This window comes from Zeus faber (genome assembly GCF_960531495.2).
Source record: "Zeus faber genome assembly, chromosome: 13".
Classification (NCBI taxonomy): Eukaryota; Metazoa; Chordata; class Actinopteri; order Zeiformes; family Zeidae; genus Zeus; species Zeus faber.
In genome coordinates, this window is record NC_137198.1 from 3,067,517 (window position 1) to 3,137,516 (window position 70,000).

General features: G+C 46.4%; 4 protein-coding genes across 7 annotated transcripts in view; 2 read left to right on the plus strand and 2 right to left on the minus strand.

Moving 5' to 3' along the window:
* Positions 1–12,040: 12,040 nt before the first annotated feature.
* Positions 12,041–42,927, minus strand: arhgap5 (Rho GTPase activating protein 5). 2 transcript variants are annotated; one of them, XM_080012114.1, is made up of 7 exons: positions 42,746–42,927; positions 32,642–36,551; positions 29,957–30,107; positions 17,186–17,263; positions 16,605–16,736; positions 15,765–15,870; positions 12,041–14,687 (listed from the first exon to the last, which is right to left on the minus strand). In XM_080012114.1, the coding sequence occupies exons 2-7, from the start codon at positions 36,359–36,361 to the stop codon at positions 14,369–14,371; spliced, it is 4,506 nt and encodes a 1,501-aa protein (XP_079868240.1). In that variant the 5' UTR covers positions 36,362–36,551; positions 42,746–42,927; the 3' UTR covers positions 12,041–14,368. The 2 variants fall into 2 exon arrangements, with proteins under 2 accessions (XP_079868240.1, XP_079868241.1); XM_080012115.1 differs by having other exon boundaries at positions 42,616–42,749.
* Positions 42,928–61,603: 18,676 nt separating this feature from the next.
* On the minus strand, positions 61,604–67,894 carry nubpl (nucleotide binding protein-like). 2 transcript variants are annotated; one of them, XM_080012433.1, is made up of 11 exons: positions 67,630–67,894; positions 66,394–66,544; positions 65,671–65,705; positions 65,385–65,475; positions 64,976–65,015; positions 64,276–64,366; positions 63,921–64,014; positions 63,458–63,543; positions 63,177–63,297; positions 62,756–62,838; positions 61,604–62,036 (listed from the first exon to the last, which is right to left on the minus strand). In XM_080012433.1, the coding sequence occupies exons 1-11, from the start codon at positions 67,714–67,716 to the stop codon at positions 61,953–61,955; spliced, it is 963 nt and encodes a 320-aa protein (XP_079868559.1). In that variant the 5' UTR covers positions 67,717–67,894; the 3' UTR covers positions 61,604–61,952. The 2 variants fall into 2 exon arrangements, with proteins under 2 accessions (XP_079868559.1, XP_079868560.1); XM_080012434.1 differs by having other exon boundaries at positions 67,544–67,637.
* A 115-nt stretch (positions 67,895–68,009) lies between these two features.
* dtd2 (D-aminoacyl-tRNA deacylase 2) lies at positions 68,010–69,389 on the plus strand. 2 transcript variants are annotated; one of them, XM_080011838.1, is made up of 3 exons: positions 68,010–68,212; positions 68,629–68,698; positions 68,792–69,389. In XM_080011838.1, exons 1-3 carry the CDS (start codon positions 68,099–68,101, stop codon positions 69,139–69,141), a joined length of 534 nt encoding a protein of 177 aa, XP_079867964.1. In that variant the 5' UTR covers positions 68,010–68,098; the 3' UTR covers positions 69,142–69,389. The 2 variants fall into 2 exon arrangements, with proteins under 2 accessions (XP_079867964.1, XP_079867965.1); XM_080011839.1 differs by having other exon boundaries at positions 68,010–68,170.
* A 223-nt stretch (positions 69,390–69,612) lies between these two features.
* Positions 69,613–70,000, plus strand: part of LOC307239331 (uncharacterized protein) — a gene marked incomplete at its 5' end in the record, with an annotated part of 10,363 nt that continues 9,975 nt past the window's right edge. Inside the window, one exon of the mRNA XM_080012690.1 lies at positions 69,613–69,672. Coding sequence (XP_079868816.1) covers positions 69,613–69,672 — 60 coding nt within the window. The remainder of the gene's footprint in view (positions 69,673–70,000) is intronic.

Here is a 70,000-nt window from a genome sequence, read left to right on the forward strand (position 1 = left end):
TGATTGGTCCAAACGTACATGCGCGGTGATTGGTCCAGATGTACGTGCACGGTGACTGGTCTAGACCTACCTGCACGGTGATTGGTCCAGACGTACCTGCACGGTGACTGGTTTCATATCTGGGCGAGGTCGGCGTGTGCACCTGACACTCCTCACATGTTCACATGGAAAACAACACAAACGGAAACATGTCTGTGATGATTCACTAGAACTAACTTTTAAATGTGTTCCCTCTCCTCACATTCTGAGTTTGGACCAGAGCTGAATGAATGAATTATTTCTGGTATCAGTATTGGGAACTCTATCTGTATCTTATCAGTTTAGAATAATACATTGAAGTGATCCTGGGCTTGAGCTGCTTGTTGCATTAGGAAACAGTAAACATGTTGTGAATGTTCTGGGATGTTTTGGGGGACGCTTGTTTTGTTGCTCAGGGACAGGGGAGAATGTTACTGAATTTGTCCCAGGGGATGCATGGATTCCTTTTAGTATGATAAGCAGAGAGCATAACGGGCTCGCCAGACACTATTGTGTGAATTTAGTGGAATGTGTAAATGGGATTAGGACGAATTTGCATCATATGTTTTAGCCTGGAAAAGACTTAGCTCTCCACCCTGAACACTTGGTCCGCCACACTATCTATTCCTTCAGGTTATCTACTACAATATAATACTCATATGTATTATTTATACGTATTTATAGTTATATTCGTTTTTTACTTTTTCCATTTCAGAAGGTCTTCTATACAGTGTGCAGGATGTGACTCGGACGACACGGACACCAGTGACTAGGAGGCAGATGAGGTGAAGCTGACAAAGGCAGAAAACCCGACAACAACCCACCGACCGCCCCGACCACCGAACAAACACACCACGCCCCGTGACAGCCATCATCCAGTGCTGATGTCACAGATGATGCCGTTCCCCTCCGCCCGCCACCGGAGTGCTTCCAGGAGGTTGTGACAGAAGACATGATTCAGGCTCTGACGGAAAAACACAGACGAGCACAGCTTTTGAAAGGATTGGAACATCTAGAAGCACCGACGCAAAGGAGATTGAAAAGGTGATTGGCATGTACCTGAAGACGGGCCTGAAGCCACTGTGCTGGGAGACGGACACGCGCCAACACCCCTGTTTCTGATGCGATGCCACGGAACACCTTTCAATCTCTGTTGACACCATTACATTTTGTAAACCACTCAACAGTGTAGAGACGGGAAGAGAAAGACAAACTCTGGAAACTCAGAGCGTGGCTTGAGTCATTCAGAGAGAAAGGCCTGCGGGTGGAGCCAAAAGAGCACAACTCCGTGGATGAGACGATTCCTTTCAAGGGGAAATTCAGCGGCATGAAGCAGCGCATGGCAAGCAAGCCACGCCCATGGGAGTTCAGAGTGTGGGTGAGAATCGGAATGTCTGGCTTGCTCTGTGACCTCCATGTGCACCAGGGCAGCGCCAACGGAATACGAGCTAAATCTGAACTTGGATTGTCAGGTGATGTTGTGATGAAGCTGCCTCCACGCTTCACCAAACGGGATCCTGGCCAAGAGGTCACCTGTACACCCCCCGCTGGACGTAGGGAAGGACCTGATTGCACATCTTGTTTCCTTTATTGTTGTATAGTGTTGGTGTTTCTGTTATTGTTGCATAGTGTTGGTGTTTGTCTTTATTGTTGTATTGTGTTGGTGTTTGTCTTTATTCTTACATAGTGTTGGTGTTTCCTTTATTGTTGCACAGTGTTGGTGTTTCCTTTATTGTTGCATAGTGTTGGTGTTTCTCTTTATTGTTGCATAGTGTTGGTGTTTCTCTTTATTGTTGTATAGTGTTGGTTTTTCTCTTTATTGTTGCATAGTGTTGGTGTTTCTCTTTATTGTTGCATAGTATTGGTGTTTCTCTTTATTGTTGCATAGTGTTGGTGTTTCTCTTTATTGTTGTATAGTGTTGGTTTTTCTCTTTATTGTTGCATAGTGTTGGTGTTTCTCTTTATTGTTGCATAGTGTTGGTGTTTCTCTTTATTGTTGCATAGTGTTGGTGTTTCTCTTTATTGTTGTATAGTGTTGTTGTTTGTCTTTATTGTTGCATAGTGTTGGTGTTTCTCTTTATTGTTGTATAGTGTTGGTGTTTGTCTTTATTGTTGCATAGTGTTGGTGTTTGTCTTTATTGTTGCATAGTGTTGGTGTTTGTCTTTATTGTTGCATAGTGTTGGTGTTTGTCTTTATTGTTGTATAGTGTTGGTGTTTGTCTTTATTGTTGCATAGTGTTGGTGTTTGTCTTTATTGTTGCATGGTGTTGGTGTTTGTCTTTATTGTTGTATAGGGTTGGTGTTTGTCTTTATTGTTGTATAGTGTTGGTGTTTGTCTTTATTGTTGTATAGGGTTGGTGTTTGTCTTTATTGTTGCATAGTGTTGGTGTTTGTCTTTATTGTTGTATAGGGTTGGTGTTTGTCTTTATTGTGGCATAGTGTTGGTGTATCCTTTATTCTTACATAGCGTTGGTGTTTCCTTTATTGTGGCATAGTGTTGGTGTGTGTGTTGTAGGGTTCAGGGGGGGCTCAGCTTGGGGAGGGGGGGGGGGGGTTTCAGCGTGTAGCCAGGTTGTATAGTGTTGGTGTTTCCGTTATTGTTGCATAGTGTTGGTGTTTGTCTTTATTGTTGTATTGTGTTGGTGTTTGTCTTTATTGTTGCATAGTGTTGGTGTTTGTCTTTATTGTTGCATTGTGTTGGTGTTTGTCTTTATTGTTGTATTGTGTTGGTGTTTGTCTTTATTGTTGCATAGTGTTGGTGTTTCCTTTATTGTTGCATAGTGTTGGTGTTTCTCTTTATTGTTGCATAGTATTGGTGTTTCTCTTTATTGTTGCATTGTGTTGGTGTTTCTCTTTATTGTTGTATAGTGTTGGTTTTTCTCTTTATTGTTGCATAGTGTTGGTGTTTCCTTTATTGTTGCATAGTGTTGGTGTTTGTCTTTATTGTTGTATAGTGTTGGTGTTTGTCTTTATTGTTGCATAGTGTTGGTGTTTCTCTTTATTGTTGTAGTGTTGTTGTTTGTCTTTATTGTTGCATAGTGTTGGTGTTTCTCTTTATTGTTGTATAGTGTTGGTGTTTGTCTTTATTGTTGCATAGTGTTGGTGTTTGTCTTTATTGTTGCATAGTGTTGGTGTTTGTCTTTATTGTTGCATAGTGTTGGTGTTTGTCTTTATTGTTGTATAGTGTTGGTGTTTGTCTTTATTGTTGCATAGTGTTGGTGTTTGTCTTTATTGTTGCATGGTGTTGGTGTTTGTCTTTATTGTTGTATAGGGTTGGTGTTTGTCTTTATTGTTGCATAGTGTTGGTGTTTGTCTTTATTGTTGTATAGGGTTGGTGTTTGTCTTTATTGTTGCATAGTGTTGGTGTTTGTCTTTATTGTTGTATAGGGTTGGTGTTTGTCTTTATTGTTGCATAGTGTTGGTGTATCCTTTATTCTTACATAGCGTTGGTGTTTCCTTTATTGTGGCATAGTGTTGGTGTGTGTGTTGTAGGGTTCAGGGGGGGCTCAGCTTGGGGAGGGGGGGGGGGGTTTCAGCGTGTAGCCAGGTTGTATAGTGTTGGTGTTTCCGTTATTGTTGCATAGTGTTGGTGTTTGTCTTTATTGTTGTATTGTGTTGGTGTTTGTCTTTATTGTTGCATAGTGTTGGTGTTTGTCTTTATTGTTGCATTGTGTTGGTGTTTGTCTTTATTGTTGTATTGTGTTGGTGTTTGTCTTTATTGTTGCATAGTGTTGGTGTTTCCTTTATTGTTGCATAGTGTTGGTGTTTCTCTTTATTGTTGCATAGTATTGGTGTTTCTCTTTATTGTTGCATTGTGTTGGTGTTTCTCTTTATTGTTGTATAGTGTTGGTTTTTCTCTTTATTGTTGCATAGTGTTGGTGTTTCCTTTATTGTTGCATAGTGTTGGTGTTTGTCTTTATTGTTGTATAGTGTTGGTGTTTGTCTTTATTGTTGCATAGTGTTGGTGTTTCTCTTTATTGTTGTAGTGTTGTTGTTTGTCTTTATTGTTGCATAGTGTTGGTGTTTCTCTTTATTGTTGTATAGTGTTGGTGTTTGTCTTTATTGTTGCATAGTGTTGGTGTTTGTCTTTATTGTTGCATAGTGTTGGTGTTTGTCTTTATTGTTGCATAGTGTTGGTGTTTGTCTTTATTGTTGTATAGTGTTGGTGTTTGTCTTTATTGTTGCATAGTGTTGGTGTTTGTCTTTATTGTAGCATAGTGTTGGTGTTTGTCTTTATTGTTGTATAGGGTTGGTGTTTGTCTTTATTGTTGCATAGTGTTGGTGTTTGTCTTTATTGTTGTATAGGGTTGGTGTTTGTCTTTATTGTTGCATAGTGTTGGTGTATCCTTTATTCTTACATAGCGTTGGTGTTTCCTTTATTGTGGCATAGTGTTGGTGTGTGTGTTGTAGGGTTCAGGGGGGGCTCAGCTTGGGGAGGGGGGGGGGGGGTTTCAGCGTGTAGCCAGGTTGTATAGTGTTGGTGTTTCCGTTATTGTTGCATAGTGTTGGTGTTTGTCTTTATTGTTGTATTGTGTTGGTGTTTGTCTTTATTGTTGCATAGTGTTGGTGTTTCCGTTATTGTTGCATTGTGTTGGTGTTTGTCTTTATTGTTGTATTGTGTTGGTGTTTGTCTTTATTGTTGCATAGTGTTGGTGTTTGTCTTTATTGTTGCATAGTGTTGGTGTTTGTCTTTATTGTTGTATAGTGTTGGTGTTTGTCTTTATTGTTGCATAGTGTTGGTGTTTGTCTTTATTGTTGCATAGTGTTGGTGTTTGTCTTTATTGTTGTATAGTGTTGGTGTTTGTCTTTATTGTTGCATAGTGTTGGTGTTTGTCTTTATTGTTGTATAGTGTTGGTGTTTGTCTTTATTGTTGTATAGTGTTGGTGTTTGTCTTTATTGTTGTATAGTGTTGGTGTTTGTCTTTATTGTTGCATAGTGTTGGTGTTTGTCTTTATTGTTGTATAGTGTTGGTGTTTGTCTTTAATGTTGTATAGGGTTGGTGTTTGTCTTTATTGTTGTATAGGGTTGGTGTTTGTCTTTATTGTTGCATAGTGTTGGTGTTTGTCTTTATTGTTGCATAGTGTTGGTTTTTCCTTTATTCTTACATAGTATTGGTGTTTCTCTTTATTGTTGCACAGTGTTGGTCTTTATTGTTGCATAGTGTTGGTGGGTCCTTTATTCTTACATAGTGTTGGTGTTTCCTTTATTGTTGCATAGTGTTGGTTTTTCTCTTTATTGTTGCATAGTGTTGGTCTTTCCTTTATTGTTGTATAGTGCTGGTGTATCCTTTATTGTTGTATAGTGTTGGTGTTTGTCTTTATTGTTGCATAGTGTTGGTTTTTCCTTTATTCTTACATAGTATTGGTGTTTCTCTTTATTGTTGCACAGTGTTGGTCTTTATTGTTGCATAGTGTTGGTGTGTCCTTTATTCTTACATAGTGTTGGTGTTTCTCTTTATTGTTGCACAGTGTTGGTCTTTATTGTTGCATAGTGTTGGTGTGTCCTTTATTCTTACATAGTGTTGGTGTTTCTCTTTATTGTTGCACAGTGTTGGTGTATCCTTTATTCTTACATAGTGTTGGTGTTTCCTTTATTGTTGCATAGTGTTGGTTTTTCTCTTTATTGTTGCATAGTGTTGGTCTTCCTTTATTGTTGCATAGTGTTGGTGTTTGTCTTTATTGTTGCATAGTGTTGGTGTTTGTCTTTATTGTTGTATAGTGTTGGTGTTTCTCTTTATTGTTGCACAGTGTTGGTCTTTATTGTTGCATAGTGTTGGTGCATCCTTTATTCTTACATAGTGTTGGTTTTTCTCTTTATTGTTGCATAGTGTTGGTCTTTCCTTCATTGTTGCATAGTGTTGGTGTTTGTCTTTATTGTTGCATAGTGTTGGTGTTTGTCTTTATTGTTGCATAGTGTTGGTGTATCCTTTATTGTTGTATAGTGTTGGTGTTTGTCTTTATTGTTGTATAGTGTTGGTGTTTGTCTTTATTGTTGCATAGTGTTGGTGTTTGTCTTTATTGTTGTATAGTGTTGGTGTTTGTCTTTATTGTTGCATAGTGTTGGTGTATCCTTTATTCTTACATAGTATTGGTGTTTCTCTTTATTGTTGTATAGTGTTGGTGTTTCTCTTTATTGTTGTATAGTGTTGGTGTTTGTCTTTATTGTTGCATAGTGTTGGTTTTTCCTTTATTCTTACATAGTGTTGGTGTTTCTCTTTATTGTTGCACAGTGTTGGTGTTTCCTTTATTGTTGCATAGTGTTGGTGTTTCCTTTATTGTTGCATAGTGTTGGTGTTTGTCTTTATTGTTGCATAGTGTTGGTGTTTGTCGTTATTGTTGTATAGTGTTGGTGTTTGTCTTTATTGTTGCATAGGGTTGGTGTTTGTCTTTATTGTTGCATAGTGTTGGTGTTTGTCTTTATTGTTGTATAGTGTTGGTGTTTGTCGTTATTGTTGCATAGTGTTGGTGTTCTCTTTATTGTTGCATAGTGTTGGTGTTTGTCTTTATTGTTGTATAGGGTTGGTGTTTGTCTTTATTGTTGCATAGTGTTGGTGTTTCTCTTTATTGTTGTATAGTGTTGGTGTTTGTCTTTATTGTTGCATAGTGTTGGTGTATCCTTTATTCTTACATAGTATTGGTGTTTCTCTTTATTGTTGTATAGTGTTGGTGTTTCTCTTTATTGTTGCACAGTGTTGGTGTTTCTCTTTATTGTTGCATAGTGTTGGTGTTTGTCTTTATTGTTGCATAGTGTTGGTGTTTCCTTTATTGTTGCATAGTGTTGGTGTTTCCTTTATTGTTGCACAGTGTTGGTGTTTCCTTTATTGTTGCATAGTGTTGGTGTTTCCTTTATTGTTGCATAGTGTTGGTGTTTGTCTTTATTGTTGTATAGTGTTGGTGTTTGTCTTTATTGTTGTATAGTGTTGGTGTTTCTCTTTATTGTTGCATAGTGTTGGTGTTTCCTTTATTGTTGCATAGTGTTGGTGTTTCCTTTATTTGCATAGTGTTGGTGTTTGTCTTTATTGTTGCTTAGTGTTGGTGTTTGTCGTTATTGTTGTATAGTGTTGGTGTTTGTCTTTATTGTTGTATAGGGTTGGTGTTTGTCTTTATTGTTGCATAGTGTTGGTGTTTGTCTTTATTGTTGTATAGTGTTGGTGTTTGTCTTTATTGTTGCATAGTGTTGGTGTATGCCTTATTCTTACATAGCGTTGGTGTTTCCTTTATTGTGGTAGTGTTGGTGTGTGTGTTGTAGGGTTCAGGGGGGGCTCAGCTTGGGGAGGGGGGGGGGGTTTCAGCGTGTAGCCAGGTTCAGATTAGTAACAGCTTTGGGGAAGAAGCTGTTCCTGAGCCTGGTAGCGTGAGCTCTGAGGCTGTTGCAGCACCTCCCAGAGGACAGGGGGGAGAACAGGCCTTGGTTGGGGTGGGCTGGATCACACATAGTCCCCTCAATATTCTCCCATACGTACCTGATCTCTCACCTCGGTGCCCTCCTCCCTAACACTTTAATGACTCTTTTGCACTGCCATGTTCACAATGCCATTTACACAACTGACATACGTATATACACGTTCAGCCTCAACATTAAAACCATTTTCTAATATTAGTGAGGAGAGAGGGGAGGGGGTGCCTTAATACTCAGTCTTCACTTGTTGCCTTTTATATAATATATAGCAGTGAATATATAATAATAATAATAATAATAATAATAATAATAATAATATATAACAGTATATACTGTATATATAATAATGGTTTATAATCAGAATCAGAATAAGAGTATATATCATAATAATAATATATAATAGTATATATATATATATAATAATAATATACCCCACCCCTTGACAGGTGCCATTGGAACCAGATGATCCATCTTATTCACTTCACCTCCACTGGTTTTGATGTTGTGGTTGAACTGTGTATAATACCACATTCAATGCAAATTTGTAAATATGTTGATATTATTGTTTTTATCTGCACTATTTTATGCTATGTATGACCCCATGTGCCCCCATTTGCGCCATCTGGTGAAGCCAGGCCTTCTTTTGGTTGACCTCTGTATCTGCACATTGTGTCAGTGGCGATTACCTTGAATTGAATTGAATTGACTCTTCATAAAAAAGACTGTGGGATTATTGTTCATGATATATGCTGATATGGGGTTAAAATGAACCCTCAATTGTTTTGTACATTTGTTCAGACAATGTTAGTCCTACAGACGTTCTCCTCCCAACTAGGGCCAGCGATGCAACATTACATCATTTCCCGAAAAACTTACTAAAAGATTTGAAAGCCCCATAGTTTGTGCATCAGGGGCAACACAATAACAAAAACAACAATAACAACAACACAAAACCAATAACAACAAAACAATAACGCAACAACAGAAACAGCAACACACAACACCACCTGGAAGGTGAAAACATGTTTGCTCATTTATTTCTATATTTGGGCTTTACAGGGGTTAAGACATGGACTTAATACACGAAAGATGTACTCACCACGCGGGTCCAGGTCTCCCTCTACGAAATGAAACTGTATTATGACGTAAACCAAACATTTCACATAATAAACATTGTATAATAACATAATAAACATCGTATAATAACATAATAAACATCGTATAATAACATTATAAACACTCAGTTCTTTCGTTCCGCTTGGATTTGCTCCGCTTCGCTCGCCTGGTTCTGCTGCAGTTCAAGGCGCCGCCACAAGACGGCGGACGAGAACTTCACCCCGCCGAGTTATCGCGAGATTGGAGGATTGCCACGGAGGAACCGCACAATATAAAGTTTACAGAATTGAAAAAAAAAAAACCAATAAAACTAAACCTTAATAAATAGTTAAATGGATTCAACTACAACAATCCTAAATAGTATTAAATAGTATTTATTTTTGTAATAGTATTAAATATCATCTTAGCAGTAGCACTACTTCTCAAATGTACCTAATAACAGGGAAGGGTCATGTGAAATGATTGGCTCTGGCTTCCAGTAATAGTGTTATTTTTTAAAAATCACATAACTTCAAGATAAAGATTAATCAGTGAAAACAGCAAATGGTGTCATGGAAATGAAAGCACAAACAGAGTGTTTCACAAGCCTTCCTTAGCGTCTGCTTCGGGCCCCGGGGCCACCAGGGGTTGGGCTATCCAGGTAGCTGTGCGGAAGGGATCCCCCGGTCTCCTCGGCAACGGTGACGGGCATGTATATGAATATATACGTAGAATTTAAAAAAAAAAAAAAAAAAAAAAAAAAAAAAGCAACTTTATTTGGAGAGAGAAACCGATGCTCTTTTGGGATCAATCTTTTAAAACGAGACGTAGCATCGGTGGTATCCACTTTCGGTATCAAACCGCCCGCCCCTAATGGCCGCCAGAGGGCGCCAAGCAGTCGGGGCGTCCGGGTAGACGTCCTCTCCGCTGCGCGTCCCCGTTCCTCCAAACAAAACAAAGGGTTTTTATTGAATTTATCTTCCTCCGGCTCCAAATCGAACGCCCAAACCAGACAACATTGGGGTCCTGGACCCCACGGGGGGTCATTTGATGCACAGAGGTTCACAAGAAAATAATATCTACTATAACTACTTTTATAATAATAATTATAATATCTATCTTCTAATATCTACTGCATATTTGATCGATTTGAATAAACCAATGAAGCAGGTTCCTGTCTCCGTAGCAACACATCCTCATGTTTCACTTTTTACCTCCTCAGCTTTTCCCTCCGGGGATGAATGAAGCTCAATCTTACTTTGTCTCATCTCGACCATCCCATAACGAATGTAGATCCACATCATTCTGAGCCTCGAGTCCCACTGGAGGGAATGAAATGTCTCGATGGGTTTCTAAACGTCCGTGCGGGACATTCCTCTGCAGATGGACGCTCCGGCGCAGAAGACACAAAACCTACACCTGTGTACAAAAGAAAAGCCCCAAAACAAACCCTGAGGCACGGAATCACTCCCACCGCCGCACATGTTAGATGTTTGAAGGGACGAGGGAAACCGCTGCACAACTCGAGGGCGAAAGTCACATAAAAAGCGCACGCCTCACACCAGCACTGGAAAAAAAAAAAAAAAAAAAGACGACTTTATTTGGAAACATTATGGAGGAAAAACAACTTGCTTTAGTTTTCCATGTGACAAAATCATTTTTTATTTTATTTACTATAATACACAGCGGATGAGGTGAAAATGGGAAGTTGATTTGTACACCGGTGCGACTGGAAGCCAGCTGATCTTATGAACAAAAATGATAACAACAGTCACGTGTTCCATGGAAAACTACAGAAGAAGAACGGCTTCATCGGGCGTGGTCCAGCAGCTGCTGACCCCACCCTCCCAGAATCCTTTGGGGTTTCCTGGATTAGGACGCTATTGGCTCCCTGCCGTGCGCACCAGCCCCCCCCGCGCACACTCTGGAGCCACCCAGTAAAAAGCCAGCAGCCCGGTGGGAGCTGGAGACCCCACCTGTCTTCCGCGAGCCGGTTCTGCTGCCCCAGGGACGCCCGCTCGGCCCAACGTCCCCTCGACAGGAAGACGGCGCCGTTTCAAACGCCTCCGACAGCTCAAATCTCTTTCTTCGTCTACGTACTTTGTCTCTTCTACGTTTGGAGTTCTACTCCCTTAAAGGGATACTCTAGTTTTTGGGGAAATCTCAGTGGAGCTAGGCTAGTTGAACCCCTCCGCAGCCATACATTGTGCTAGCAGTTAGCATGCAGCCCATCAATATGTCAGTAGTGGACACACACACGGAGATGGACCTTCATGTCCGAATACGGGTAAGACAGACGGAAAGACAATTTCCCCAAAAATCGTCACATCCCTTTAAAAATCGAGATCCATCTTGTCATGGGCCTCGGTTCGATTCCCTCACGGAAGCCGTCCTCAGGAGGTTGAAGGACCCCGTCCCGACGGGCTCGACGCAAAGCGGCCGGAGGCTCTGACCCAAAGCGCCGTTCTGCCGAGAGGGGGAGGGGGCGGAGAGGGAATGCGCCCCTGAAATGGGATGGACCGCGCGGTTCCAAAATGTTCTAAAACAAGATGGCTGACATCTCTCCCGCAGCACAAACAGACACGCCCCGACGCCTTCCGTCTTTCTGGGACGAACCTACCTGGTTAGTCTCACACCTGCCCTGCTCCAACTAGTTTAGCGCCTAGTTGGAATTTGGGGGCGGAGTAAGTTTAAATTAGTCGTTTTAAAGACTCATTCCAGTATTAACCTCAAACTTTTCAAATTGGGGGGAACAACTTGAGACAGTAGAACTCAATCAAGACGGTTGTTAATAGTTCATAACGAACTTACAGGTGTGGAAATACTATCAAAGTACAATAAAATTCCACACATTCCATACACGCACTGATCTGCTTTGGTCGAACCTTTCACGGAAAAAAAAAAAGTGCAATTTAGAAATGCATCCAAAGTCACAATAAAATCAAATGTATTATTAAACGCTACCAACGAGGCCCCCTTTTCCTGCAGGTCGACAGCAGAGGTCAACGTCACCACCGGGTGAAAGATTGGGTTGGGGGGGGGGGGGGGGGGGGGGCACCTTCGGTCGGCCGGGAAAGGTCGCAAAGCGAGTTTTCCCCTCCGCCCCCAGGCGGACCGCGGGGGGGGGGGGGGGGCGGAGGCGGAGACGAGCAGCCTGTTCCTCCGCCCCGCCACCCGCCGTGAACGACACACGTCCCAGTCACGTCATCGCAGTCACAAAGGAAGCGTTCGCCTTGTGACAGGGCGACCACAGTCCAGTACCCAAACAGCAACGGCAGCTACTGATAGGTTTTATATTTATATTTATATATATATATTCATATATATATATACACATATATATATATATATATATATATATATCTCTCCTCTATTTGGGGAAACTATTCCACATATAACCAAAATATGATATTCAGAGTTGTCATCTTGCATGAGATGATAAAAAAAAAAAGTTTGAAGTTTTAAATGGAGAAGTGGGACCCTCGTCCCCCCCCCCCCGCTGACTCAAAGTCTTTGTTTGAAGCCTCTTAACAGTTCATGGTTTCCTCACTAAGTGGTACAAAAGGAGACATGCAGATTTACTTCCCACAAACAAACAGAAACAAACAAACGGTGCCCCCCCCCCCCCCCCTTGAGCCGAGGCCCCGAGGCCCCGACCCACGGGGGCCGGAAACCCACCTGAGCCGGACGCACCCGGAAAACAGATGTGCCGTCGTTACGGGGTTTGGGGGGGGTTCAGAAAGGTCTCCGGGTCCAGAAAGTCGTAGCCCTGGCGCGTTTGGGCTCCGGCCGTGTGCCCGATCACCGGCTGGACCCGCGCTCCGTGCTGAGCGGCAGATCCGCACGGAGAGGGGACTCAAAAGCGCGGAGTGGACTTTCACTTTACCGGACCCGGATCCTCCGCCTGCGTTCGGGAGCAGCGCCCCGCTTCTGAAAAGTCTGAAGCGTCGGGAACCGCCGACAGTAGAGATGCACAGATACCAACCCCCCCCGGAGTCGTGGGATTACCGAGTACCCCCTCTCGGGTACTCGCTGAAACAGAGTACTTATTCGAATACTGAAATGTTGTGCTTCAGTTCAGTACTACGTATTCACCGTTTCGTTTAAAGAAAGTCGGGTAAAACAGGAAACAGTCGATAAAACACCAAACAAGAAATCAATGCAGCTTGACCCAGTCGGCGTTGGTTATTTTCAGTTTCCGAGCTTATTATGGGAGTACCGGAGCAGGTACTGGTATCGGTGCATCCCCAAACAAACACTCTCAAGATACCTTTCGTTTGGAACTTCCTCGCATCACACTCCTCCTCGCCAGCGGGGGGGCGACTATGCCGGGAGCGGAGGGGAAGACAGGTGGTATCGACCACACACACACACACACAAATACACACACACACACACACACACGCCCCAAAAAAAAAATATTTTTTAAAAATTCCATCGCCATGAAAAACTAGAAAAAATAACCTAAATTAACAGAAAAGGACATTTAAAAAAAACAAAAAAAACCTTGGCGTTTGGGAACGACTCGTGCATGTGCTGTCCTTTAGGGTCAGAGTTCAAAGTTCATTTTGACGTGACAGGGGATTTTTTTTATCTTTGTTTATTTTTTCTCTATTTAACAGTCATTACTTATTCCAAAACAAAACCAAATCACCCCCAAAAATATCTCACTAGTATAAATATATCTTCCTTATATTTGTAATTTTTAATTTTTTTAAATTTTTTTTGCAAGGTGTCGACTTTGCAAATCCACCGCCGGCGTCTCTGATCGACGACCCGACGGAAGGTTCTAGTGTCCGAAGGAAACCCCCGCCCGCCGCTCCCAGAGGTCACGGAGGACGGTGAAGGAGCGTCGGGTGAGCGGAAGGATGGAGACCCGTCAGCCGAGCGGCCGGTGAACCGCTCGGTCGGCTGCTTGTGAGCTCCCCCGTTAGTGTTCCAGTCGGTCAGGAAACCGTGACGATAAAGCTTCCGGACCCACACCCTCCCATCGACAAGCCCGACCGGCCAGACTCTCTCATCGCTGATTGAAACAGTCAGTAAATGGATCAACCAGATATCCGGTCGGACTTCCACTCGAACGCCAAACAGTGGATCAGTCAGTCAGCTGAATCGGGCAGCCGGCCGGGCGCGGCTGCTCGCAGGAGCAGTAGTTTTCCTCGACATTGAGGCGCTGCAGCCATGTGGGGCAGCTGGGATTTGAGGCCCCTGGGAGGCACTGGGACTGGACCCCCCCAGGGGTGAGGGCTTGGACCCCAGTGTGCTATTGCACCAGAAGAAATGGAGGGAGGGGAGTAGTGTGTGTGTGTGTGTGTGTGTGTGTGTGTGTGTGTGTGTGTGTGGGAGGGGGGCTCCATCTGTATATTCTGATGCATAAGGTCTTCTTCAGGTCATCTTGAAGGCCGTCTGCGAGCCCTTAGTGTTTCCGTTTGTGTTCCGCACCAGTCCATTGAGGATGCAGACAGGAGGCGAGGAGGAGCGTCTCCAGCTGCCCAGATGAATCCGACATTAGCTTAAGGATGACTTTGAACGGCGACGCCCGGCTGTGATTCGCTGATCCAGGATTTAGTCTGCGCTAACGAGTAAATCTCCGAGCGATTAGTCCGATCCAGAATGGATCCAAAGATCTGAAGGAGAAGCGAGGCGGCTTACGGGGCCGTAGTGGTTTAAGGGGGCCGTGGTTACAGGAGGTAACCCGGGAGTTCACATGTTTAGATTCCGCAGCCGTGCGCATGACCGCAAGAGCCCCCCCAACCCCCGGCCGCCTGCCAGAGTGCCTTTGAGCAGGAGGGGGGGGGGGGGGCGGGGGGCGGCTCTCTCCAGTCCAGAGTGGTCGGGGGGGGGGGGGCTCGAGTCTTATAAGAGGGGGTCGGGGGGCAGCGTGTGCTGGATCTGCTGCGGCTGCAGCGGGGGCGGCAGCTGCAGGGGCAGCAGGGCCTCCACCATGTTGTGGCAGCGCGGCGGCGGCGTGCCCTCGCTGCTGGAGCTCTCCGCCACCTCGCCGCCGTAAAAGAAGTAGTCGCTCTGCAGGATGAAGGACTCCACCACCGCCTGGTTGAGCTTGGTGGTGGACAGCGTCTCCTTGTTCTCGAAGTCGGGGCGCATCAGCGTGGGCCAGAAGCAGATGGACAGGTTGTCGGCGGTCATCAGGGTGGTTTTACTCTGCTGGCTCACCCTAGAGGAGGACAGGAGAGACTTCAGGACGAGTAGAATGTGGGGAGGCAACGGTTCGGTGGGCTATATCACAGTTTTGGGGCCCTGGAAACGGTACGGTTTCACAATACAAAATAAAAAAAATAAAAAATAAAAAAAAACGGCACAACAGTTGATTTTGTGAAGAACAGTTATAAAAAGTATTTTTCGCACAAAAATAATAGTAAAATAAAACCCAGCGAGACTCTGTTCCCTCCGTTCCTACAAAAGAACCGTATCGTTCGTGAACGAACCGACACTAGTGTGAGTGGAGAGAGAGAGAGAGAGAGCGAGAGACCGTAATCAAGAGGGACACGACCACCCCAGGGGATATTTTCCGCCTGGACACCTTGATTGGTTGCACTCTTCACTACATTTCCATGTAAGTTTAATCTTGTGTTTCTGTGGAAAAGGCTGCGTAGCCACGCGGGCGCAGTTAGGAGAAAAAAGAAAATCAGTCAATAAATCGACCTCTTGCACGAAAATAGAGAAATGCTGCGCGGCTCCCCGTGGTCCCCGCACGGAAACCGGCGGAGCTGCAACAGCGGGTTCGATATGAAGCGTGGACGCGTGGCGCGCCCAGACCACGCGTCCGGGGGACTTCTGCCGTGATACCCAAATACCACGGTTGACGTGTATGCGTATCGAACCGCAGGGTGCGTCCCCAACGGTTCAATAACACACCACGTACCGTCGCACGCCGGGCACAACGCGTCACTGTTAAGTTTAGGTCTAAAAACCTGAGATGAAGCTTTATGAAACATTCAACTTTTGTTTATTTTTAGAAGGACAGCGGTGGAAGGAGTACTCAAAATGTTTACTTCAGAAAAAGTTCAAAATACCTTCATGCAATATTATCCTAGTAAAAGTACCACAATTGACATTTTTACTATGTACTTTTTCAAGTAAAAGTATATAAGTACTTGCTCTTGAATGTATTATAAGTGTTAAAAGTAAAAGTACTTGTCATAATAGGTAATACTGTACTGTTACTCTCTAGTGAGCTGCTGCCTCTGGACACGCGGCAGGTGTGTGTGGTACCTGTTCAGGTGTGTGTTACCTGTTCAGGTGTGTGATGATGAATTTGAACACCGCGTAGTTGACAGGAGGGAACTTGTCCACGATCTCTCTCAACACCTGGAGACGCTCGATGTAATCCACGATTTCTGTTCACACACGCAACAGGCTCGGCATTGTACTTTGTTTCTCGATAAGGAAATTACACACACACACACACACACACACACACACACACACACACACACACACACACACACACACACACACACACACACACACACACACACACACACACACACACACACACACACACACACACACACTCCTGTTGTAGGTCATCTATCATCTTAATGAACAGGGAGAGAAAACCTTTGACCCTGTAACGACCATCAGGGGTCAAAGGTGACCTGTCCCCACACACAGACAGACCTTCTCTTCTGGCTGCCTGACGCATAAAAGATGTTCAGCTTCTACAGGTTAAGGGTTCTGGTAACTATGACATTACACCAAAAGAATATCAACAACTCATTGTCACTGATTCACCAGATCATTATGATGTTGACAGAGAGCTGCTTATAGTTCTGCTCAGTGCGCAATGTGAGAAAACTCACTGTAATATGTGACATCACCAATACACAGCACACGTACGCACACACACGAACACACACACACACACACGAACACACACACGAACACACACACACAGCTAACAGCAGGCGTACTGTGATATGCAAAGTCACAACACTCAAATGTGTGACAGCAAGCTTTCCAAAGCCTCTTAACTGTGTGTGATGTGACATAGAGCTGTGTGTGGGTGGGTGTGTGTGTGTGTGTGTGTGTGTGTGTGTGTGTGTGTGTGTGTGTGTGTGTGTGTACTCACTGGCTGCCTCCACCAGCTCGGGGTGCAGGCTGTAAGGTATCAGAGGATCCGGCAGGTCAGCGAAGAAGGCTTTCAGGGCTCCAGCCACAGCGTTCACAGCTACATCCATCACCACAAAGTCTATACTGTGATCTGCAGACAGCAAGAGGAGACTTTTACTTTGACATCAAGTCTTGTATTGTGATCTGGAGACAGGAATATATATATATATATATATATATATATATATATATATATATATATATATATATATATATATATATATAAAAAGACATAAAAATAAAGTGAGAGTGAAGTGACAGCTATCTAACTGGATATGAAGAGACAGCCAGCTGAGCTGACACACACACACACACACACACACACACACACACACACACACACACACACACACACACACACACACACACACACACACACACACACACACACACACACACACACACACACACACACACACAGGAGTGGAGTGAGGAAGAGAGGGATGGGGAGGAGAGAGAGGAGGAGGAACGACCACCTCCTTTGATTATGACTCAGTCAGTCAAACAGCTCAGCGTGTTGTGACCTTGCGTGTGCGCTACCTTGATCAAACTGTTTCTGGATGTTGTCCTGGTCCGTCTTGTTCCCACTGACACGATAGAGACCCTCCGTGGTCAGACCTGCACACACGCACACACGCACAAACAGGGCTAATAAAGAACAAATCCATGTGAATGGTTTTGTTTAATGATGATTTCATCAGTAAAATTTATTGTGAAATATGAAGCTTTGAGCCTTGACAGAGTTATGTGGTGATAATTAACCAAAATGATCAGTGTACCCAGAGACATGCCATTTGAGTTTCAATGATCATGGAGCTGATATTCACCACTGATTCACACTCTGTTTAGGAATATTTTGGCACACCAGGGTTTCTACACTAACACCGTGACATTTGACCGAGCTCAGCAGGGCCGACTATAACTACAACCCAACGAGAACGCTGACCCGTGACCTCGGGCAAGGTGTGGCCCAAATGTCCTCTGTACTGTCCTGCTGAGGACAGTTGTGCCAACAGGATACACCCACCCCATCACACACACACACACACACACACACACACACACACACACACACACACACACACACACACACACACACACAGGAAGGAAGTTAGAGTGGAGCTAATCCCTGCATGTTTGGATTTGATCAGACCTCACCCTACTGTGATATGATCTAGAAGGCGCGCGCACGCACACACACGCACGCACACAGCTAGGTTAAAGGAAGCCAGGTGCCTGGCTATAGCAAAAGGATGGCGTGAGCAGCTTTAACCTTAAGAAAAGCAAAGTGGTAATAAGTTCTTCACCAATGCAGTCAAGAGCCCTGTAGACACACATACACAGCAACTGCTCCTCTGATGGTGTGCTGATTTAATGACCACCACAGCCCTGAGTCAACGGCAGAAATCAATTGTGTGTTTCTTGCCATCTTCAGTGAAACGCTTGTCTCAAATGACGTGGAGATTCTTTTGTGCTCGACGGTGTGTTGAATCATTAAGTGTCAAAACGATCTTTTTCTGTCCGTTAGAGCAGCATTCAACCTACCTGTATCCGTGTCTGCGTCTATTTAAAAAGGTGCATATTAAAGGTGTTAAATATGACATATAAATGGTTGAATGTAGGATTTGATGTTAAATAAAGATGACTCCCCGTTCAAAGATGAGGTCCTCGTCACCAAGATGGAGCCCCAGCGAAACGTGTTTCACTCCGTCTCCGTCATAATGACGCTACCGCCGTCACCGCAACTGACAAAATGTATTTGGCTTAAGTCTCTTTTGGTTAAAGCCAAACGTGGAGGGAGATTTACACACTAACATTTCAGGAGCCGAGTTAATTTTTTTTCCACCTCCTGAGGAAGAGAAGCTGAACGCGGAGGCACCAGACGCGCTCCCTGTGGGACGCCTTTTACCCACACACTTCGTTCCTGCGGCTCATTAAAACGAGACTCGTCCCGCGACTTAATTTGACATATTTTTCTTTCATCAGGAGGATTTGTGGCGCGGGAAGGCAACCGGCACACGGACGGAGAGAAGGGGAGGGGGGAAAAAAAAAAAAAAAAAAAAAAAAAAAAAGAGTAAAAAAAGATGAAGAGGAGGACGTGAAAAAAAGAGCAGCCGGGAGAAAAGCGATTTGAGGTTTGCGTTTGAGAGTTTATATTTTTATAAAACACTTTGAGGTTTTTTTACGATGGAGAAATGGACGAGACGGAACGGCGGAGGGATGAGATAGGGGGATGAACCCGGTACAAACATGGAGGACTGAGCGACAGGATGAAGGAGGGGCGACCAGTCGGGGAAGCGGAGGAGGGTTTGGCTCGGGTGGAGAGTGGCAGAGGGTGCGGAGAGGTGGACGGGTGGAGGGGAGAGGAGGTGGTTTTATCGGACGAGTGCAGCGGGCAGCGGAACGGCAGCTCAACCGGCCATTTACATAAACGCCTCCTCTCCTCCTTCACTTCCCCCGTTATCCCCCCTCTTCCCTCACTCCGTCCATCTTTGTCCGATTCCCTCCATCTTTCTGTCCTGATAACTGCGGGTCGTCTAGTGGGCAGAAGGTTGCTGGTTCGATCCTCCTGGTAGCGTGCAGATGTGTCCTTGAGCAAGACACTTAACCCCCTAACTGCTCCCCGGGCGTCGCTATACAGCAGCCACTGCTCCAAGATACCTCAGTTACTAGGACGGTGAATGCAGAGAAATTGCAAATTTCCCCGTTGGTCTGATCAAGGTTTATAAAAAAATACTAATGGTGACAAAATACACCTGCAGTTTTATCACAACTGAGTTTGACATTCATTTGAGTAAAGCTGGAATAAAATATATAGGTATTACTCACTGTATATTTCAGACATTTTTCTCAAGCCGAATGTATCCATGGTGATCAGGTACCCATCAATAATACGATGTTATCGTGATTCTATTACAGTGAATATTCCATTATGTTGAGATGATTATTATTAAAAGCCATTTAGTGTGCTGGCAGCACGCACTGTACTCAGGTTTGCGTGGAAAGCGCTCACGTGTGTGAGGCAGTTGACCATGACGCCGCCTGAATGCCGGACATCTGCTGCACACACACACACCCACACACACACACACCCACCCACCTCCCGGTCGTGTCCGACACACGAGAGACAGATGGGCTGGTTTTATAAATATAGTCATCGGGCTGAAACTACTGTACTGCTCCATTTACTGACCTACACACACACACGCACGATTAGTCACTCACTCTGCTGTGCTCCCATTTAAAGGCGTGGTAGATTGGATCTGTGGTAGATGGATCATTTCAAATCAGGATATTTCTTTAACCTTTGTTTAGTCTCACTGACACAAATACTCGCAACTCTCACACACACACACACACACACACACACACACACACACACACACACACACACACACACACACACACACACACACACACACACACACACACACACACACACACACACACACACACACACACACACAAAAGGAAAAACATCTGCTGATTCACATTCAGCATGCTGACACATGCGTCAAGGTTAAAAACAATTATTTTCTCATGTACAAGGTGATATTAAAGTTAATGAACAAATGGGAGAGAAAAAGAGAGGAAGGGAAAGGTGTGGTTTAAATTCCTGCTCAAGCGTCCGTCCACGTTCGGCATTTCCCCTGATACAGCAGCTAATCCCTCATCAAAGAAATGTTCAAATTAATGTTCACTCCTACCGTCGCTTCAGCAATCAGTAAATTTTAGAGTACAGGAAATGACAATGGCAATGATTACTGCCAATTCTCTCAAAACCTGGCTGTGCAATTATATAACTGCAATACCACTGTACATACTACATAACATAACATATTTATTTAATATATTTGTCTATTTCTGTTTTTTTTTTTTTTTTCTTTTCAATTTACTTATTCTCCATAATAATTGTATTATTCTTCTTCTTTTCCAGGTTATTAAGCTTTTTAAAATGCCATAACGCAACAATAAGCACCACGGCAAATTCCTTGTATATGTAAATGCACCTGGTGGATAAACTCATTCTGATTCTGAATGCAACCCATCTCCCTCTCTGTGGGAAAGTTGGCCATTTGGCTTAATTGCAGCAACTTTCTCGCATTAAGCGTCCAATTGAACAAACTTAAAACACGCTGCCCTGGGGAGACAGAGCCTACGTCGGTGGCAACAATCACAAAGAAACTCAGCATTTTCTGGCTTCCCTCTAGTATCCCTGTCTGCGGACGAGCAGAATGTGAGTAAAGAACAGAAAGACGGGGGGGAGTGTGCTCGGGGGAAGGAAGGAAAACTGTGTGTCTGGTGGGGGTAAGAGCTCCTGCTCCACCTCTTCAGTAGAGGCAGAGAAAGAGCAGAAGAGAGAATTTACCTAATGCTAAGATGTAGCTGTATGACGCACGCACGCACGCCTTGAGCTTGTGACATTTAAAAGATACTTTGCAAGCGGTGACAAATGACTCACAAGTCAAATTTCGCAAGTATCCAATTCCGATAAAGGATAATAAAAGTACTTATTATTAGGGGTTCAGCCGCAGGGCTGGATCCCTATTGTTATTGCTCACTGTTTTTATTTTTATTCTCTGCATTTTTTGGGCTTAAGGTATCTGAGACACGATAACGGCAGGACGTACAGACATGGCTGAGGTCTCGTTAGAAGCGGGACGTTGCAGACATCTTGTCTGTAGGGGCTGCAAAACAGTCCAAAACATATTTCGCGTTTGTGACCTCACACACGGAGTTCGAGCAACGGGTCCGAGTCGCGTCGTGTTTTACTTTAGTCCCAAAAGTTAAAAAAGTGGATGAAATGTCTGCGAGGGTCATGCAGCGTTGAATCCGTTTGAATGGAAGCGTGTTGTTGGGAACTTCCACACGGAGCGATTTCCTTCCACAGAGACACCATGAGGCAAGACTCAGACTCACAGACTCCTTCTCATTTTTAGGATAAAGTCACAACACACAACAAGTGTCCTTGTAGTAGTAATTCTGCGTGTCACCAGGACTCTAAAAACAGCGGGTCAGTACGTCAGCCGACGCTGCATTTAATGGCAACTCCCAACATTGTAACTCCTTTTAGCAGTAATGCTGATGTGAAGAGGAGCGACAGCACGAACTGATGCTACGCTCCAAGGGAACTCCAACATTGCTCAGTGGTGTTGATATGAAGTGGTGGTGTGTTTTACGGGAAATTGGAAAACTGTAATTCTTATCTGACACGACTAAGCTGGACCCCGTGTGTTGCTGCCTGCAGCTAGATGTATTTTTATTGTTATTAATTATTATGATAATACAAATTATTGTATTATTTATTATCCCGCGCTGATAACACTGCTCTGCTGAGGCGATTCCACAGCGTTCCATCTGTCACTGACAACCATCCCACCAGCTGATCGCTTATTGATCGGGGCCCTCAGGGAGCTTTCCATCGGGCGTGACGTCAGCCCACCCGCCGCAGGACGAGTGGGCTGAACCACTGTGTAAAAACGTCCCACTTCAAAAGACTCACAGTATATTTGTCAATGCTTTTGCGAAATAGATGGACAGCAGATCGTGTTCCTGTAAAGTTCTCTTCAGAAATGCATTTTGGATCCCGTCATAGGAATGAATGAAGCTCTTTTCTGTGTGAATGAGTGAAACAGGGACTTGAGCAGGAGGACGGACGGAGCAGAGAGAGGAGAGTGTCGTCAGGTGTTTTTCTGGTCCTCACTTGGTCCTGCGTTGACTCTCTCCTCACCTGATCAAAAACCATGGACATTTTTATTTTTAATATATCCTCTCTGTCTATTCTTGATATAATTAAAATCCCAAATTTTGCATTTATATAAGGGCTGGACGTTGACCAGGATCTCACAATTGGATTTGATTTTGATCAAAAGGGTCACGACTCAATTCAATCTCATATTGATTAAATGGCTCATTATATGATTCTATAGTCATACACTGACATTTTATATATAATGACAATTGTTGACTTTTCAGTGCATCATCTGATGTGCATTACAAAAACATTACACAGAACAAATTGAGTCCGATACTCTACTTTACATTCTCTCATATCCCATGGCACGTAGAAGACCCCTCTCTCTCTCTCAGCAGGCAGCCCAGATCAGCGCTCAAAGCTGCCTGAATCCAGCCAATAAACAGCTTTGTAGCAGCGCTTTGTAGCCCCGCTGGTGGACACGACGTGGGGATTTCAGAACCTGAAGGTGGATTAAACCCAGTTCACTGGAGGTTCGTCCTGAGCAGAAGCCCAACCAGAGAGACCACTGACCAGAAGATAAACCGCTCGGCAGCACAGAAACCAGGTATCCATAGTCTGATATCTGAAGGAACACAAACGTTCCAATGTGCAGGGGTTAAACATGGACGCGTCTCGCATTTAACAGCTTGGATTCTGAAGCAAGCGAATAGAAAGAAAACTCAACCTCTCTCTCTCTCTCTCTCTCCCTCCCTCCCTCCCTCCCGACAGGCAAGTAGACGTGTTACCTCGTCCTCCCAGACACATGACCTCCCTTCAACAGAGAGGACTGGTGTCCTCCACTCTGGCATCGACTTAAAAACATTAAGTTGTTATTGTGCAGTTCAGGGATTTGATTAAGGCTGCCCCCTGAAAGTCGACCAGTCTAATCAGCTGGAAACCCTTCAGTTGACTGAGATTCTTCGAGTCGGGCAGTCATTCATTGTCCCCCCCCCCCCCAGTCAGTGTGCGTGACAATAACAGGAAAAAACAGATAAGAGCTTACAGAATGCACAGGGATGACATTTCAATGGAGAATTATTTCAATGGAGAATTATAAATACGGGGAATCATAAACAAATTTTTATATTTGTGAATCATCTGCACCCGAACACATAAACAAACACGGCTCTCCGTGCAGCCCGATCGCAGAGATCAACACACAGAGCCGTGCCCCGTTCCTCCAAATAAAACAACTTAAAACAGTGTGGGGACGGGGTACGACTCGTAAAGATTATTTTCTGCGCGCAACGCATAGCGAGCGGGTGATCGGGGGGAGAGTCACAGAGAAAGTGTCCCCATTACGCACCGCTTCCTTCGTTCTCGTTCCATACGTCCTTGTTTCCTTCCACAAGCAGACGTCAAATAGAATAACCTACGTCACAAATGAAAACACACTGGGAGGCCGATCGCGGGCCCCCCACAGCTAGCCCGCGCATCGTTGGTACCGTGGGAGAGGGAGACGGGTGTGCAAAATGTGCCCCAATCGCTCCCTCTCCACGCCCCGCCTTGGGGGGCGTGGAGAGGAATGCCCCCGGGATGCCCCCTATTCTCACCTATAGGAAGAGCAGAGCCGACCCGGCCCGGTTTATATTTAAGGATATACAGTATATCAAAGTAAAAAATAATAATGTCCTCTATATAATGATAGAATTATTTCTTTCAGCACAAGTGTCAAGGAGAAAAGAGGACGAGGAGCTCTGACGTGGTGACCTTCGCTTCCCGTGAGAATCCTGTCCTGGAGCAAGGCAGCACTCTGGAGCATCGACCTGACCCCAGGTCATACGGAGGCTGCAGCTTGCTGCCTGGAAAGGTAAGAAGGTCAGGAGCCAGCACGCACGCACCCACAAACGGATGACAAATATAGACACAAGCCTGCTACCTCTTGAACAAGCAATAACCGTACGCTCAAGCAGCAGAGAGCAGTACTTCTCGCTCACAGCAGAAGCCATCATCACTGTTGCTTCTGTTGCTTGTTGTGGCCGTTCCTCCCCAACTCATCGCTTAATGCAAATACATTTATTTTCAAGTCACACGTTATTTATTTATATTTATTCCTATTTGTTTATAAAATATAAAGTGACATAATACATTAATGTATGCAACATTACCCACCGCTCCTGCTCCTCTCTTTCCCTCGCTTCCCGTATGTGTCCCTTCCATTTTCTCTTGCGCCCCTCAACTTATAATGAAAAAAATACAATAACAAAACACTGCAGCCTTCTATCTCTCACCTTGAAGATGTATGTGAGTGTGTAAATGTATAAGTAAAATATTTATGATATAGATATTATATTTATTACCGGTATATGTATTATATACAGTTTACATGTTATACCTTGCATTAACTTCTGCCAGGTATAGAATATTCCTATGCGTTCCGACCATGGGATCTGTGCTCCATGACATCATACGGAGTCCATGGAAAATACTTTTAATCAAACTGTATGGAAGTACAGTCTCCATGACAAATTAACTTCCACAGAGATCGAACTTGGACTTTCACATTTTTACTTCAGTGGATCATATAATCCACCTCGCCAGGGATCCCAACTACCTCCCAAATCTTCTTCCACACATTGTTTTGTTTTTTTTATTACGTCTTTGTAAATGTACAGTCACATCGTAAAGTACAGGGAAACCGGCTCCCGCAACAATAAGCTTCTCCATTTTGGGAACAAAGGTTTGGTAGGAACCCAAGTCAAGGGTTTGTTCAGGGCTCTATTGGCGGACGGGCCAGCAGAAATGCATCATCCCTGTTTTGTGTCCAAGCTAATTAGCATAAAGCTGAAATCCATTCAACATTCTCCCATCCCCTATTCTCAGAGAATGCATCAAAACACACACACACACACACACACACACACACACACACACACACACACACACACACACACACACACACACACACACACACACACACACACACACACACACACACACACACACACACACACACACTAAACAGTACACCGTTATGCCATCCCTAAGACACACACAGTTTTTCTTTCCGGGACGCAGATGATGAATTGGGTCGGTCATAGCAACCTCTCACGTTAAAAGGTCTGTTCGCCGCCTGGAGGGTCCAGCCGTACTGTACCACCCTGTACTCTTATATAACGGAACACACCCACAGCCATGTCGCCAAGCCGGATGAGACCAGTCTTCGGCGGGTACGACTGAAATTGTGAGCAGGTTGGAACCACAGCTCATCACTAGTGAAAACGACACATAGCAAAGAGCCTCTAAACCCACGTGGCTCAGTTTCTCGCACCGCAACGCCTTTTTCTGACAAAATGTTTGGATGTTGTCGAGGCATCGTCTGTTTAGTTGCTCCACAAACGCACTGTGGTACAACCACTCCAACCAAGCGACCAGAAGCTGCTCACATGAAAACGCAAAGCATTGTGGGACAAAGTGGTGTCCTCAAAACCCTAGCAGAATACTCCCTACAGAACCAGTAACAAGAGAAAACTGCGTGGAACTGGAATTAGTGAACTAATTAGTGATGAGGGGCTCCAACTTCGTCAGAGCTCATCTGACTGCTGTTTGAAGTATGTCCTGGAAATGGGGCTTATGATGATTTATTTCTTCTTTTTGAGGATTTCTCCAGACGGGGAGAAAAGCACCGGACGTGGTCAAAGTGGCATAAAAAGCAGAATACCAGTTCCTATTAGTGTGCGCTTTGAATTATGCTTTCTCAGCTCATTCAATTTGTTAGATAAAAGGACAAAAAATAAATAAAAATAAAAATCGTCAATTGCCAATATACAGTATATTCGTCCAATCGCCAAAGCCTAGTCTGCAGAGTGGCAGCCTCTGCAGACACATCTGAGCACCTCCCCCAAAAAAGTAACTGTCTGTAGGGCTACGCAAGGCCGCAAGACCTGTGAGTGTTGTGGTCTTCCTGTTTCCCACTATGTTGTTTCCTGCTAAAGGTTGGAGGGATACTAGCTGGAGGGTGCAAATATGGCCATTTGAACAACATCTCATCACCAAATGATAAACAAGTCTCATATATCGCATTGAAATATCACCTTGGTCTATGTACAAAATCCCATCACCGCTGTACTTTGACGCAGAAATATATTCTAGCCTTAAGAAGGCAGCTAAATCCAAGACGAAAACGGAACCAAAACATCCATAAAGACAATCCTAAGCATCCTGCAGCACAACTAAAAGAGGTAGCTTCCAGCGGAAAATGTTTAAGGCCTTATTACGTGGTTATGAAAGAGAATTACACCACCAGCAGGTGTTATAAATATCCTCTGTGCATCTGGTGAATAATAACATCCAGGAGCGGGTTGGAGTGACACTAACACCAACTTAATCTCCGGGAGAGCTTCACAGCGCCAACATTCAAACCTGTGATGCACAGCGAGCGGGAAACACAACACACACACACACACACACACACACACACACACACACACACACACACACACACACACACACACACACACACACACACACACTGTAACTATGGATGTGTTAATACCATTGTTTTCAGAGAATGAAAAATACACGGGGTTGACTGTGAGTACCAGTACTTATACTCTTCAAAATTCTGAGAATATTCACCATGCTGATTTGAAGAAAAATCCGGTATTGAAGAAACAGTGAAAGACTGTTTTCCAAAAAAAAAAAAAAAAAAAAAATGCATATGGAGGACAAGAACACATTTTTACAAATACACAAGCACTTTATCAGACCTGAAAACAGCATTGGTACATGTCCCTATGTAACACAAAAATACATGGACACACATGCAGAAATGCACAGAAACACCAAACAAAACACAGACTTGCAAGGTGCACAGTGCCGCACATCCAAACACAGAGTAGGATGCGCAGAGCTTTGGGATTAGTCCTAAATACGGCTGGCTGGCAGACAGCGCTGGGCGACTGAGGAACCAGCGCAGTATCAGAACACAATGTTTTCCCAGAGGATTTAACAAGGGAAAACAAGCTGCACTACTACTGTCTGCCGTCGCCAGGAGGAAAATATACAGCCAGCCACAGAGAGGGAGGAAAGGGGGAGAGAAAAAGTCAGAGCAGAGAGTGATAGATAACGTGTACGCACGGTTCTGCAGCTCCGATCAGAGCGATCTGTTCTCCAAAAAAAGCAAATAAAAACTCTAGATTTGATTTACTCCGTTTCCTGCTGCTGCTCTGCTGTGGAGCAGATGGCCGATCGCTCCTGAAAAAATCCTGCCCGTGTTCCAACGGCCCGGTGGCAAATGCCCCGCGGCCCGGCACGGTCCGCAAGCCGGTGGTTGGGACTGCATTAGCGGACATTCCGTTGGTGACGGTCGGGTTTATTTCCCACTTTCATCACCACATCTGTGGAATTACTGAACATTCTGGCCACAGGCTCAGCACTCTGCCTTGTACACAGTGAAAGAGCGGAGGAGAGGGAGACGCTGGACGTTCAGGGTGACTTGGAACGCTGACTTGGCACCGTTACCGGGAAAACATTTCACTGTGCAACAAAGTGGATCAACTTATGTTGAACTTTATCGTTCATCACATGTGAATTGATTGGCTAATGTCAGCCAAAACATTTATAATCAGTTATTAATTTAGAAAAGAAATACACAATCAAACGGCAATTTCAGCATTTTAATATTTTTGACTTTTGATCAGATTTTTTTTAAATATTCAAATGATATTCGAATTACGTTCCTGCAGCCCTAATAAGATAAATACATAGGATATATGTAATATCCATAGGCATTAGGATCAATGGATAACTACAAAGACTAAAATTAAAACATAGAGAAGGATAGATAGACAGATGAGAAAAACAAACAGAAGGAGAATGATGAGTGCAGGTATCGGGCAAGGGCGGCAGAATGGTCGAGGAAAAAACAGCAGGGGTGGAGAACAGTGGGAAGGAGGGATGAGCGTTAAAACTGTAAAAATGTGTTCTCTCTCCAGACAGCGACCATGACAGGAAGTTATCAATTAAACAACCAATGAGCCGCTTTGTTTCAGGGAAGCACAGAGCTGGATCTGACCCCAAGCTAAACCTGGATCTGCAGCGACAACACCAGCGTGACATCAGCAGAGCTTTTACACAAACATCTGGGCAGGACGCCAGACACTTACCCAGCATGCACCGGGGCCTGCGTAGCAGACTGCAGCAACAAGTCGGAACAGGCTGTTTCTGGTGTAACAGCGTAATGCTGCTGCACCGACAGAGCGACTGAACTTTCAAAAGAAAAACTGATGGGTCAACTAACAGTGATCTTTAACCTTTCTCACATCCACGATCCTCAGTTTGATCCGCATTAGGCCACAGAGCCCATTTTATCAGAATTTGTCTCTGAGATCCAATCTGAGCAGATTTTCTACTGTTGATTTACCCACGGATAACAATGAAACTAGGATCAGTGAGTCAGTCAGTCAGCATTCTCGAATGGTGCAAACATCTTGTAAATGAAATACGAGTGAATAGTTTCTATTAGCAATTTGTTGGGGCCACTCGGGCACCTCTGGAAGGACCCCTGAGGATACCCAGAGCCCAGGTTGATAACCATCGGGCAAACAGACCAACTTGAAATGACTGACTGGCTGGCTGGCTAGCTGGCTGGTTATAGTTCTACACAACATGCAAGGTCACCCGACAATGAAGTGATCTCAGTTTATTATACCCCACCCTCACCCAGACACAGGCACCCACCCACAACCACATACACACACAGAGTCAATCTTTCATCACATCAGGCATTCCAGACACGGCGATGTAAACACTCTTTTCTACACACTTCACAGAGCACTTCACACACTGTGGCCGAATTCCAAATGATATGGTCCATCCATTCGCTACACACTGCCAAGTGAACTGCAGCCGAAATGCCACCGCCTAAAATGCCCTTCGTCATCAAATGCAGCCATCAAACGTGTAGATTGTGTGAGACAGCAACTGGTAAACACAACAGAGTCGATTGCTCTATGGCAAGTGAAACAAATGATGAATCTATAATAAACTGTAATAATAATAATGTCTGTAATTGGAATGAAAACTTAATAAATGTCACTGGATTTAAACTTCATGAGGTCTTTTGCTCAATTTATTAATTAATTGAATGACGTTGTTGTACAAATGCAAAAGGTGGGTCCTCCAATGAACTCAAGGATAAGCTAGAAGTCTCACAATGCATAGTGGGTACAATGCACTGTGACTATGGGATGTACACTGAAAAGTGGACTTTGTCACCCACTACGGTTTAGAAGGACACGCCCCGTGAAGTGCACTTCACCATGATCTACAGGACACTTGAAATGTACACCGTGTCCCCGTAGGTGGTGTTGTATGGTTTTAACGGGCTGATGATCAGTAAGAGTGACCTGGTGCATTGAGAGACAGAAAAGGTGCAGCGTTAGGCAGTAAGGGGCGGAGTCAAGACAGGGAGGGGTGGGGCTAAATAGGAAGCGGTTTAGGTGAATAGGTTTGTTTGTCTGTGTGTATGCGCATTAATGTGGTTATGTACTGAGTGCTAACTTACATTTGTTGTGGTGCTTGTTTGTTTAGTGTGTGTGTGTCCATGCATGTCTGCGCGCGTGTGCACTGACCGGTGCGTTCGATGTAGTCCACACACTTGTCTATGAAGAGAGGGATGGGTTTCTCGGGTGTCACCAGGTTCTGCAGCGGGACCCCGAAGTAGCAGCTGTCCCACGTCCTCCTGGTGGGCGGGTACAGCGGCTTGGGGGGCTTGGAGGACTTCTGCACACACACACACACACACACACACACACACACACACACACACACACACACACACACACACACACACACACACACACACACACACACACACACACACACACACACACACACACACACGTTCCTTTGTTAACGCTTTGGGAAAATTGTATCTAAAAGCAAATAAACCTTTACAAGTTAAAAAAAATGCTTTAAAAGCTTATAAAACCTAGGAATGAATGTTGTTAAAATAAGTGGAAGGAGTGGAATGATGATGGAGGAGTGGTAGGAGAAGAAATAAGAGCAGAAAAAAAAGATCAGGAAAAATATGCAAAAATGTAAAATACATAGACAAAAAAAAAAAAAAAAAAAAAAAAAAAAAAAACCTGTTCCAATAAAAACCGAAGCGGACCGCAATGCAGAGGTGGGGCTGGGTTCAGGGTTCAGCAAGGAACAAAAGGAACAAACAGAACGCATCAGAGTGAGATGAACAGATTGAGAAAGAACACAGAACAGCATTCTGCTCGAACCCCAAGTCAAGCGGAGAGCAAGGTGCCCACTTTGATTTCCCACACTCCCCGGCCCTTCAAAGAGTTGTCATGCCTACAGCGGTTTGCGGCTGCCGTAATTGGCCGAGACGTGTGATAAAACACACCTGCCATTTTGTAGCTGCTAGTTGTCCCTTTAGAGCTGGTTCCTGCTTATCAAAGACAGTTTCACAGCTCCAACAATAGCACTATTCACCCCCACGCCCAGCGCCGCTGGCTGCTTTGCTACCGATTTGCACACTTCCATCTGATTTGGCCAGGCGGCACAGAGTGTGTGTGTGTGTGTGTGTGTGTGTGTGTGTGTGTGTGTGTGTGTGTGTGTGTGTGTGTAAGAGTAACTGAGTGAGAATATGGGAGTGAATGTGTCCTAATGCCCTATTAAAACTGGCTGATATATCAATATAATTTTGACTCAATCATGATTTTAGACTACATATCATCTGTGATTTTGGTTGTCATAATATTGTGATATCGTTAAATCATTTGTTTAAGGATCATTACAGTAAAGAAATGCAGTTTTCAAAACTTCAGAGTGTCCCATATATAAAAAAAAATACTTTCAAGAACAATAATTGATACCATGATGCAATTCGATTGTATTGTTTTCTGCCAAAAAATAAAAAAATAAAAAATTCCTGAACTGAAACATTTCATTTCTGTATTAAACTGAATTTGTTCCATTCAATCTTTCTGTTGTTAGTTGGTAGTAATTTTTATTATGAATAAAATGTCAATATATTGATATGAGATGTCAGCCATCTCATCAATATCCAATTGAATCGATAAATGAAATCAAATCAAATTGTGAGATCCTACCCATGCATTGTTGTAGCTGTTGTAATCAACCAAACATCAACCTACTTGGTCATAATATTAATGACTTAAGTTGTTTTTTTTTATATTTGTGTGTAAATATCTTGTGAAAATATCTTCAAATATCAATATTGAGGCATTGGTCAGACCGGGCCAGCTCGGCTCTGAATATAAGCAAGATAGGTGGCCGCCTAGGGCGCCATCCCGGGGGGGTGGGGGGCGACTGGGGCGCATTTTGCACACCTCTCCCTCTCCGAGGGTACCGACAATGCACGCGCTTGCGATGCACGCCCCAACGACGGGGTGCCACGATCGGCGCGCCAGAACGGTGTGTTTTCCTTTGAGACGTAGGTGATTTCATTCCACGCCTGCCTATGGAACGAAGCGGTGCGTAATGGGGACACTTTCGCTGTGACTCTCTCCCCGATCACCCCCTCTCCGCGCGTTATGTGCAGAAAATAATGTTAACGAGTCTTCGAGTCGTGACCCATCCCCACACTATTTTTAGTTGTTTTATTTGGAGTAACGGGGCACGGCTCTCTGTTGCTCTCCGCAATCATGAAGAGCCGTGTTTGCATCCGTGTGCGGATGACTCACACATGAAAATATAATTATGATACCTGAAAAAAAAAAACAAAAAAAAAAAACCGACTGCTCTACTGGTAGAATCTCAGTCGACTGAGGGGTTTCCGACAGATGACTCCTCGACATTCAGGGGGGCAGCCTAAGTGTGTTGCAGGTATGAGTTAAAGCTGGACAACGTGGAAGAATTCAATAATGAATTTAAACGGGTGTCGACATTATCACAATGTTTGCTGATGAACTGAAAATCCCATCTTAAAATGATCCCGATAATGATCTGAGGCCAACAAGCCATGTTCCCTTTCAGCAAACAGCCCCTCAGCCAATCAGAGAGCTGCGGCTCGTAGACCCCAGAGTCCTGTCGCTTCCCCTTGCTTGTTCCACCTCTTAGTGCATTCTGCTGTGGACAAGCTCAGATGAAAGCTGATTAGTTTAGGCACTGATGGACTGTTTTTCAAACCAAGTACCAGTACTTTTGGGTACTTGCTGACAGTGAGTCATCAAATTCACAAATAAATTTGTTTGTGTGGTTATCTTTGCTGAAGCAAAGATCACACTGTATCGCACAGCCTTTACCATCACTTTCTCAGAGCACCAGAAATAGAAACCCACCTTCTTCGACTCCTTTGGTGTCTTGGGCGTCTTCTTCTTCTTCATCTTCTTGTCATCCTGCTCGGGGTCGGAGGTTATGGCTGGGTTGTCTATCCCTCCCTTCCAGGGGTCTGCGGGGGACAACAGCGGGTCTTCTTCGCTGCCTCTGTGTGCCCGTCCCTTTTTCTTCTTCTGCGTGGCAGGCCCAGATTCCTCCCCATCGCTGTCCGAGTGGAAGCGCCGCTGGTAGGCCGTTGTTTTGCTAAACAAAATCTTGGAACGGTGTTTGTACTTGGAGGGCCGCCGGACAGCCTGCGACCTTCTGTCAAAGCCGTTCTCTTCCTCTGCCTGCAGGCCGCCAAAAGAGTTGCGCATTTTGATCATGCGGCTGTGTGTGTCCTCTGGCACTGCGTACGTGTCATCATTACTGAAGCCCTTGGAGCGAAGCAGCGTGTCCACCGGGTCTGCATAGTTGTCCGAGGCCTCCCCATCATCCAAGTGTCCCAGGGTGCCACGGGGCGTCCGCCTGTTGCTGCGCATGCCCGCCTCGATGGTGCGGAGGAGGTTTGGGTCCAGTTTCTTCACATTGGGCTTGGGGAGGATGGGTTTGGGTCGGACAGGTGGAGGCACTTTGTGGTTGCGCTCATGCTCACTGATAGGCGTGCTGTGGACCGGGTACTCATTCCCCTCCAGGTCGATGCGGCACTTGGTCCGGTCGCTGGCCGTCGGAAGCAGCTGGACATCATCCCCTATCGGGCTGTAAGGCGGCGGGGCCTCGGTATCGTCCTCCGAGTCGGGGTAGTAAGGGTTGTAGGCAGGGGAGTGGCTGTGTGGGGAGGTGGGGAAGACATCCTCACTGGCACCGGTAGTGCACTCCCGCGATGAGCTGTCCAACAGGAAGGAGCTCTCGATGTTCTGCTTCTTCTCCAGCACCTCATTGAAGAAAGGAGTGAACACCTCCGTCTGCCGGTGGTACTGCGACAGAGAGTACAGCGCTGTGAACTTGGCGGCAATCTCTGTGGCGATGTGCTCACCCTCTGTCATCAGCTCCTTGATGGCATCGTTCTCAAAGAAGTCGGCCTGGCTGTCTGTGATGGCCACCATCTGGACGGGGATGACGTCATTGACTTCAGCGAGGAACGCCCGCAGGGTCGCCATGGAGGCCTTGCGTTTAGCAGAGTAGACCAGGATGTAGCCGTGCACCAGCTCGTCTTTGCGCACGCCGATGGAGGAGTGGTAGGAGAGGACGGTGACCTGGATCCTCCTCCTGCTGTCACCAATGATCTTGTCTAGGATCAGCGTATTGCTCTGGCCCGGCAGGCCAGCGCTGCAGCATTGGGAGTCCAGGAAGGGCGAGAGGATGAGGTCCACACTGAAGGGGTCCCAGCACATGGCACACATGACTATCCGCAGGTCAGTCTCAGAAATGTCTTTGATGGAGGGTGGGGGGCTCAGGAAGTCAAAATTGTGCTTCAGGCCTTCCAGCACTGCCCGCAGTGCCTGTTTGATTTGGAATTCGTTGAATTTCCGTGGAAACGCCCCCGAGGGGATGTCCACGAAGGTGCACTGCAGCTTGTTTGCCAGCTGCTGACCCTGGTGCCTCAGGATGGGCATGTTTTTACAAATCGTGTCCCTCTGATTGGCCAGGATGAGGATAAACGGCAGCGGCTGTGCAAACCTTTCCCTCCTGTTCTGTGCTATCTCGGCCCGAATCCTTCCTATGCAATCTCCGACACAGTTGAGCGTTTCAATGGAGTTGAAAACACAAAAGCAGCCATGTGGTTTGAAGGTGGAGACCCACGTGTGGCTGAAAAGCAGTGTGGAGTTGACATCCACGGGGAGAAGTTCCAATTCGTAGATCTTTCCGTCCAGGGTGTACTCATCATCTGTAGACTGCGCTCGGATCTCGTTGGCCAGTTCCTGGGCAAGCCCCTCCTTCCCCAGAAGGCACAGATTTATCTTATCAATGCTAGCGATGTTGTAGTAGAGATTGGAGCGGCCGTGGTCTAGCTGCACCAGCCTGTTTGCCAGGACCTGTTCCACTTTGAGGTCGACACAGCTCTGCCCGCTAAGGCATGTCTCCTTGGTGGGGTGGTAAACAAAGCCAATGTGCTTGAGGAGCAGGGACTCCCGGTCGGGCGCAAGCTTCTGCAGCGCTCTGTATCTGGGCTCTTCATTCAACACGCTGTGTATCTCACTCATCTTGTCGCAGCTTGGTGTGGCGTTCAGATCCAAGTCGTAGAAGAGCTCAGCGTGCTCGAAAAGCATTTCCTGAAATTCCTCCTTGGCCCGCTCGACGATTTCCTGTTGGTGCCTGCTGTAAACATCCCTCCTATCAGATTCTGTGATGTACTTGAAGGCCTCATCCTCCATGACAAAACACATGACCTCCTCCCATGGCTGTCCCGGGCTGATGAAGTGAACCCTGTCCAAGGTCTTCTTGAACCTCTCCTTCATCTCCACACGCCTCTTCTCTGAGAACAGGTGCTGCACATGTTTCTGGTAGATCCTCTCACCGTCAGGCGTGTCCAGGAGGTCAAAGGGCACGCGGCGGTCGTTGTTGTCAATGTGGTCCGTTTCATCCCACGGCGGGTGCTCCAGGACCACAAACCAGTACTGGAAATCGTGTCGGCTTCGGATGAGGCTCTGCGCCTCAGCCCAGGTGAGGTGCTCCAGCTCCTCAAGGTTGTTGAGGAGGTTGTGGAGGGTTTTGGGAAGGGTAATTAAGTACTCCTCCCGCCGCCTCCTGATGTGCTCCTGCTTTAGCTGCGCAATGTGCTTGTTGAACATGTTCCGGCCCTTCCGAGAGCCCTCCAATGTGATAAAATCCTCATAGTCTGTCTGCCCCTTCAAAGTGTTTGCCACAGTTTTCCACGTCGTGTGGTAATCCCTAACCTCTTGCATCATCAGCTTCTCGAACCGGTCCGTCATTGTGGCGACCACCTGCCGCTGGAGCCTGTAGGCCTCCAGGTAGGGCACGGTTTTCGGCTTCCCACGCATCTTGTCCATTTGCTGTATCAGCGCGTTGAAGCACATCTCCACGTTGATGCCGGTGCGTCCCGACGTCTCCACGACCATCAGGCTCTTCTTGCTGCCGACGAAGGACTGCAGATCCCGCAGGTGCTGGTCTACGCACTCGTCACATTTTGTGGCGGCGACCACAATGGGCTTCTTGGACTTGACGAGCTGCGAGTGGAGGCTGCTAACGAACTTCATCTGGTCGTCGAACTTCCTGTTGCAGCCCTTACTGACGTCTATGCAGAGCAAAAAGCCGTCGATGTTGAGTTTCCCATCAGGCATCTGCTTCTGGTCAAAGTCCTGCTCCAGGCCCAGCTGGTCCGTGCAGATGTACATCAGCTTCTCAGCCGACTGGAGTTTGGCAGCTGCTGCCCGTTTGGTGTAGGGCTGCAGGTTGGTGCTCCGGTGCGGGAGGAAAGTTTGGTCGTCAATGAACTCTGTCTGCTCAATGACCTGGATCTTACAATCCAGCCCGTCGTCACCCCGGTGGATCACTTCCCCCCAGTACAGGAAGTGGTCATTGTTGACCACGCGTCCCCCGAAGTCTATAGTGCTGAGGACCGACGTGTGCTCTGAGTAGTAGCTGTCGGCATCTGGGCGAACATATCGGTTACACAGGCAGGACTTGCCAACGCCACAGTTGCCCTTCTCCTTCTCCGTGCCGGAGAGGCCAACCACACTGACAGCATATGTAGGGGGACGAGCATCCTTGTTTTTGGCCATTATGTCCCCCCGCTCATCGCTGACTTGGTCACTTCCAGGAGAAAAGATCAGGAGATCATTCCAGTTCCAGGTTAATCCTGATATATCCCTTTTTAGTGGTGAATCCCTTTCTGTGAGTCTTCTGCTTGTTCTATCCAAGATCCTTTTAAAGCTGGGACAGCGCAGCTGACTGCCTCCTTATATCACCTGCCTGCAACACAGACAGAAAGTCATGGTTAGAATTATGTGGGAAGTAAAACAAAACACATCTGTGACGGTTTTAATCACCGATCCTTATCTTGAGTCTAACACAGTGCAATTCTAAATGTGTTTCTCCGGATTTGGACAATATTGTAGCGTACGCATTTCACAACAAGATAACCCATCAAACTTGAAAAAGGTTTTTCCGTTAGCATTCCTAGTGAACCCTGTTTGTTTCGTAAACATTAAACGATTGCTCATGTGATAAGATAAATGCAAAGAGTGATGCTGTAAAACAACACCAGCACAATGAACACAGTTCATGTCCACAGGCTAGATTCTGTGAGGACTAAAAGCGAAACCAGAAGAAGTTATATAAGAGAGAGGGAGAGTCATTTAATCAAGAAACCCTTCTCTGCCGTGTCATTTTTCTTCTCGCAGAGAAAGGGAAGAGCTTTCACCCATTTGTGCCGAGGAAGGGTAAAAATGGCATGCAACTCCGGCCCTTTGACAGCCGCTGACCTAGAAATGATTTGCTTCGCTGTGGGAATCAGAGAATTCAAAGATTTGTAATTTATCGACGCCACAGCCCACAACCCAAGGATTTGAGATAAAATGATAATCTTATTATTTTTACGGATATTGTGATCAGGATTATTAATCCTGGTTGATGTGGGGAGCAGGGATATGTTTGTTTCTTAGTAATTCTGGCCCTTAACATTAATATTGGTGTTGATTAAAGCTCGGATTTGAAATGCACAGATATATTGAAATGTCTGGGGGTTTTTTTCTTAGGTTTACAAGGACTACTATTGGGAAAACTCAAACTGTGATATCGGAGCAGTAAACCATTTGAAGCAGGATCGCACAACAAACGCACCAGGCAGTCCAGCTAATATTACAGTCCATCTTTGATATCATCGGTTAACCATTGTTCGTCAACCCAAACCCTCAACAAGCGCTCAGCAGAGTGATGCTGATGACTTCCCTGCGTCTCCGCAGCCCTGTATAATGGTAATTAACCAGCAAATTTGCAGAACAACGTGACACAAGGACAACTGCACCAGGCCACGGCTTCTGGACAAAGAAACCAAAATTTCAGAATTTCCCCCTGGCATTCCTTTGGTGACTTTTGTGACGATGATGTCACCAGTAAGCTGGGCTTTGTGTTGGGGAATAGGAGGTTGGGGAGGACAGAGCCAGCTGCAATGACCTTCAGCGACACAGACACAAAGCTTGTGGAACTTAATCTGAACAGCGTAGCGACGACAGTATGTATGTTTGTTCCTAGAGAGCGAAGTTGTAGTCTAGGGATTAAAATATGCTACATAGGTAATGCCAAAGATAAGATTAAATCCCATCGGAACAGTTAACAACCCATGTATTCAAAATCCCATGCTGAAATGGGAGTTTCATATCAATGCAATATACTATACAGGTATATGATGTGATACAAATATGATGTCAATCATAAGTCATCATAACATTTGACATCCTCACTGATTCTGGCTTCAAAACGGCACCAAGACATGATATATAGAGCTGTCACATTTATTACATAATATCCCAATCACAATTATATGAGCAGGTCATGATCTTTTTTGTAACATGTATGTTTCATTCGAGTCATGTGTCTCCATTAAAGTGTAGGGGGGTTTTTGTATGCTAGAAATGTTGCAATGAACGGAATGTGAATTAGAGGAGTTTCCACCAGTCGGGTTGAGGACAATTAACTGTCTGCCTGAGTTTGTGTTATACTCTTTAATGCCACTTTCGCAATAGTAGAACATGTATACATTACACTGTATTAATGAACAAAAACAATTAAATTGTTAATCTCAATTGTTTACATGACAACTAGTTCTCAATTAAAATTCCATGATCACTGCTGCCCTGTGTCTTAATTTCATGACTATACAACACCACAAAATATGAATAATCACCCAGCTCTGCAAGAACTTAGGGCTAACATTCTAACTCTTATTTTAGAAAGGCAACACACAAACTGGGTTTCTGTTCAAACTAATCTAAAAATTCAGCACTGCTCGGGTTTTAGTTCAGGCGCCCCCTTCGGGAAACAGGTCTTGGCTGTAATTGACACCTGATGTAAGAGCCCTGCCTCCTCAAACACACCGAGGACACCCCATGACATGACTGAGCAAACACACCAGCAAGTCTGTCAAGTTTACCTGCCTGAACCACCAGCCGCTGTGTGGAGACAGCAGCCACGCCTCGCCACAACAGGCAGGAGAGATGGGCCCAAACAGTCCACTCAGCCTCCGCTTGTTTTACATGAACATTTGCTTAGCTTATGGAACCTGAGGCCTCCACTATGTACAAAAGGAGTTTAAGCCTTATTGATCATTATGTCTCTAATGTAAATACAAGGTGAAGACAACAGAAACCCTGTTCATTCCTGGGGAGATTTCAGTGCCAATAGTTGCTCAAGAAAATAATTGGGATACTGTGCACAAAAAACAACACTAATCATAATGAAAGTGATTAAGTAGTAATTGCAAATAGTATTTTAGAATTCATATAATGTAGTCTAATCTGTAGTCACTCAGCCCCAAAGTGGCACGAGTGTGATAAATGGTTTTATGCAACACTTTGTGGGCGTGACAGCCTGGACAGTCATACATCACTTTTTGCCATGCTCGGAGTCTGACTTATCTGGAAATAGTGAACCTTCGATGCAAAATGCAGTTTTTTTTCGGAAATGTAATTCAGCAACTGTAATTGTATTGCAGCAGGGAGAGCTGTCGATAAATATTGGATATCTTAAAAACGCAGACAACACTGGAGGTGACTTAAACTTTAGAGAAGTAACAGGAAGGGGGCGGACTTAAAGCCCCGATGGCCCATTCCATGTCCTGCACACTATACACCTGAACCTTCCACTGGAGCACTTCACCGCCGCCCACATCCTCCACCACAGCATCATGGACAGGCAGCTAAAAGTGGCCCTTTCCACAACGATTAGACCATTCACTCAGGGGCTGCAGGGGGATTAAGCTATCACCTGGCAGACTGCTTTCAGGGATGACTAAATCCTGACTACAACATAATTTGCATATGCGCTAAACGGTTTGAAGTTACCCTGCTTCGTTTGTAGAACTTGTTTGTTTGTTTAGCTGACAGAATACACTGCATCACCGACAGATCAAACGGAGGCAGGCTGGTTTTCAGAAACAGTTTAACAAAGTTTTTACAGTTCTTAACATTATAATGACGGTAGAGTAAGCAATTGATGTAGCCAAGCGTTCTACGTCAACATCTATGTGGCAGTTCTGTTAAAGATCCTTCAGAAACATAGTTATCTGGGCCGCCCGGCAAGAACATTTTGTGCCAATGTGTCTCAATGTATGAAAGAAAAAGGATCTATTTTGATCAGATCTGATCAGAAAACTGATCCCCATAAGAGATCATTTGAATCAAACTTGTGGAATTGAATGAGAAAGAGGGTCATGCCCAACAAATACGGGCAGGAACATGACACCTTTTGTTCAAACTAAATCTTAGATAAACAATGAGGAGCTTCGAAGCGTGATGCATATTGAATCCAAGCCGTCTGAGCGTTGGTCTGTAAACTCCCTGTGAAGCTGTTTTTCATGAACGTTTCAAGTGTTCCCCGCAGCCAGTGGAAGTGCCAAACAGGAGCAAAAACAACAACACCATCCATGCCAGAGAACGACTTTCTTTGCCTATGGTCCACAAGGGCAGGCGATTAAAAAACAGCACCAGCAACTCACCCTGGTTTTACACAAGACTGCAAGAACTAGAACAGACCCATACGTTGTCTGTTTAACCGTCAGCGTTTCTTAAGAGTCTAAAAAACAACGACGAAGACTTGTTTATTTCCTACAGACACGACCATTCACGATAAATAGCCTCCAAGTACTGCTACACAAACCATTATACTTAATTAAAACACAGACTATCCTTTGGATGATGAACTGAGAGCCCTGCTACTGTGTGTGTCTCTACAGACCTAAGGGGCAGGAAGGAGCCTGTCAGATTTGATGACAAGTTGATCATAGAAAATAATTCACACTTGTATTGTTAAAAGGACCCATTCTGCTTTTCCTTGTTTTCTGTCATATATATATATATATATATATATATATATATATATATATATATATATAACATTACAATGTGGGATGTTCATATCAGACATTGCCAAAGTGTCAAATAATGAGGTAAACTAATGTCAAAGTAATGTCTGTGAACAAAACCCTCAGGATTCCCACCACCCTGGACACTCCGTTTCCAGGGTTCCAAGGGTTTTTTTCCCCTCTCCTCTCTGCACGAGCTGATGTCAGCTGGTCACAGATTTCTTTATATGGTCATCTGGTCATATGGTTAACCAATAAAAATACTGTATTTTTATTGTAGATAGATTTATACATTTTATTTTGTTCGGAAACAGATTTTAGTGTGAATGATAAGGTGAAATCAGGGAAAGTTTACAGAGTAAATACAAAGGAGCCCGAAGTAAAGCTCAAACCCCACTGGCTCACAGAACGCGGAACTCAAGCCCCATTGGCTCAGAACTAGGGGCCTGGCGGCTCATTCCCAATTAAAGCTACACACACTGAAACAGCCCGCCGCCCATTTTGGAACGGTCCGGGTTTAGCGGCATGTCACAATGGCTCGAACGCATCATCCGAGTGGTATTTTCAGCAGAAAAACATCCAAAACATGTTTCGGGGACCTCAGACCATTATTACCATGTTTAAAAAGTAGCATATCAGGTCCCCTTAAATAGACCTCAACGCCTAGGGAGGAAATTACTATTCCTGTGGCTCTCAGTGAGGGGTCCCGGGACCCCCATGGACCTCTAAGAGATTCCAGGGGGTCCCCAGCAAAATCATGACTTGTTAAACTTCACCACGATTTCATTTCCAAGACGTAAGCCCTGTTAGAGAATGTAAAATAAGGACTGTTGGGCTCCTAGTTTCACTGTTATCTCCCTGACTAGAGTAGAGGCACCAAATCAGATCGAACAATAACAACCTTCTTGGATTTGGGTCCCAGTGACTAAATCTGATCAAAAGGCGCGTGTGGCCCAAGGCGGTTCTAGATGAGAGAATTACCAATCTATTCCATGTGACAGATGCAACATCTGGAGCTCACCAGGGGACAAGCAGCGGCTGGTTGTCCCGGAGAGGACAGCCCGTGGAAGGGTTGGGTCACCATCCACCCCGATGACCCGGAGCTCTGAACTTAACCTGATCAATTCAAGTGGCGCTTTGAGCCACATGGCGTCCGGATAAAAACAAATACAAACCCAACGAGCTCCAACTGGAAAGAGTCCAATGTGACCCAGATCCAGCTGGTAGTTATTACTACACAGAGCCGTCGCAAAAGGACTTCCGGGTGGGAAAATTATAATAATAACAACAATAATCCTAATAATAATAATAACAAAAGTAACAATAATAATTATAGTTCAAATAATATTAATAATAATGTGTGAACGCTTTGTCCGTCTCTGTAAAATGTACGTTAGGTTAATAAGTCAACGAGGAAACCCAACTCGTTGTCGACAAACCCCATTAAAAACGAGTGTGAAATTAGACTATTTTCGGCTTTAAAGCCTCACGGAGTCCCCGGTGTGTGTCACTAAACCTTTTCCAAGTTAAGTGGAGCTTTCCTCCTCCTCCTCCACCGTCCATGTTGTGTTCGGGAGGCGTTAGCTGCGCCACTGCGCCAGGCTGCAGCTGCTTAGCGCGGAGCTTAGCACGGCAGGGGCGAGGGCTCGTCCCGGGAAGGGGAGGAAGCACGACACGGCCCCGGTGCCCGTCTCCATGTTGAGCGGGGGGGGGATTACTTTCACACGACAGACGGCCGACGGTAGCGGGGACAGCGGTGCATACAGGGGCTGCGAGCTAGCAGCGGCAAGCCGAGCATACCATACCGAGGAGGGGCGAACTAGCAGCGGTTAGCCTAGCAGCGGCAAACCTAGCAGCGGTAAACCTAGCAGCGGCAAATCTAGCAGCGGCTACCCGAACAATGCGTGTGTTAACGCCGATAAAAGATCCCAAAAACCGGGCAGTGGTGCTCCTCACCCCGGTGGCCCCGGTCCTGTCCGTCCCGGTGTGTTGAGTGAACATGGGTGTGGTGGTGGGGCCCGGCGGAGCCAGTTTCTGTCTCCCAGAAAGTGGGAGAGGGTGCGGGGCTCAGGAGGGATCTACCCACCTAACATGTCTCCAGCTCCGGAGAGAGCTTCCCCCGGTCCCAGCGCTCCCCTGCGGACCACGAGAAGCCACAGCCCCGCTCCTCCGCTCCGGGTCCCTGGCGGCTGGAAGACGGGCTTTCAGAGGCTCCTTCTGCGGGTCCGAGCGGACCGTGTTCCACCGAGTGTCCGTGTTCCTGGTGGAATGGGATGTAACCCGAAACCAGAGACCTGGAGGAGGCTGCGGCTCCCTCTGCCAGGCAGCTGTAATGGCGACCGATAGGCTCTCTCTCTCTTTCCCTCTCCCCCTTCTCTCTCTCTCTCTCTACCTTTTTTCTCTCTCTCTCCCCTCTCACAAGCTCGCCTCCCTCTCTCTCTCTCTCTCTCCCAGGCACCTTAAAAGTCAGTCCCTCTCTCTCCCCTCTCGCTCTCCCTCTCTTTCCCTCTCCCCCTTCTCTCTCTTTCCCTTTTCTCTCCCTCCCTCTCTCTCCCCTCTCATACGCCCCCCTCTCTCTCTCTCTCTCCCTTTCTCTCCCCTCCCTCTCTCTCCCCCCTCTCCCCCATCGATCTCTCTCCCTCTCTCACGCTCTCTCTCTCCCTCCCCCCTCTTCCCTCCCCCATCTCTCTCCCTCTCTCCCCCCTTCTCTCTCTCCCTCTCTCTCCCTTCTCTCCCTCTCCCTCCCCCCTCTCTCCCCCTCTCTCCCTCTCTCTCCCCCTCTCCCTCCCCCCTCTCTCTCTGTGGGGGCAGTGTGTGATATAATTATGTCAGGGAATGTTATCGGTGCATTTCCTAATTTTCCGTAACATGTTCTGATTTTTCCTCCTCAACAGGGCGTTTGAATTCCCAAAGAGCAAACGATGACGTCGTTATGATTAGCATCATCACAAAGTACTTCCTGCTCAAATCTGTATTGGTCAACGTGGGATAAATAATAATAATAATTCATGTTTTTAACAATTCATAACTTGTTCCTGCCATTGTCCCAACGCTTTATTATTTAATTATATTTCCATTTAAAATGTCCATCTCCTGCAGAGGGGCGGGGCTCTTGTGTCTAATGGGAGACGAAGGGGAAAAGTTCCTCTAACGTGTCATTTATAGAACCATGCAAAACGTGGATGACATCATGAAGAGAGGGAGGTCCTAACCTCAGCGTGTACTGTGATGTTTACTGAGGAGGGCGGGGCTGAAGGGAGCTGAGGCCCCGCCCTCCTCAGTAAACGTCACGACACCTTCACTCCAGTCACCTGCACCCGCAGCATCACTGCAGGCTGAGAGGACTAGCACCACACGTCCCCAAAAATCAATATTATTAACTACGATCAGTCACATCATATCAGTCTATAAGTCTCGTCTCTTCTTCTTTCGTAAGACATCATATGTCCAGTACACTATCGCGTAGCCATTTCATCGTCGGCAGGTCCAGTTCGAAGAGGCCAGCTTCAGACGGTAGACCGTGGTGGTCGCATCCGTTGATAATGTGGTCCGCCGTTGGCTCAGGTTCCCCACATTCGCAGGCAGCACTGTCAGAGAGACCCCATTTTTTCATGGAGGACTTGAAGCGCCCCACACCTGTTCGCAGCCGGTTTAGTGTTGTCCATTGTCGGCGTGGCAGTTCTTCACCCTTGGGTCCCAGATGTGGCGGTGGAGTCGCATGGGCTCAGCAGTCTCCCACCCTACCGTCCAGGACGAGGCCAGCCACGCCCTTCTCGACTGTCCCTCTGGAGCCGCCTGCGGTCACCTCTGTGCCGCCGGGTCGTAGGGCTGACCTGAGAGCAGTCTGCTTGGGGGCGCGGCCGTGGTTGTTGTCTGGTGCAGCAGGTGCTCTTAATGCGTCTTGGCCTTTCTTGCCAGAGAGTAGGTGGCGGCTTCCCTGCTGATGGCGGGAGGGGCCATCCCTGCGAGGACAGGGAGCTGGCTGACCGGCGTGGACACGTCTCCAATACAAAACATATACGTTGTGGCTTGAGGCCTCCTCCTCCTCCTCCTCCTCCTTCTCCTCCTCCTCCTTCTCTACCATTCAGAGGGAGATGTTGGGGCTGTGTTCCCTCCTCCTCCTCCTCAACAATTCGGGTGGAGGTGTTGGGGCCGTGTTCCCTCCTTCTCCTCCCCCTCCTCTAACTCTTCTCCTCTTCCTCCTCCTCCTTCTCTCCCTTCTCCTCCTCTCTTCTCCTCCTCCTTCTCTCCCTCCTCCTCCTCTCTTCTCCTCCTCCTCCCCCTCCTTCTCCTCCTCCTCGACCATTCAGATGGAGGTGTTGGGGCTGTGTTCCCTCCTTCTCCTTCTTCTCCTCCTCCTCCCTCTTCATCCTCCTTATTTAGCTGCTACTCTTGTACAATGCAGATGGAGCTGTGTTCCCTACATCTTTTTCTTCTCCTCTTTCTCCTTCTTCTTCTCCTCTCCCTCTCCCTCCTCCTCCTCCTCCTCCTCCTCCTCCTCCTCCTCTGCCGTGCAGATGGAGGTGTCAGGGCAACGTGGGCTGCGCCTCCTGCCATGCTGGATCAGCAGCACTACCTGCAAACTGCACATTCCTCACTTTCCATCCCACTTTCATGTCTCAAGGTTTTGTTGTTGCTGTAAATCCCTGACAGGACGTTTCTTCTTATTCTCCTACCGCTCCTCGTTCTCCTCCTCTTTCTTACACGTGTGCGGCCCCGGGACCGCTCCGCGGCAGCGACAGGGGGCCCTCAGAGCGACGCCTCGCGCCGGTGTGACGGGGAGATCAGTCTTTCACTGTGAAAGTCCCAAAGTGTGTTTATTCCTTCACCGCATGTATGTGACTTTTACCAACTCACCAAGATTCAAGATTCTTTAGTCATCAAAGGCAGGGAGGGGTATAGGATACAGGGTATAGAATACAGGTTACATGTATAGGGTACGGGTACAGGGTATAGGATACAGGGTATAGATGCAGGGTATAGCGTACAGGGTACAGGTAAAGGATACAGGGTATATAGTACAGGGTACAGCATACAGGTTATAGGGTATAGGATACAGGGTATAGATGCAGGGTATAGCGTAAGGGGTACAGGTAAAGGATACAGGGTATATAGTACAGGGTATAGGGTACATGTATAGGGTACGGGTGCAGGGTATGGGATACAGGGTATAGATATAGGGTACAAGGTACAGTGCACAGGGTACGATGCGGTGAAATGATAGGAGGGTAAACCCCGGAGGCTGAGCAAAACTAAGTAGGAAGAATGAAATAATATCATCTACATCGGAAAAGGATATATCTACCACGAAGCACAAAGGAAATAAATACATGTACATAAAAACATGTACAGTATATACCTATGTAATATGACTCTGTATGTCGGTGCAGTTTGACAGTTCAACTCTGTAATTTTGCTGCTGATGCCGTGATGGACGGACGGACGGACGGGCAGACAGACAGAGACTGTGAACACTTGGTTCCTCTGGCAGGTGGACGTTCAGTCTCAGTATTTTGGGGTAAAAGCCTCCGCTCGGCGACCAACGGCGCGAACGGTCTCCGGCTGCCGCTTCTCTTCCCTCCGCCTCTGGTTCTGATTATGGGATGGCGACCCGTCCCAGGACTCGGTCGGGAGCTTATGAAACGCTTCCGCGGCCCATTACGGCGTTCAGCTGCGTGAAGGCAGTGCTTCCCCCCCCGAGGAGAGGACGGGCCGTCCTCCCGGAGACGGGATTTCTTCTTCAAAGCGCTCAGACCCCCGAGGGCCCGCGCTCTCCTCCGCCCGCTGAGTGGGTTTTAAGGAGGATTTGCAAAAGAAAAGTTTCCTGAGCCCCTGAAGTCAGCGCTGCTCCGAGACGCTGACGGAGCGAAAGGGAGAGGCTCCGTCCCACAATCCCGCCCGACAACAATGCCGTCATTATGTTTGTCCAACGCACAACGAGCGGCAAGACACAGCAAGAGGTCGCTGTGAGGGCAGGAAATTATTTTTGTCTTATTCTCAAAAAACAGTGACTCTGTTTTTCAGCTGACGGGACGGTTCCTAAAATATATATATATATTTTAATTTTTATAAAGGATCCCGTCGGTTGGATACGGCTGGCGAGCGGCCCCGTCAGCGAGGGGAAGCCGTCACGCGGTGGAGCCAGGACGTACGCACGGAACGCTGGACCGGTACACACACACACACTCATTGCACAACAAATGTTAGATATCCACAGAGGGGCAGGGAGACAGGGAGACGGACGGACAGACAGATACATAGATAGATAGACAGATAGACGGATACTTTACTCATCCAAATATCAAATCACAGCAGCTCAAATCAAAACAATAGGCAAAAATAATAATGGGATGGAACAATGGAATATAAATATCAAAAATATAATGGCAATGTATGGAAAAATGTTAACTCTACACAATAAAATATGACAATATACACCGAATCTGATGATAAACAACAAATTTCACCAAAGAAACCCCAATATAATAAAAATAAACAAACAATAGAAATATCGAAATGACCTTGGCAAATTGTGGTCAAATACAATGACTAATGCACCTGACAGTGAACCAGAGGAATGAAGGGAGAGAGGAGATGAAATCTGCATCATTGAGAGAAAAAAAATGTCTGTCTCCCCCCCCCCCCCTCTCTCTCTCCTTCTCCCCCTCTCTCTCTCCCCCTCTCCCTCTCCCTCTCCCTCTCTCTCTCTCTCTCTCTCTCTCTCTCCACAGTCAAAACAACACACCAGTCCACCTGGAAGCCAAGAAGCCTTGGGTCCAGGCACCAACTTGGATGCAGCCTGTTTATCGAGGGTTAAATCAGTTCGGACGTCTTTGACTTAATTTTATGTTTTGTGATTTGGTTTTGGTAGAAATGGGGGAAAAAAACTGGACATTGAAAATAGATAAAGGACAATTGAAGAAGTTACCAACTCTTCATTCGCCCTAAAACAGTCAAAAAACCCCCCAAAAAAACACAAACACAATAATCAAGGAAACAAACACAGACTTCACAATTCAAACAGACACCTTGTTCTGTTGACGCTCGACTGAACTGACACAGATCATATCTGAGTTTGGAGCGAGAGCAGGAAGAGAGAGAGAGAGCGAGAGAGAGAGCGAGAGGGAGAGAGAGAGAGAGAGAGCGAATGGAGAAGGAAGGAGAGAGATCTGAGACAATGTGTAAACAGTTTTCTGTTTACATTGATGCCGTGGCAACGTGTGTTGTGATCAAAACAAAATGTCAATAAAGCTCCATAGAGTTGAACTGAATCAAACTGAATTCAATTGGTAGAAGGGGGGGGTACAGTGAAGCTCTGAGCCGTGGACAAAAAGAGAAAGATATTAAGAGGAAGAAGAAGGGAGGGAGGGGAACAGGAATACAGAAAATGAGAGGAAATGGGAGAGAGAGAGAGCGAGGGAGTGAAAGAAGGAGAAATAGAATGAGTCACGGAGATGTGAGCGATAGAAAAGACGGAAAGTCTGTCCATCGCGCTCTCTCTCTCTCTCTCTCCATCTCGGTCTTTTGAACGAGGGAAAGATTGAATGTTATCAGATACTGAAAAGCAGAAATGCCAAAATGAACACTGTGTGTTATACAGCGATCAGCCACAACATTAAAACCAGTGGCAGGTGAATAACATGGATCATCTGGTTCCAATGGCACCTGTCAAGGGGTGGGATATATTATTATTATTATATGTATACTGTTATATATTATTATTATATATATACTTTTATATATTATTATTATATATATAATGTTATATATTATTATTACATATACTGCTGTGCAGTGGTTACTACCAAAAGTGTCCAAGGAAGGACGACCGGTGAACCGGCGACAGGGTCACAGGGCCCAAGGCTCATTGATGCACGTGGGGAGCCAAGTGTAGCCCGTCTGGTTCGATGCCACAGAAGAACTACTGTAGCACAAAGTGGACGGTGCTATGATAGAAAGGTGTAGAACACACAGTGCATGGCAGCTTGCTGCGTATGGGAGCGCTCACAGTGTCCATGCTGACCCCTGTCCACCCCTGAAAGCCCCTACAATGGACAGGGTCACAACTGGACCATGGAGCAATGGAAGAAGGTGGAGGTCTGATGAATCACCTTTTCTTCTACATCATGTGGATGGGTGGGGTTAGGGTCCGATCCGATGGAGCATCTGTGGGATGTGCTGGAACAACAAGCCTGATCCATGGGGGCTCCACCTCCAACTTCCAGGACTTAAAGGATCTGCTGCTAACGTCTTGGTGCCAGATACCACAGGACACCTTCAGGGTCTGGTGGAGTCCATGGCTCCACGGGTCACAGCTGTCTTGGCGGCAGGAGGGGGAGCTACACAGTATTAGTGTTAATATGATGGTTTTAATGTTGAGGCTGATCGGTGTAGTGTCTGTTGTGTGTATTAACATCGTGTATCACTCACTTTAAACACCATGAATAATGTATGTGTTGATTTACTCATCATGTAAAGATATTGTTTAGTCAGACAGCAGAGAGTGCATTAAACTGAAATAGTGCATTGGGCCAGCCAAGTTGATGAATAATTTAATTATTGCTGTCATACTAAGATATAACGTTCAATTTGGAGAATCTCCCAAATCCCAAAATATTATTATAAGTCAAGTGTTATTTCCAAATGGACCTGGAGTGGTTGGTTGTATAGACCATATCAGAATATAACAGTATACACTGATGAACTGTTACGATTCTGATTCTATTGTTAGAAATTAATTGGTAGAAAGAGAGAGAGGGGGCAGAGAGAGAGATGGAGAGAGGGATAGAGGGGTGGGGCTCTCTTTATCCTCCGGGGGCGGGGTCAGCACTGGCAGCTGTCAATCAAGCCCCAGGCGGGAAGTGATCGAGATGTTATACAGTGAATAAATGCTAAAGGTGAATACAACAACTTGGATGGAGGATGGAGGGATGAGGAGCGGAGGAGGGGAAACGCAGACTGACACAACATCAGAGTGTTCCAATATGGATTTTCAAAGTAAGAGCGTTAATGAGTTGGCTCATGTTTGAGTAAACACACAACAGGAAGTGAGACGGGCGGAGTGTTATCTGTGACCTGCAACGCACCATCCTGGGACTGGGTGGAGGCACACACGCACGCACGCACGCACGCACGCACACACACACACACGCACACACACACACACACACACACACACACACACACACACACACAGACACACACACACACAGACACACACACACACACACACACACGCACACACACACACACGCACACAGACACACACACACACACACACACACACACGCACACATAAACACACGCACACATAGACACACACACACACACACACACAGACAGAGGTTTACTGTGCTCTGCAGGGGGTCAGTGCTACAGCAGAGAGCAGCTGGCTGTTCTGATAGTATTAACAGAAAAGAGAGAGCAAGAGACGGAGAGAGAGACGGAGAGAGAGACAGAGAGAGAGATGGCGAGAGAGACGGAGAGAGAGAGGGAGAGTGAGACGGAGAGAGAGACAGAGAGAGAGATGGCGAGAGAGACGGAGAGAGATGGAGAGAGAGACGGAGAGAGAGAGGGAGAGTGAGACGGAGAGAGAGACAGAGAGAGATGGAGAGAGAGAGAGAGGGAGTGAGAGATGGAGAGAGAGGCGGAGAGGGGGAGGGAGACAGAGAGGGGGGGGCAGAGAGTGAGAGGTGTTTTATTGCACTGCTATGAAAGGAAGGCGTCAGATCATTAATAACCAACGTACTATTTAAAGATAGGAATGTACGTGTGTGCGTGCACGTGTGTGCGTGTGTGCGTGCGTGTGTGCGTGCGTGTGTGTGCATGCGTGCGTGTGTGTGTGTGTGTGTGTGTGTGTGTGCGTGTGTGTGTATGTGTGCGCGCGCTTACTTCCACGTTACCTAGAGCAAAACCACCGGCGCACAATAAAAAATGTCTGACAAAGTGGAAAATATGTAAATGTGTGAGAGAGGGAGACGGAGAATGAGGAGATGATGAAAAAAGGGAACAAAACAAGGGAGAGTCATGACACGGGGAATGGGCGTGCGACACACTGTGTTTGTAGGGAGAGAGGGAGTCGGGGGGGGGGCGGTTGGGGCTGTTTGTAGGGGAGGGTGGGGGTGACCCCGCCCGCCTGCCAGTCACAAAGTCATCCCTCACTTTCCTGAACGTTTCGCCAAAACCCAATTCCGCACTCGGCGGCAATCTGCTCGGCCGCCGGGGGGAAAACACCGTTCCGGGCAAACACCATCCCCAGAGTGGAGGAAGGGTCGGCCGGAGGTCGGAGGTCAGAGGTCAGAGGTCACCCCGGTCCTCCACCAACGGGAGTCCGGGGCTGTGATGGAGAAGGTAATCGCTCCACGGGGAGAGCCATCTCAAGAGGCTCGGAGGGGCCTCGCATGCGGACGCTCCGGCCGTCTTTCCTGCCGGGGTGGCGGCAACTTTAAGCCTTTAACCTTCACTTCACGTTGGTGCAGAGTGATTGTGGAAAAAATAAAAGATAGAAACCCCGACATGTTGGGCTTTCGTACCGGGGGGAATTCTCGGATGGAATATTTCTCGCCCGTTAGCGGCGTGATCGGAGGTCGCCGCCGCGTCTTACCCTTCAGTCATAATTGCAGTGACATTTCCAAAAGTGTTGGTTTCGTAACCGACTGTTCGTAATTGACGAGCGCGTCGCGCGCAGCCGGAATGGCACCGTCTTCGGAGGACGTGTCGGGACGAATAACCTCTCGGATATTTCACGGCGCACTTTTCCCCCTGAGACCCCCCTCCGCTTCCCTCGTCACCTCGTCAGGTTTACGCTGTTTGGCGTCTGAGGTCCCGGCTACCGTCTGGAAGCGCCTGTTTCTCCCCGCCCCACGTCTCCCGAGGGCGCCGGCTACGCCTTAGACATCATGCGAAACCTCCTCCTTTTTTAATCCCTCGTCGCCTTCGGTGCGTCTGGAAAGGCTTCTTTGCAGGGGGCCCGTTATGAAAAACTCACCCTCTCAGTGCACGTGGTTCTCTGGTGGTTCTGCGGACGCGCCGTCTGAAATAAGGCGACGGTCAGTTTGTTGTGAGCCGTCCGTTCCAGAAAATGTCTGGTTCAACGAGCCGTTCGTATTTGCCTCCCTCTCCTCCGTCAGGTGGGGACGGGGGGGCCCACCGGGATTAGAACTGCCCTCCATCCGTGTCGAAGCCAAGAGCTCACCGCGGGAACCGCTCCGTTCCAGCTGAAGAGACCAGCACAAATCTTTTGAAAGAAAGAGGAATTAATACCAACGGCCCGTGACAAAAATACAGACGAGGGAAATATAACTGTTCAAAAAATGACAGCGCTGTGTGCTTCTTTTGCCGTTTAGCACTAGCTAACGCTAACAGCTGAGGCATACCGCAAATGCCCCGTGTTTTTTTAAATTTGGTTGGCAGTATAACTGCGGCGTGCGATCAGAGCGATCTCCACTCTGCTACGCGTTTCTCCAAACAAAACCAATAAAAACAGTCTGTTTTTATTGAGCATGTTTTTTTATTTTCCTCCGTTTTTGTTTTTTTTGTAATCCATTTCCAAATTGAATTAAACAAAAAAAGCACCCCCCCCCCCCCAAAGCCACAAACGGTTTGGGTGTGGGCGTGGGGAGCAGCAACTCATTCGCATTTATTATTATATAGAGGGGAATAGAGGCATGCTAGAATGGCTGAAATGCATCATCTGAGTGGTATTTTAAGCAAAAAACTTGAAACATGTTTTGGGGACCTCAGAGACCGATATTCAAGATTCAAGATTCAAGAGGTTTAACAGTCACATACATATACATACGTTCACACATATATGCAGTGAAAGGTGTTTACAACACACCCGGAGATTATGCACAATAGTTACTAAAATAAGACTCATTAAGATAATACAGAGTGGGGGTACAAAATAGAAGGGAATAGAGTTATGTATATGCGATAGGCTATTTGTATGTGCAGGAAAAATATTGTATTATAGATAACATCATAAATATTTTTATAAATAATATAAAACAACAGCATAGTATACAACAGTACGACAACAGTACGATGTTAACTTGTTGAAAAGGAGCAGGATGATATGGGACCTTTAAGATCGGACTTTACCCCCCAGAGTCTTTTTATGTCGTACTATCTTATCTCCAGTACAGGCGCTTGCTGATAAAAACAATGACTCACATGTTGTTGCCTCTTCCTGTCAAAGAGAGATGCACTGATGGGCGGGGGCGGGCGGAGGAGGGAAAAAATGTCCCACCCGCCCCCAAAAGAAATGTCAACGCTCTTCACGGGAAATACTTTTCAAAATCACACCAGACACCCCTCAGAGGACGCAAACCTGACGATTGAACCGAAAAAGTGTTTTTTTACTTTGTTTCTCGCGATAGGTTTCATCTTTTTCCATTGACTTCCGTTCCGTCACCGGCTCTCTGAGGCGGCACCTAGTGGCCACCAGCTTGAACTGCAGCTCGAAGCGCTTCCGCGTTGGCTCCGGCAACACTGTGGTCGTTGCCTCTTGGGTTCAGACCGACTCCAAACAGGAAGGAAAACAACCAACCAAACATTGAAAACACAAACTGGAATACTGTGCATACTGTGCTGTATTGCTGTTCTGTTCGGTGTAAATGTATTGCTGCGCCGTACTGTTGTATACTGTACTGTATATCTCTACACACACTACCTCGCTTTATTCACACGCCACTTTAATGCACATATCTGTACATACATAATAGCCTATCCAATATACATAAGTGTATTCCCTTTATTTCTATTTTGTACCCCCACTCTGCGTTACCTTTGAGTTCTTATTGTATTTTATTTTATTCTATATTATTTGACTTACTGCATTACATTTTAGGAATCAGTAAGTTAGTCAAGTAAATATTTTTTGGTAGCTATTGTGTTCAGTATAGAACATACTGTGCTTAATCACCGGGTGCGGTGAATTGACATTTCTCTGTGTATTTGTATGAAAGTATGAAAGTATGAAAGCTTGGAGGAGCGCCCCGCAGGTGAGCTCCTTCCACGACCGCTAAGCGACGAGCGGCCGCTTCCCGTCCAGCTGGAATGTGTTTTGCATATTTTAAACGTGGCTTCCCGGGCTGCATCGCCGCCGCGCCACGGGAATATTTTAGCTCCGAGCAAAAGTTTGATCAAGTGCGAGACGTCTGGAGCCCACGCAGATGCATAAAACATCCATACAAGTGAGGAGGCTGTTTAACAACCTGCTTGGGGACACGAGGGCGGGTCTGTCCCCCCAGAGTGATGTGGTCAGAGGCAGACAGCTCCAACCTTCACCGCTGGAAGTTAAAGACGACGAACCACACAGACTCTCTCCCTCTGAAGATGTTTATATTCGTATTATTGCTCTATTACTCGTACTCGTACTACCTGTGGTTTGTCTCTAATTTTGTTGTTTATTGGTTCCTTCATTTGAACCTCTTTAAGTCAAAGTCGGGAGCAGCCGAAAGAAGAAGAAGAAAAGTCAAAGTCTCTCTCCCTCTCTCCCTCTCTAAGGAGGTAAACTGTACAAAGGAGGAAGTCTGGGCTACAAAGGGAGCCGTCCTTATAGTGAACAGCTGCCTCAAACCTGGTGAAGACATCAACAGATCCCAGCGTTCCTGGTTGTCTCTGAAGAGAGATGTCTGAGCTCTCACTGACCTGTGATTTTCCTGTGGTTTGTCTATATTTTTGTTGAGTTTTAGTTCCTTCGTAATCAGGTTTCTGCTGCTGGAAGGAAGGAAGGAAGGAACCTTAAAAGTCAAAGTCTCTCTTTCCCTCGCCCTCTCTCTCTCTCTCTCTGTCTCAACTCAGGACAGGCTGCAGGCCACCGTCTCCTTGGAGCAGAATGACTCCGGTGGACGGAGCCTTTACATTTCCACGTCCCTTACGTCGGTTGCCAGGTTTGCTTACTCCGCCGTCGGACACATCTTAACACCACGCTGAACCGTCCTCCAGTAAAACCAGTGTTCATCTCCTGTCCTGATTTGAGCGGTTTAGACGTAGCTCCAACACCTCCTACACAGGTACGGAACTACGTGATTTTTATTGAAATAAGGCCAACTCCAATGGGACGGCACCGTCAGGTCTTCCCGTGTCCTGTTCTCCAATCGGAACTTTCGGCAGCCATGTTGTTATTATTGCTGCCGGTCCAGCTCTGTAAGTTCAGATCCGGTGTGGTGTTTCTGATGGTCTGTTCAGCTCATCGTATCATGACATTCATTTTGGATGGAACCCGATTGGGCACAAAAACCTTCCTCCCACTGAAAAAAAGAGAAGCTGACGCCCAGTACACAGACAAAGCAGACCTTTTTGTTTTGGCAGATCTCCAGTAAAGTGACCCGAGACCCAGTACTGACCCGGTACCACCTCGCCACTTATTATTTACCAGAACGCAAGACAGGACCACACTCGCAGGCGTAGCGTTGCAATACTTGGTTGGTGCATCTCTGAACCGGGTCCTGGTGCCGTCACACTGGGAGAACAGAACCAGACTGGCGAGGGTCCAGACTTTGTTTGGCTGGTGGTACCGCACCGTGTGGTGCTTCCTCTGGACCAAGGAGGCTCTTCATGAGAAGCTGTGGATCCATGTTGTTATTATCTGATCCTCACATTGGTCCTGGTGGCCGAGCAGGAAACAGCAGTAAAGGGTTGCACATTAACCTGGAACAATCGGGTAACAGCAGTGACAGACAGACAGGCAGACGGATAGACAGACAGGCAGATGGATGGACAGACAGACAGGCAGGCAGGGAGACAGAAAGACGGACAGACAGACAGAGGGACAGGCAGGGAGACAGACAGACAGACAGACAGGCAGGCAGACAGACAGACAGGCAGACACACAGATGGACAGATAAACAGGCAGGACAGACAGACTGACAGACAGGCAGGGAGACAGAAAGACAGACAGACAGACAGAGAGACAGGCAGGAAGACAGACAGACAGACAGGCAGACGTAAAGACAGGCAGGGAGACAGACAGGCAGCGAGACAGGGAGACAGACACACAGAGTCAATTTGTCATCCTTGATATTGTTACTACTGTGGTTCACCTATATCGCCATAGCAACTGCTGCCTGTTTTAATTGTACCCTGAGGCCGGTCCATCGGTTATCACTTTCATCTTCCACACACCCACACACACACACACACCCACACACACACACACACCCACACACTCACACACACACACACACACACACACACACACACACCCACAATACATGCGTGCGCACACACACAGCACACAGCTCCCATCATGCATTGCGGTGCAGTTGAAAGGGCTCTGCAGGTCCCTGCGGTGCAGCGTGGAGTGGAGGTTCAGGAAAAAAGATCACACAGTTGCCATGAATAAACTGAATATATTCTGATTATTATGAATCAAGAATTCATTATTTAGACAGATTAAAAGATTAAAGCGAGTTTTTTTTACATATATGATATATTAGTTCTTCATACTGTATATTTAGGTTAAAATCCCATTTCTTCCCTGTAATATTCAGATTCACAATTAAAGATTTCCTCCAATCATCAGTATTATGTCAAGTCCAGGTGTTAAGGTGCTTGAGGTGCTTGAATTAAAATTTGTGTTAAAATTTGCATTTCATATTTTTCAAGCAGGAACTATTTCCCCAATATGTTCCTTGCCCTCAATATGGACCAGCAGTGTTATATTGAGGTAGGCAAAATCCAATTTACATATATGTAAATCAGTAAAGAATCTCATTTGAATGGAACTTAAAAGTCACACTATTGATGCATTTTAATGATAAACTCTGATTTATCTGTAACCAATATTCCAGGAGCTTATTTTCAATGACCACTGCTGTGGAAGTATTATAATTTGTTTTTCATATACTTCATGTCGTTTTTAAACACGAGCGTTATCGTTCTCTGGTTTTGCAGCAGAAACACTTCCTCACAGCTCGTTCAGACCCCCAGTGCATTCTGGGTAATGGAGCGTTCAGGATGTCTCTCTCTCTCTCTCCCCTACAGCAGGAATGCTTAAAATGACGGTGAGTTGCTCAGGTCAAAATTCAAAAATGTGTTTTGTTTTGAAGAGAGAGAGGGTGATAGATGTCCTTTAAACACATGCATCCATGCCTACACACACACACACACACACACACACACACACACACACACACGTCTCCTGTGATCCTTTGTCTGTTTGACCTCAAGCTCTGGGACACAGGTGATGCAAGCAGCCTAATGAGACACACACACACACACACACACACACACACACACACATCAAATGCATTGCAAATGTGTTGCACACTGACCCACATGCAGACGTGTAATGCACCTACACACAGAAGAGGAGGGGGAGAGGAGGAGAGAGAGAAGGGGGAGTCGAGGAGAGAGAGGAGGGGGAGTGGAGGAGAGAGAGGAGGGGGAGGAGGAGGAGAGAGAGGAGGGGGAGTGGAGGAGAGAGGAGGAGAGAGGAGGGGGAGTGGAGGAGAGAGGAGAGAGAGGAGGAGGAGAGAGAGGAGGGGGAGTGGAGGAGAGAGGAGGGAGAGGAGGAGGAGAGAGGAGGGGGAGTGGAGGAGAGAGAGGAGGAGGAGAGAGAGGAGGGGGAGTGGAGGAGAGAGAGGAGGAGGAGAGAGAGGAGGGGGAGTGGAGGAGAGAGAGGAGGAGGAGAGAGAGGAGGGGAGTGGAGGAGAGGGAGCGAAGGAGAGAGAGGAGGAGAGTGGAGGAGAGAGGAGGAGGAGGAGAGAGAGGAGGGGGAGTGGAGGAGAGAGAGGAGGAGGAGAGAGAGGAGGGGAGTGGAGGAGAGGGGGCGAGAGGAGGGGGAGTGGAGGAGAGAGAGGACGGGAGTGGAGGAGAGAGGAGGAGGTGAAGGGAGAAGCAGGGTGTAAAGAAGAGAGAAAAAACAATATGGGTTAGGTGTGTGGGGGTGCTGCCTTTAATGACTATACTTCTATCACACACACACACACACACACACACACACACACACAGTGACGCAGCACAATTGGAACCAGCTGCCGGTGTTTATTGGCGCCACAGCTGTGTCGTCATGGTAACACAAGGTCAAGGAAGACTGTGTGTGTGTGTGTGTACATACATGTAATGTACATGTCGGGAATGAAGAGAGGGAAGAGGGAGGGGGGGGGGTGGAATGTTTCCGTCCTCTCAGGAATCTCGTCGTTTGGACCTTTCCACCGGTGGAAAAATCTGTCGTCCATAAGTCACCTGCACCTGCAAACCTGGAGGTGGAGGAGGAGGTGGAGGAGGAGGATGATGGAGGAGGAGGACGGAGGAGGATGATGGAGGAGGAAGATGGAGGATGGAGGAGGGTGATGGAGGATGATGATGATGATGATGATAGAGGAGGAGGATGGAGGAGGAAGATGGACGAGGAGGATGGAGGAGGAAGATGATGGCGGAGAAGGATGAAGGAGAATGATGATGGACGAGGAGGATGATGATGGATTAAGGAGGAGGTGGAGGATGGAGGAGAAGCAGGAGGAAGAAGCAGGAGGTTTAGGATGAAGGAGGAGCAGGACGTAGGAGGATGGAGGGTTGTGGGTTCTAATCCCTGCAGTGCTCAGAAGATGGATGAGTAGAAAAGTATTTTTGATAAAGAGCAGTTGCCTAGTTGCCTCGTCGACCTGTCGCCCTGTCGCCCTGTCGCCCTGTCGACCTGTCCACCAGTCGTCCTGTCGCCCAGTCATCGCCCAGTCGACCTGTCGCCCTGCCCAGATCCGCAGCAAATACTCAATACAATACACGGACAAAAATGGATCTCAAATGTTGTTTATTATTATAATTTTATTGTTTTTCATATGATTTTAAATATATTTTTGTTTTTATTCTATTGTTTATCATTACTGCCTATTGTTGCAATTTCAATCCATCCATTTTAAGGACTGACGTCTTGGTTTCCATCAACGGTGTAAGATCCTCATTCTCACCCTGTCCACAGGTCTGATCCCTGCTTCACAATGTGATTGGACGGTGAATGTTTCCTGATGTGAGGGGAGTGACACGACCTCCTCCTCCTCCTGCCAACCTGTCGCACTGCTTTCCTCAAACCTTTATTCTGTCCAATCTCGAGTGCAGCTTTGTCTGGAAACGTCGGGAGGATATTCCTGCTAAATTTGCATGTGAAAGGGAAAGTGTGTGCGTGGAGTCAGAGAGAGAGAGAGGTTGGGAGAGTCTTGGAGGTGCCGAGCGACTGAAGTGACAGTGTGTCTCTCTCTTTTTGAGCGTTCCTTCTCTTCTGGCTCTTCTCCCCGATTTAGGAATGCAGGATGTGGCTTCAAAACAATGCACGCTCACATTTCATTTCAGAGCTGCCGGGGAACGCGACCTGCATGCACGAGGACACACACGTGCACGCACAGGCGGGCGCGCGCGCACACACACACACACGCACACACACACACACACAGTTGGAGAGAACAGTGACCTGTGACCCTCACGCAGCCTTCAAAATGACATCACATGATTTCCGTCCACGAGAGGGAGCTCTGGTCCATCATAAACCGATCAAGACAAACCCAGCAGGCCGAGTCCAGCAGTACAGTGTTTGTTCTAGTGTGACCTTGACTGACGTCGGACGTTTTACTACTCCAGAAAGTATTTTCTTACTTGTATTATTTTAGGAAGCCGCCGAATGGAGTGTCGTCGTCGCCGAGAGCAGCTGAGAGTTTCACCGCCGACACAGTTCAGTCATCCAGAGCAGCGATTCTCAAAGCGGGGTCCGGGGTCCCCCAGGGGCCCGTGGCACATAGCCAGGGGTCAGTAAAAACATTCTTGGAAAAAATAAAAGGTAAAAAAGACGGGCCGTCTTTTAATTTTCAGAAATACAATATTTCGGACGGACAAATGCCGCCCTGTGCAGCCGCTCACCACCGGGCGTGGCCGTCCCGCTATCGTACGTCTCTTTTGATTTGTGTTTGATATTTTGTGTCGCTACAATGTGACTTGTCGACGTCATCGAACTGACACCATTTTTTTTAAAGTTCCGCGTCTTGAAGTGTTGCTGCACAAATATTTGGAAGACGTCTCCCCCGCATGTTTTTCCGCAGGAAGGGGAAGGAGAAGCCCTGACGCTCAGATGCCGCAGGACGCCTCGGGGATCAGGGAGACTGAGCATCCCAGACATCAATTTCATTCATTTGCACGGCGGCGATGAGAAGGTTCCCAAGCGTCGACACGGAATCCGATCTTCACGACGACGACGGCAACGTCTCCCGCCGTCACGGAGATTCCCAGAAGGTTCTGCCCCGACTCGGAAGTGAGGAGCTGTTCTCAGGAGCCGCGTCAGTGACGGAGGGAGGATGCATTATTCATGTTGGGCTCCTCCTCCGTCGACTCGTTTTGTTCGTATCTAATCCTTTTGCATCACAGCCATTTGCGATATTTAAAAAATGTAATCCTCCGACTAAATTCTTGTTTATCATTTGGCTCCTCCTCCTCCTCCTCCTCCTCCTCCATCACCCTTCCTTCGCGCCCCCGCATTTGTCTGTTTTACGACTCGGTGTGAAATAAAGGCTCCCGAGCGAACATGAACGAAGGGAGCGATAGAGGGGTAAGAAGTGATGGAAAACCATGCGAAGGGTTAACTCCCTTCATGCCGTGTCACAGAAAGAGAAAGAGATGTTTGTATTGGAACACTGGGCTGATCAAACTGTGTGTGTGTGTGCGTGTGGGGGTTCTTCAGCGTGCAGGTTTTCCTCTCGGACGCTATCGCAGATAAACCCCCCCCCTGCGTCGGAGGAGGATTGGGGAAGCACTGAGTCACTGGTTCACTCAGCTGTTATGATCGATGGCCGCTCGGCCCGGCGCCCCAGCGGAGCGGCTTCAGAGCTTTTCGGGAAATAAGAGGCGAAAAGCGACGCAATCAGAAACTGGGAATGCCCCGTCTTCCTGAGGCGGTGTAAAGCCGGGCGGTTCCCCGCCCGGTTCAAAGTGAATTTGTGATTCAATTTCACAAGGAATTAAACAAAACCTCAACAGCGGAAGGGAGGAGCAGAGGTCACACAGCTACATTCTCATAATGGACGATGTTTTATGTCGTATGCCGTCTTCATATTGACTAAACTAGAAGGAAACGGTTGATTCCCTCATCAGTTCTTCTACTCTATAGAACTAGAGTAAACATGGAGGGAGGTAGGGTAGAGTACTTAGTTACTTAAATAGATGTTACAGAGTACATGCAACTACTTATCATCTTGGTAATATTTTGGAAGGTGTTCACAAGAATTGAAAGTTATTTGCCACCAGCACAGTAAACGATACGAGACTTTGTGAAACTCCAGTCGCATGTGTGAGTCACACACAGCATCGGTCCAAACTCACAGTCGCAGCCTCATCTGATGCTGAGAGATGGAGTCGCTTTGGTGAAATGATTTAATAATCATAAGCTGTTCACCTGTGGAAATGACCTCCGTGGAGGTTTGGCAGCTGGAGTGATGAAGGGGAGCTGAGCGGGACCTTCAGGGCTGGTTTCCAAAAAGACAACGACAATCCATCTCAGCATCTAATGTGATCCATCTGCTTTACGACGTCACAGGGGATGTAAAACAACACTGAGGGAGGGAGGGGGAGGGACAGACAGACAGGTCCATCATTTCCAGCCAGCGCCCCCAGCTGGAGGCTGGTGGAGCAGCAGCAGATATGTAGATAGAAACCCTCCACCAACAGACAGATGTGTGATTGACTTCGCACCGAATCATTTATCCTCCTGGTATTAAAGAACGATTTAAGAAAAATAATCAACTCTTTGATATTAATTAATCAATCGTTTCCTTGTTAAACTGACAAGTTACATTTTTATATTTTACACTTTTTTTTCCATGGCAAACGCTTTGTGTCGGTGCCGTTACAAAAGCACTATCATTGTAAATGGAAACGGTCAGTAATGGACGTATATGATGTCAAGCACATCCCGTCGCTTCCGTTTCCCCTCGGGTTGCGGAGACAAAAACACCCTGGATTCAGAAAATCTCAAAAATTTATTTTGGGGATTTATTCACTGTAACTGACCAAATGCAAACATAACCTGAAAAGATAAACACAGACATGTCTGCTTAATTAGGAATGCAGTTAAAATACATTTGCGGCAGGTAGCTTATGATATTATGTAACTGTCATTTTCTCAATAAAAATGTAGTAAAAACGCAGAATAAGAATATACACTGAATAAGAATATAATTGACTGTGTTTTTCAGGGATTAGTAGTTTAGTCCTGAACCAGGTACAGTTTGTTCTTTATGTGCAGATGACAGAAGCTGTGTGGGTGTTTCATCTTATATCATAAATATCCAGGTTTCCTCTCGATGATGTCACTCGGTGACTTCCTGTCCGTCAGGAGCCACTTCCTTTATTCTCTGGACGACGGCGGACGCCACCGCCCTGTAGGCTGCGGCCTGAGGACAACAAACAAAAACAAACACACAAACAAACACTCGGGTTAACAAGTAAACAGCCTCACAGGCTGTAAAAAGTGTTTTTTAAACATAATTTTATCCCCAGAAACTAATGACAACGAACCAGTTCAAAATGGAAAAGTGAATAATAATCATCGTTATTATTATTATTATTATTATTATTATTATTAATCATCAGGATTATTAATATTAATAATCATCACCATCACATCATTATTATTATTATTATTATTATTAATAATAATAATAATAATAATAATAATAATAATAATAATAAATAAAATAAAAATAAATAAATAAAATAATAACCATTTTTTGTATAGCACCAGTATGATAACGTTTTCAAAGTTGAATATTTTGAGGTAGTCTAATTTAATTACAATGCCGCAGTTTGATAATTCTCCGGATTAACTGCAGGAAGGGTTACATCCATTCTATAACCCTCTTATCCTGCTCAGGGTCGGGTGGCAACAGGCCCAGCAGAGCGGCCCAGACCTCCCTTTGCCCTTTCCCCAGCAACTTCCTCCAGCCTGGGGAATCCGGAGGCGTTCCCAAGGCCAGGATTACAGCTGATTTAAAGTCACATTTTCAGTAAAGTACTTTTTAGTTGAACTTGGGTAATTTCATATATACTGGAATTAAAGAAAACATTTGCCCAGTAACGGTACTTCTACTTGTGTTCTCTGCTCGGTACAAACCTCAGGGCTGTCGGGGGAAGACACGACCACTGGCTGTCCTCTGTCTGACATCTCTCTGATGCTGAGATGGAGAGGAATGTCCCCTGGAGGGAGGGAGGGAGGGAGGGAGGGAGGGGAGTGTAAAGTAAAGCTTAAGATTTATCAAATAATTCTATCTATCTATCTATCTATCTAAGAAGTCATTGGCTGTAAAACAAATCTCTGCCAGAGTGGAAAGAATCCTAGAGTCCTGTTTCCATGTTTTCCCTCCCTCCGCTGGTCTCACTCATCAGACTCTAGGTTGATCCACATGGTTGACTCTAAATCCTGGATTTTTACTGGATTTCCACCTCTGATTCTCCGGCACCTCGTAGATTTAATGAACACCATGAGAATTATTTTCCAGGCTCGCTGGGGTCACATGAGCAGCGCTCCCCCTCACCCAGGAAGCGGACCCCCAGCGTCTCAGCCAGCCTCCTGGCGCCGTCCGAGCCAAAGATGTGGGTCTGGTGTTGACAGTTTGGACACTGGAACACACTCATGTTCTGGACCAGGCCCAGCACCTGAGCAGGAGAGAGGTAGAGTTACAACAGAGGTAGAGTGGAGCAGAGTAGAGGTAGAGGTAGAGTAGCGGTAGAGCAGAGGTAGAGTAATAAATTGTATAAGCATCACGTTTTGGCGCTCTGACTGACTGATTGATTGATTGACTGACTGATTGATTACCGGCACGTTGACCTTCTTGAACATCTCCGCCCCCCTGCGTGCGTCCAGCAGAGCGATGTCCTGCGGCGTGGACACGATGACGGCTCCTGGAACACCACAGCCACTTCAACCAGGGGGAACATGTTCACTTATATCCTTTTAAAGTGTTTCTTACCTCTTTAACTATTATCTCCTCGTACCAAACGGTGCATTTAGAACGGATTCATGTCATAAAATAAAACAATCTGGACGTTTCTGGACAATCTGGACGACATAAAGCAGCCTGCGTGCTAAGGAGCGATTTAACTCTCTAATGAGGCCGGTTCCATCATTCTGGCTTTGGAAAATATATATTAATAGTCACAATTTTCCTATCTTGACAACTGTTTGTTTCTGCAATGTGCAATGGTATTGCATTAAAATAAAAATAATAATTAAAAAAATATATATATTATAAAAATATATATAAATGCATGTGTGTGACCTGCTACAGGGATGTTCTGTGTGATGGACAGCTGAACGTCTCCAGTTCCAGGAGGAAGGTCGACCACAAGGTAGTCCAGCGAACCCCAGTCTACCTGCGCGCGCGCACACACACACACACACACACACACACACACACACACACACACACACACACACACACACACACACACACACACACACACACACACACACACACACACACACACACACACACACTTTTTTCCATTATGTTTGCTTCTTGTGTGTGTGTCCGGAGGGAGTCAGTGTCTTGCTCAAGGGCACTTCTGAAGGCTTGAGGGGAGTCTACTTTGAAAGCCCGTGTGGAAGGTGGAGGGTGTAGCAGGTGGTCTCACCGTCCTGAGGAGCCGCTCTATGGCCGACATCACCATCAGACCCCTCCACACGATGGGAGCAACGTCATCCACCAGGAAGCCCATAGACATACTGCAGAGAGAGGGAGAAACAGATTCAACCATTTTGTGAACCCTCCCATCGCGCCAGGGGAGTCAGGATGTTCTGTGTGTTCCCAAAATACGCACGGATTTCTATACAAATTGAAGACAAAGAAAAAGTTTACACGTTATCTGTCTGTAATAAACTACTATGCTTTCATTCAACTTAAACCTGCTGACAAAATGTTCTAATCTCACCAAAAAAAAAAGAAACTCAGCAGTTTTCATATTTATTTAGTAATTTGTGTAAAAAACAACTGTTCAAAATAAAAAAATAAAAAAAAATTGTAATCCCGTCAAGGACCCCCAGATGGCTGCAGACCCCTGCACTCATCACCTCCATAATGTGCCACATCCCCTTCACACCCATTTGAAAATTGTCTGATTGTCAAGACCAAGCTGTTTATAATTTGGCGATTGTCAAACATGATGCATTAAAAGTCAGCAGCCACCAGAAAACAAAATGTTCAATTCTTTATTTCTGGGGGAGGAACCTGAGAACGAGAGTAAGAACCTCAGATCAAACAGACCAAAACACTCCAGGGGCCTGATGTGATTGGTCAGATGGACACGTTATGTCATTGGAGGAGGAGGAGCTTACCAGGGAATCCCATAGTTGACGAGTGGAATCATCAAATTATCTGAGAGAGAGACGGATAGAGATGAGGGAGAGAGAGAGATAGAGAGATGGAAAGAAAGAGACAGGTTTGTGCTCAGTTCATTCACTTACTAAAGAAACTAAACTAAAGGAAAATTCCGCTGCAAAGCAGCACTAAACCCATGAAACAGATTGAATTCTCTCATTCTTTGTACAGTTCACGTCTTGTTGTAGAGCAGGAAGTCTGAGCTCAGTACATCAGTTCTAGATCTCTGGACTCACTACATGACGATTCTGTTCCGTGGATTAGAATCTTTTCGACCCATGGAGCAGAGGCTCGGAGTGGAATCTCCCTTTAAAAAGGTTGTTTGTTTGTTTTTTTTTATCCCAGCAGTTTTCAGATGTGACGCACTGTCTGTGAGCTCCGGGTTCCCCTTCAGATTCATCAGTTTTGGAACCGACGGGCCGTAGATGTCAGCGTCCAAGAGACCCACTGACTTGGACTGGGGAGGGGGGGATAAAACAGATTAAAAAAAAACTATTCCATCATTGTATCAGTGAATCATGTGTGAGGCTGTTGTATAACATTATGCTCATGATAGACGCATTATTCCACTTGTCCTACAAAACCGTGTGTGTGTCTTGTTTATTGTTAATGAGATAAAAGAAAAGTGTTTTTCAGGTTATGTTCTTCTCACCGGCTCGTTGGCCGTCAGTCCCAGAGCCAGATTGACTGTCAGAAAAACAGGAACAGGAAGAGACATTAAAACCCAACAAAACTAGAAGTAGACAACAGCTCACCACAGATTAAATGTTCTTTATATTAAAATCCCACAAGTACTCTACTTTTAAAATCCCAGCAAAGTGCTTCACACAGCTTGATGAGACACCAGCCGCACTGCACTGACTTTCTTTTAAGGTTTAATGTACTTAGATGACTTTTTTAGGGGGAACAAGTAAGGTAAAAATGTAAAGTTAAGGATAAAATAGGTGTTTGACATGAGCTAAATACAGATGGATACTTTATTCAAAGAAGCTCACATCAAAATGGGCATTGGCAATAATAAGGTGGTAGAATAAGAAGTAGGAAAAAGAAAGGCAATACACAACAAACCTCAATTGAAAAAAAAAAATCACCTAAAAAAATAAGCCAACACTAAACTAGAAATGGATACATTGGCTATGTGCAATGAACAATAGAAATTTGGTAATGTACACAAGACCCAACAATAAATATTAAATACAAACCTACAAATTGACAAAATAACTATAAAATAAACCTAAACAGTGAACAGGAAAAAAAATCTGCGAAGTACACTAAACTAGAAGGATCCTGGAAAAACCTGAACTTCACTTTAAAGGTGGACAACTGTTTTCCCTAAAAAGGCCTCGATTTGGCCCAGACCCAGGCTGTGGTTTACCTGCCGTGGTGGACTTGCCCACTCCTCCCTTCCCAGACGCCACCACGACCACCTGCTTCACCCCAGCGATGGGCTTCTGCCTGGGGAGGCCCCGCGCCATGTGCTGCCGCTGGTGCTCCTGCAGGGCGGCGCTGTCCCGGGCCCCGGAGCTCTGACACAGCCAGGAGAACTTTTAATTATCATTTTGGTCAAAACAATCACCCGGTGGTCAGACGGTGTAAACATTAACCATGCCTTGCTCAATTGAAAACAGTGAAAAATAAACATGAGGTTCTCCATTTGTAAACCAGTTTCCTGTTATTCCTCCATGTTTATTGTTTTTAACAAAAATATTGACGGGTGAGCAATGACGGACTTTTCAGAGAGATTTCAATCAATCAATCAATCAATCAATCACAACTTTGTCCCCAAATTTGTTGGGATGAATATGCACCTTTTTACTGCTTTTTATATTAATCGCTGCTATACCCTTTATTGTTTTTGCACATTTTATTGCTGTTATACCCATTACTTTTAATTTTCTGTTGTTATAATTATATGTATCGGAGCCTCCCAGCCTAAGAATTTCACACGGGTGGGTTTGTTCAACCCGCGGGACAGTAAACATCTTGAACGGCAGGGTACGCACCTCGCACCACCTTGTACAAGACAATATGGCGTTTAAATACAGTACAACGGTGACACTGATGAAACTTCTGGCAACGTTCAGAAGAAATGTGACCGATGCCCTGACTCATGCCAACCACAGTGACACCACCATGCAACAGCTCCGGCCAACCGCCCTGGACCACAACCCATGACATGACCCGTGGCCCCCAAGCCTGGGTCACTTCCCCAACACCCCCCAAACCAAGGCCTCCACCCCTGCCGCCCCCACCCAGCGGCCCACTGGCTTCACTAGCTCAGGCGGTAGAGCTGGTGGTCTAGTAATCTAAAGGCTGCTGGTTGGATCCCAGGCTCCTCCTGCTAGCATGCTGTAGTGTCCTTGAGCAAGACACTTAACCCCTCATTGCTCCTGATGGCTGCGTCCGTCGGTGTTTGAACAATTGTAAGTCGCTTTGGATAAAAGCGTCTGATCAATGTAATGTAATGTAATGTAAATGTAGTGTAATGTAATGTTCACTTCTCCCCGTTAACCATCGTCACCAACCAGCTGAGTCACTTCCATACATCTGACGCTCGGCTCTTGTTCCAAGCGGGATGAAACGGCTCCGTTTTTTGTTTTTGTTGTTCTACCTTGAAGCGCCCGGAGCCCGCGGGGGGTTTGTTCAGCGCGGAGCAGCAGAGCCTGAGCAGGCTGCGGGTCCTGCCGCCCGGCGCCATGTTGCTCGGGGCGCCGCGTGCATCAGGCAGGTCAGGGCTGCGCGACACTAAACTCGGCTCGGCGCTACGTTTGCCCGAACATTCCTACAGATTGGCTTCGGAAACACATTTCAGATTGAAATATGTAGACGCGGTTGGACACAAACACAAACTGTGTTTGATTATTGAATTTAATACGTTTTTACAAACGCTTCGCTGCGCGAGAAGGCGCAACCTTGACGATCTATCGGCGCGCAATGATGACGTAAGTGCGCGTCACCCGGAAGTAAGCTTCGTGTCCCGTGTCCCGGCTTCCTGGTGGTTCCTGCTGGTTCCTGCTCGCACTGCTCCGTGTTCCTTCTGCTGCTGCTACCGGGGATTTGGGCTTTTTGTTCGGGGCAACATGGCGGAGAAGGCCGCTCCTTCCCCGCTGGCCAGAACGGTGCTGCAGCAGTGTGTGGGGGCCAGGCTGCAGGTGGAGCCCGCCGGGGAGAGCTCCGAAGGCCGCTGGGTGGAGGTGAGGGGAGCCGGGTGGGGTTGAAGGGATCGGATGGACGTGTGGGAAGCCGGGTGGAGGTGAGGGGAGCCGGGTGGAGGTGAGGGGAGCCGGGTGGAGGTGAGGGGAGCCGGGTGGGGTCGAGGGGAGCCGGCTGGACGTGAGGGGAGCCGGGTGGACGTGAGAGTAGCCCGGTGGGGTCGAGGGGAGCCGGCTGGACGTGAGAGGAGCCCGGTGGGGTCGAGGGGAGCCGGCTGGACGTGAGGGGAGCCCGGTGGGGTCGAGGGGAGCCGGCTGGACGTGAGGGGAGCCCGGTGGGGTCGAGGGGAGCCGGGTGGAGGTGAGGGCAGCTGGGTGGGGTGTGTCGTTCATGTGACTGTGTTCGGTTGAGTTGCTCAATCAAACTTCCCCTTTTCACCAGTTTCCTTTCCCTCCAGATCCACAGAGGGATGGTGATCTACGTCTGTTTCTTCAAAGGAGCAACAGAGGAAATCCTGCCCAAGATGGGTAAGTGCAGACCCCTGTCTGTCTGTCTTTTCTGTCTGTCTGTCTGACTAGCGTGTGATTCGGGACGCGGCGTCTCGCGTGTTCTCCCCTCAGTGTCGGCGCTGCTGAGCCTGCGTGCGTGTGAGTCGGACTCTGGGAGGTTGGTCTCGGTGCTGGACCTGCCCGGCAGCATCCTGCTGGTCCCCCAGGCCACGCTGGGGGGCAAGACCAAGGGCTGCGGCATGCAGTACCACGGCAACATCGGCAAGGAGGACGGCCTGCGTCTCTACAGCCACCTGGTGACGCTGTGCCGGGAGGGGCTGCGGGACGGAGCCGCCGCGGGGAGCGGGGCCGGACCGGAGCGGGACGGCGCCCGAGTGATGGTCCAGCACGGGACGTATGGGAACAGGCAGGTGCTGAAGCTGGACACCAACGGACCCCACACCCACCTGCTGGAGTTCTGAACCGCAAAGCGCTGCGGTGTCACCGGGACCTCCCTGCGCCGCCGCTCGCTCTGCTCTGCGGGGCTCCTCTGCACGTGCCCGTCGAGCTTTCCTGCAAAGCACTGATTGACATTTCAATTTGAATGGGCAAAATATTTTTGTACTTTACTTTTACAAAGATCAAAGTCATTTTTGTAAATGAAGTTATGCTTGTGTAACTCGCTTTTATATCTGTTCCCAAATGTAATAAAAGTGATTCATTTTTTTGGCTGGTGTGTTGTTATTCTGCATTCAAACAAAAAATGAAAAACAACAGATTTATTTTTCTGTGACATCTTCACAACATTTACCAAAAGGCCCAAGACGGAATAAATGTCCATAATATGTTACATGTTTATTTAACATGCCCTTTGCATGATCTTTCGAGCTCTGCTGGTGACATGTGCAGGATTTCACGGAGGATTTTCCACTCTCCGCGTTTTGGATTATGGGATGTTTTTCCTGCAGCTGGTGCAGTCTGTGGTGCCCCAGCGCCCTCTGCTGGCAAACCAAGTGCACAGCGATGGAACCGAATCTACTTGGCGATAGAAAAGAATCAAACGACGATGAATGTGTTGATTATTCACGTGGTTTTTTGTTTGTTTGTGATTTTAAGGTCTATAGTGAACAGCTTTATCAATTATCAACCACATTTTACTTAAATATTTAAGAGTGACTTTTAAATCCTCTTTTTCTTTTTGTAAATGTGCTATAAGGTGCAGAACTCAACCAAACGACTATCTTTGTGAGGCTGTTTTGACTACTGCTGCTACTCATAGTATTTTATAATATTGTTTTAATATTTTATATACATTCAGAGTGACCTTGTGGTAGGCGGCAG

What these genes read in the sequence shown, in the direction of transcription:
- dtd2 (XM_080011838.1), top strand. Translation starts at nt 68,099, where the DNA reads ATGGCGGAGAAGGCCGCTCCTTCCCCGCTGGCCAGAACGGTGCTGCAG. An exon ending in CCGAAGGCCGCTGGGTGGAG is followed by an intron (nt 68,213 to 68,628) that starts GTGAGGGGAGCC and finishes CTTTCCCTCCAG; the next exon opens with ATCCACAGAGGGATGGTGAT. An exon ending in GGAAATCCTGCCCAAGATGG is followed by an intron (nt 68,699 to 68,791) that starts GTAAGTGCAGAC and finishes TTCTCCCCTCAG; the next exon opens with TGTCGGCGCTGCTGAGCCTG.
- arhgap5 (XM_080012114.1), bottom strand. Translation starts at nt 36,361, where the DNA reads ATGGCCAAAAACAAGGATGCTCGTCCCCCTACATATGCTGTCAGTGTG. An exon ending in CCAGAAACAGTTTGATCAAG is followed by an intron (nt 16,737 to 17,185) that starts GTAGCGCACACG and finishes TGCTGTCTGCAG; the next exon opens with ATCACAGTATAGACTTTGTG. An exon ending in ATCATCACACACCTGAACAG is followed by an intron (nt 14,688 to 15,764) that starts GTAACACACACC and finishes GTCCTCCTCTAG; the next exon opens with GGTGAGCCAGCAGAGTAAAA.
- nubpl (XM_080012433.1), bottom strand. Translation starts at nt 67,716, where the DNA reads ATGGCGCCGGGCGGCAGGACCCGCAGCCTGCTCAGGCTCTGCTGCTCC. An exon ending in CGGGCTCCGGGCGCTTCAAG is followed by an intron (nt 66,545 to 67,629) that starts GTAGAACAACAA and finishes TGGCTGTGTCAG; the next exon opens with AGCTCCGGGGCCCGGGACAG. An exon ending in TAGAGCGGCTCCTCAGGACG is followed by an intron (nt 64,015 to 64,275) that starts GTGAGACCACCT and finishes GCGCGCGCGCAG; the next exon opens with GTAGACTGGGGTTCGCTGGA.